The sequence below is a fragment of the Dermochelys coriacea genome, chromosome 13 (assembly GCF_009764565.3).
Source record: "Dermochelys coriacea isolate rDerCor1 chromosome 13, rDerCor1.pri.v4, whole genome shotgun sequence".
NCBI lineage: Eukaryota > Metazoa > Chordata > Testudines > Dermochelyidae > Dermochelys > Dermochelys coriacea.
In genome coordinates, this window is record NC_050080.1 from 40598158 (window position 1) to 40668438 (window position 70281).

At 47.5% G+C, this 70281-nt stretch overlaps 2 protein-coding genes and 7 gene segments (V, D, J or C); all 9 read right to left on the reverse strand.

Annotated features, from left to right (window-relative positions):
* Window positions 1-5654: 5654 nt before the first annotated feature.
* Window positions 5655-8961, reverse strand: LOC119841713. The segment is given in 3 exon segments: window positions 5655-5893; window positions 6109-6357; window positions 8847-8961. Coding segments are annotated over 3 exon segments (366 nt in total).
* On the reverse strand, window positions 6605-11303 carry LOC122455425. The segment is given in 2 exon segments: window positions 6605-8595; window positions 10680-11303. Coding segments are annotated over 2 exon segments (372 nt in total).
* Window positions 9134-13413, reverse strand: LOC122456458 (T cell receptor alpha chain MC.7.G5-like). 2 transcript variants are annotated; one of them, XM_043495842.1, is made up of 4 exons: window positions 12913-13413; window positions 11811-12051; window positions 11322-11353; window positions 9138-10143 (listed from the first exon to the last, which is right to left on the reverse strand). In XM_043495842.1, exons 1-4 carry the CDS (start codon window positions 12956-12958, stop codon window positions 9773-9775), a joined length of 690 nt encoding a protein of 229 aa, XP_043351777.1. In that variant the 5' UTR covers window positions 12959-13413; the 3' UTR covers window positions 9138-9772. The 2 variants fall into 2 exon arrangements, with proteins under 2 accessions (XP_043351776.1, XP_043351777.1); XM_043495841.1 differs by lacking the exon at window positions 12913-13413 and having other exon boundaries at window positions 9134-10143; window positions 11811-12188.
* Window positions 13414-16165: 2752 nt separating this feature from the next.
* LOC122456459 lies at window positions 16166-17296 on the reverse strand. Its single transcript, XM_043495843.1, has 2 exons — window positions 17172-17296; window positions 16166-16869 (listed from the first exon to the last, which is right to left on the reverse strand). The coding sequence occupies exons 1-2, from the start codon at window positions 17218-17220 to the stop codon at window positions 16193-16195; spliced, it is 726 nt and encodes a 241-aa protein (XP_043351778.1). The 5' UTR covers window positions 17221-17296; the 3' UTR covers window positions 16166-16192.
* A 2603-nt stretch (window positions 17297-19899) lies between these two features.
* Window positions 19900-21649, reverse strand: LOC119841714. The segment is given in 2 exon segments: window positions 19900-20808; window positions 21022-21649. Coding segments are annotated over 2 exon segments (378 nt in total).
* A 17175-nt stretch (window positions 21650-38824) lies between these two features.
* On the reverse strand, window positions 38825-39738 carry LOC122456464. The segment is given in 2 exon segments: window positions 38825-39417; window positions 39661-39738. Coding segments are annotated over 2 exon segments (510 nt in total).
* Window positions 39739-45643: 5905 nt separating this feature from the next.
* Window positions 45644-46918, reverse strand: LOC119841715. The segment is given in 2 exon segments: window positions 45644-46206; window positions 46463-46918. Coding segments are annotated over 2 exon segments (591 nt in total).
* Window positions 46919-57342: 10424 nt separating this feature from the next.
* Window positions 57343-57968, reverse strand: LOC119841716. The segment is given in 2 exon segments: window positions 57343-57629; window positions 57845-57968. Coding segments are annotated over 2 exon segments (339 nt in total).
* A 9627-nt stretch (window positions 57969-67595) lies between these two features.
* Window positions 67596-68849, reverse strand: LOC122456475. The segment is given in 2 exon segments: window positions 67596-68070; window positions 68582-68849. Coding segments are annotated over 2 exon segments (351 nt in total).
* Between the last annotated feature and the right edge of the window lie 1432 nt (window positions 68850-70281).

The following is a 70281-nucleotide window of genomic DNA, read 5'->3' on the forward strand; positions in this document are numbered from 1 at the left end:
GAAGGTTAGACGTCAGGTAGTGATGTCACAGCTGGAGGTGTGAGTGAGTCCTGGGGCCAAGCATGAGCCTCCCCTCCCCTCCCCTCAATACCTGCCCTGCCGCTGAGCCCATCAGTGCTGGAATTAGGAGTGCTGGGGAGAGCGGGGGCTGCTGCACCCCCCCCCCGGCTTGAAGTGGTTTCCATCAGATCCAGGGTTTACAGTTTGGTTCAATGGTTCTCAGCACCCCACTATGCACATTGTTCCAGTGCCCCTGGCTGAGCCCCCCACATGCCTCACCACGTATGAGGGGCTGGCAGGAGAACTAGACCATGGGAAACCAGAGGCTGGAATATGCTGGTGCGCTCTGTCTATGGAGAGCAACGCTGCCTGCGCTGCGGCACCTTCTGGAGGACACCAGCCCAAACCGCAGTGAGACCCAGGGCCAGCAGAAAACTGACCCATCATCTCTTTCCCAAGAGAGCTGCGCTTCCCAAAAGCGGGGGACATTTTTCCCTTTGCTGCCAGTGGATTTTTCCATTGCCGCAAATGGTGGATGATGCCATGTGGTCCAGAGAAGGGACTTTTCCCTGTAAAATTCAATTTCCTGAAGCAAAAGTCCTTCCAGGGTTTACCTGTTGTTTTTAATTTTTGTGGCCATAGGTTTTAAGGAGTGTTAAGCAGGAAAGAAAAGTACTAGGGACTCCTGGCCCTACATCTGGTTACATCAGTGTAAACCCATAGCAGGGCCAATAAAGTCACTGTATTTGATAAGCAGTGTGGTCTGGTGGATAGCTGGCTGGAATGGGGTTCAGGGATGCTCGGTTCTATCCCCGGCTGTGTAACCTTGGGAAACCCCCTCCTCTACTTTCAGCCTTTCTCTTTCCCATAGAGCTTGTGAGCTCTTTCGGGGCAGGGACTTTCTCTGTGTTTATGCACAGCAGCTGGGGATCTGGCCCATTGACTCCAGATGAGCTATGATGCATTCACACCAGCTGGGGATCTCTGCACCTGCATCTCCTCCACCAAGCTGCTTTGCAGAGGATGAGGGTTTTTACGCAGAGCCCATCTTGGGTCGCTGTGCCTCCACCCCACACAAGTAGGGGCCTGAGTCCCCCATCTGGGACTCCGAGCTGTGCCGAGAGCTTCTTTTCAAATCCTCCAGGTGCTCACCCATGACCTCCCATCAGTGTCTGTCTCCCTAGCATTGACAGTCACTGGGGGCCTAGCCCACTCCAGGGGAGCAGCTGGTACCACAAGAAGGTTTGGTAAGCGCTGGTGTAAGTCCAGGTAATGGTGGAGATGTCTCCTTCCCGAGCAACCCATGACTCAGGTGACGGGTCTCTGAACCAACAGGTCTCACAGCAGGAGTTTGCTGGGAAATAAAATGATAACATTAGAACGATATATATCAGAATGTGTTACAGTGACCACTTAATCTAATGTCTGTTTGCCTGCAAGAAGCTGGGGGGGCGGGGGAAGAACTAGGTAAGTTCATGGAAGATAGATCCATCAATGGCTATTAGCCAGGATGGGCGGGGATGGTGTCTGTAGTCGCTGTTTGCCAGAAGTTGAGAATGGGCGACGGGGGATGGGTCACTTGATGATTACCAGTTCTGTTCATTCCCTCTCGGGCCCCTGGCATTGGCCACTCTCAGAAGACAGGATACTTGGTGAGATGGACCATTGTTCTGACCCAGTATGGCCATTCTTATGTTCTTATGTCTCTCTCCCTGTCTATCTATGTATTTATTTACCTTTCTTTATTCTTTTGCCTCTCTCTAATTTCTTAATTCTCCTATCTATCCACGTCTATCTATCCTTGCCTCTGCATCATCTATCCATACACCAATCAGTTGTAAAATGTAATTTCTCTCTCTCTCTCTGCTCTTCTGAAGTCTTGAAAAAAGGAGGTAAGAAATGCTAATGAATACTAGTACTGAAATACAGCAGAGCTGTGTCCAGTTGGCAGCCCTCTCTCTTTTTATGTGTGCAGTACCTCTTACTCAAACAGAGCTATACACTGAATCAAATGCTGCTTCAGCCATTTCTGGTTCAACATCCCAGAAGCGAAGTAGCTGGGTTGGAAGAGGCCAGAGTATTCTGAGCAGAAACTTACAGCAGAAGTGAAGAAAGACCCAAGGACATTTTCAGCCTCACGGCTCTGAGTTGAGTGGTGTTAATTTACTGGTACCTGAGACATTCAAAGCACTGAGATACACTGGCTCCCTGTCTCATCTCTGCTTGAGTTTTTGCACCTGAGGCTCATCACATGACACATAAACCAGGTTGAGGTTCCATATCTGCCTCTGCTTGCAAAGCACCAAGCTGAACTGCCTTCTTGCAGCTCTGCAACCCCAGCCATAGGGACTATTCCGGTGGCCGCATCCAAGAGTGTGGGAGTAAATTTGATGTGTGTAAATTTGACTATATGACTGAATTTTGTGTGGGTGAGTGGTGTGTGGTTGTGTCCAGAATATACTGGATTCTATGTCTAATTTACAGGTCAAATGTCCAGGATGACATGAGGATATGTGCTGATATTTGACATCTATCTAGTAGAACAGTGGTGGAAAACTTCAGGACAATTTTGAACCGTATTTCGGAAGAGGTGAACATTAGGTGAAATGGCCATTAGGTGGCAGCACTTCATTATGAACCTGCTATTTTCTTCCAGACAAGGACAAGTCACACTTTTATTAAATTTTCTGTACAAATAAACACACTGGGTCCTCAAACAGTTCTATTGTTTCATTTTTGTTTTGGGGTTATGGGGACCCTTCTACTTTCAATCCAGTTTTTATTTCCCTGGGATTTGCAATTGCACACTGCAACTGTGAAGCCTGCCTAAGGGTAGGCAGGCTAAGGGGTTTGGGCAGTAAGGATAGGATTTCCAAAGCAGACTAAGAGAGTTAGTTTTTAAATATTTTTTTAATTTCAATGGAATTTGATCATCCTTTGAAAATTCTAGTATCAATATAACTCTGAGAGTTATTTTTTCAATTATGCCTAAACTCTTCCTACCATACAGTGGTGTTTGCCCTTATTCAGAGGGGCCAGCACAGATTAAATCCATGCACTGGGAGCTGAAATAAGACTTAAGTGGTGCATAGGCCTTTTTGCTGGTCAAATGAACAATTTCAGCTGTGATTTTCAAATGATCCATGGGAAGTTAGGCATTTAAATACCTCTTGAGTTTCAATAGAGTGTGGGTGCCTAACATCGTGAGGAGCCTGTGACAATTCCAGCCTTCATAACTAGGGATTTATTCAACAGACTCATAGATTTGTAAGGCCAGAAAGGACCATTATGATCATGTAGTCTGCTCTGCTGTATAACACAGGCCAGGGAATTTAAGCAGGTGCTCCCCGAACCAATCCCATAATTTGTCTCAGCTATAGTATATTTTTAGAAAGAGAAACCTAATCTTTGTTTGAACCATCCAAGTGATGAAGAATTGACCACCTCATTAGATAAATTGAAAAAATTCTCCTATGTGATAAATGGGGGAGTACCTCCTTGTGTAACTCCCCAGCCATTCAGTTAGCTATAGAATCCTCCTTAGCAGCTGTACCCGAATTGTCCTACCTGCAAAGGGTTAAGAGGTGAACTTAATATGAGCTGGCACCTGAGCAGGGGCACCAGTAGGGAAGTTGAACCCTTTCAAATAGGGGGAAACTGCTGGGTGTAGGGGTCTTTTGTTCTCTCCAACAGAAGCTGCTCTGGCAGCTGTAAGGTTTGGGCCAGGTATAAAAATCATCAGCATCATACCTAGAAACTCCTCATTTGGAACCCCAGATATGTAAGTAGACCAGGAATGTCTAGTTAGAAGCGATTAGATTTAATTCTTCATTTTGGGCTTGTGGATTCCTCTGTGCTAACCCCAGGTGCTTTTGTTTTGTTTTTGTTTTCTTGTAACCTTTAAGCTGGACCCCAAGAAAGTCGGTTTTGGAGTTCAGTCCCTAACAGCCTGAGGTGTTTTCTTTCTTTTTTCAATGAAATTTACCTTTCTGAAGACCATGATTAGATTTCTGTGTCTCAGGAGGTAACGAGGCTGTGCATATGTTAATCAGATAATACAACAGCTGAGCTTCTCTTTCCTTTTGTTTTCTTTCTCGGTTGCCCCTAGGGAGGGGTGGAAAAGCCGAGGGGCCTCAGAAAAATCTTCCCAAGTGAGTTTTTTCTGGATTGGTAAAAGAGAGATTTCACTTGAGTGGTGGCAGCATTGCCAGCCTGGAATGACAAGTATTAATTTTTGGAGTCCTTGTGGGCCCCCACCTTCTGCACTCGAAGTGCCAGAGTGGGGAATCAGGCTTGACATCCTGAGTTTGTCATGCTTCAGTTTCCAGCCACGGGATCTCTTTCTGACTTTCTCTGATAGATTAAAGACCTCTCTGCTACCAGAAATCTTCCCCCCGTAAAGGTCCTTCTGATTCTTGGGAGTCATTCTGCCCTGTCTCTTTCCAGCTCTCCCCTTTGTGTTGAATTTCTGAGCACAGTTGTGGGGCTGATTCCCAGAAATCAGTTAGAGGTTTTCATCTCTAGGAACCCAGCTGCAGCAGTTCCCCCTCCCCCCACCTTCTCCTACATACACACAAACACCCCTTTCCGGTCTGTGGTTTCCTTCTAACTTCGCATATAGGCATCAGTTTCTCAGGGAAGGAGAAAGGTATAGGATTTTTGTGCAGGGCTTCCTGTTAATCACATCGCCGTGTGTCTCTGTTGAAAGCACAGAAGTACACTGCTGAGTCCCTCGGCTCCAAACCCATGATCCTCAAACTGATGGAGCTTTCCGATTTCTGGAACTCCTCAGAGCATCTCTCCCCAGCCTCATTCTTCTTTAACCCTGTGGAATATTCGAAAAGTAGGAAAACAAGCTTTTCCACCCGACGTTGTTTGTACCAATACACAGAATAGTAGCTAGCATCATAAATGCAGTCCAAGGTCACGGATCCACCCTCCACGCCTGACGCTGCCGGCAGGGTCTGCGTTAGAGCATCTTCCATGCTGGAGCCTGTTACAAAGAGGCGGTGAAGGAGAGGTTAGTCGTAAAACGTTGCCCCTGAATTTATTTATGGAGAGCATCCCTCATTGATTATCCTGATAACCTTCTTCTTCATTGTTACCTTGGATCAGGCATGAACTTATTGTTCTTTGCACAGCACCTACCTCTAGGGATGTTGCAGCTGATTGACAAATATCTGTTATTAATTATTAATATTATTATTTATTCCAACCCCATCATCAGTTTTATTCAGATTCCCAGTGATTTCCTTTGGAACTTTTTACCCATAGAAAGAATGGCCCAAGGACTGAGTAGCATTGTTCGTGACTGATAGGTCCATCAATGGCTATTAGCCAGGATGGGCAGGGAGGATATCCCTAGTCTCTGTGTGCCAGAAGCTGGGAATGGGCGACAGGAGATGGATCACTTGATGATTACCGGTTCTGTTCATTCTCTCTGGGCACCTGGCACTGGCCACTGTCAGAAGACTGGATACTGAGCTAGATGGATACTTGATCTGAACCAGTATGGCTGTTCTTATGGCTCTCAACCTTTCCAGACTACCTGTATCCTTTCAAAAAAGAAAAGGAGGACTTGTGGCACCTTAGAGACTAACAAATTTATTTGAGAATAATCTTTCCTGAGCTACAGCTCACTTCATCGGATACAGGCCGTTTGGAGAGATTAGGAAGGAGTAATCTGACAGCACCACGCTGGAGCCAGAATATGTGTTTTTTAACCAGCAAAACTCCCGAGGGGCTCCGCTTCCAACCTCAATGTGGACATTATCTGCAGCTGGGAAGGGAGGGTTTGTGTTCGGCTCCCCTATGTGGCTCTGTCACTGTGCTCTCTGCAGGGCGCAGTAATACACCGCGCTGTCCGCCAGCTCCAGGGCTCTGATATTCAGAACTGTAAAAAGAAAAGGAGTACTTGTGGCACCTTAGAGACTAACAAATTTATTAGAGCATAAGCTTTCGTGAACTACAGCTCACTTCATCGGATGCTGTAGCTCACGAAAGCTTATGCTCTAATAAATTTGTTAGTCTCTAAGGTGCCACAAGTACTCCTTTTCTTTTTGCGAATACAGACTAACACGGCTGCTACTCTGAAACCTGAATTCAGAACTGTGGCGCTGTCATTAGCCTGGGAAGAAAACCTCTTCTGGGCAAAGTCTGCGGTATCACTGAGCTGGCTGGCGGACTTCGCTCCTCTCCAGAGAATGTACTGCGGGGCCTGGTTCGGATACTGACGGTATCAAGAGAGATAGACATAGCTATCGCTGGTGGTGTAAGAACAGGTGAGTGTCACAGAACCTCCAGCTGATCCAGACACTTCGGGTTGATTGGATTTGACCGAGTCGCCCAGCGCAGAGCCTGAAAAAAAAGATTTCAGAGTAGCAGCCGTGTTAGTCTGTATTCGCAAAAAGAAAAGGAGTACTTGTGGCACCTTAGAGACTAACAAATTTATTAGAGCATAAGCTTTCGTGAGCTACAGCTCACTTCATCGGATGCTGAAGTGAGCTGTAGCTCACGAAAGCTTATGCTCTAATAAATTTGTTAGTCTCTAAGGTGCCACAAGTACTCCTTTTCTTTTTTTGAAAAAAAAGAGCAACACTTTAAAGGACATTTCACCTGTAGTTGAGCCGTGGGAATTATTCCACCTGCATTTGTGTTTCACGGAATTTCAAAGGCGTTTAAGGGATTTAGGCGCCTAACTCTATAGGAATTAATGCTGTAAGCAGGAGAAGGTTGGGAGTTTAACGTTAGGATTAAGTCGAGGGTATGAACAAGGGTTTAGGGTTATGGTGAGGGTGAACTGTCAGGTTGTAGCATGTGCGTTTTGGTTACGAGGTAGGGTAAGGGTTACAGTTAGGGTTCGGGTTCGGTATAGGGTTAGGTTGATGATTATTGAATGTCTCCTTCCCTTAGACTTCTTTGAAATCCCAGCTCAGTTACCTGGGAGATTGAATATCCAAATGCTGAGAAGAAAACACGTCTCCATAGTATCTTCTCTAGCGACCCAGTTTCAAACGCCCAGCTATTGCCGCTGCCTGAGAGGAATATAAACGACCCGCCTGTGAGGGCAGCAAGAACAGTGGAAGATTCATTAGAAACCCACGGAAAGGAAGAGGGAGGAGTCTGGGGAATTCATCGGAGATCCAGAAAACGCAGAAGGTTCAGGTCAGCCAGCAGCTGACATATCAGTGTGCTTCGGGGTGGGGGGTTGTGGGCAAGGGCCTGCTCTGGGACTCAGAGATCTGCTCCGCCCTCCACAGACTCTGTGTGACCATGCCTCAGTTTCCCTAGTTGTAAAAAAAAAAAGGGGGGGGGTCCAAGATCTTATAGGGACTGCTGAGATTTCTTGACGTACTCATGTATGATTGGGATGGGGCATGAATATGTTTATCCGCAATCAATGTCTGGGGCTATCACAAGAAAAATGTAACGGGATGAGGAGCCCAACTCCGTTACCCTCCTATGAAATGCCCAGTCAGAACTCCTGAAAGAATTATTTTAAATTATTTTCGTCTTTCATCTGCTGCCTTTTCCCTCAGCCTCAGTTTAAGCGAACACCTATAGAGCACAGAAGGGTTTCAAAAGACAATCAGTATTTATGTTTTCCTCCAGCAAATGGCGACGCTTTGTCATGTTAAGAGTTCATGGTTCTCAGCATATCGTCTCGGGAATAGTGTCTTGCAATTAAATAGTTTCCAAGCAAATCTACCCCAAAAGGCAACTGTCTCTACAATAAGAGCATTGATTTGACTCTGGGAGAGTTGGTAATTGCAGCTTTACCCCACTACTCAAAAATGGGTATTTCCAACAATTTCCTCCTCATTTTAACTCGCCTATTTTACCCCCATTTCAGCATGCATGAGCAACTTAACAGTATATTGTCCAAATGTAAAGGAAATTTTTCATTCCAATTTTATCTCAATTTGTATTTTCAACAATAGTTCACTTCGCCTACATTTGTACTTACCTTTAACACTTATTATACTACAAATGATTCCCCCCCCCCCCCACACACACACACACAACACCGATATAGGTCATCCCTGACGCCAGGAAAAGAGGTGTTAATAGTTTTCTAATTAAAGATCAGGCCCATTATCTTATCCAAGGGCGATATTTAAATTAGCTCTTTAAATAAACATTTAGCTTTTAAGGGGAGTTATATATTTAAGCAGCGCAAATACTCTTTCAAGGAGCTGCTGCCCTTTTTAATGCCTGTACCATCCCCTGCAGCAGGGCTGGGAGGGTTTTTGTGCAGCTCTCCTATGTGGCTCTGTCACTGTGCCAGACTCAGGGCGCAGAGATACACCGCTGTGTCTGCCAGCTCCAGGGCTGTGATGTTCAGAACTGTGGCGCTGTCATCAGCCTGTGAAGAAAACCTCTTCTTGGCGAAACCTGCGGTATCACTGAACGTGCTCCCTTTTGCTCCCCTCAGGAGGATGTACTGCGGGGCTCGGTTCGGATACTGACGGTACCAGTAGAGATAGACACTAGCAGTGTAGCTAGTTTCATAAGAACAGGTGAGGGTCACGGAGCCACCTTCTGACCTGGACACCTCGGGTTCATGGGACCGGACCGAGTCACCCAGCACCGCACCTGCAACAAGACACTCACGTTCAAGGACAGCCAGGTGCATTCGCAGGACTAGGCTGGGAATTTTAAAAGAGCCCAAGGAGTTTATTCACCTAATTAAGAACAAATTCAGGTTAGCGTAAAAATTAAGGTTAAGGATAGCCGGGGCTTTCGGATCTGGGTCAGGGTGAGGATCAGGGTTCGGGTTCAGGGTAGAACGGGAGTTGGGATCCTAATTCCATGACGCTTCTTCCAAAAACCCAGAACCCGGTTACCTAGTTGGTTAAAGACCCAAAGGCTGAGAATGAAACTTGTCTTCATGGTGCCTCAGACAGCGGCAGCCGGACAAGCTGAGAGGTCTCTGCGAAGAATCTTAAAGGCAACTTCTCGGAAGGGCTGGGAGCGGCTAGTGCGAGCCCCGCCGAGCAGAAGAGGGCGGGGTTCGGGAAATGAGTCACAGACACAGGGGACGGGCTGGGTTCGGATTAGTCGGCAGCTGAAGCGCAGGTGAGAACTCCCGAGACAGATTCCTTCCACCGCATTTCCTGGAAGGTCGGTTTCTGACTTTCTGTCTTTTTTTTTTTTCTTGTTCATTTTCCTTTTCATTGTCCTTATTGTTGCTACTTGGTGAGAACTGAATTAAAGACATTGTGGAAGACTTAAAAGCTCTGGGTTTCGTGTCCTGGTTTTGTGGGTGTCTTTCTGTCTCTATGTTTGTGTTTGCACGTGCGTGTGTGTCTGCGTGCTTCCGTGTGTTGTGCCTTTGTGTATCTATCCCACTGGCCCCACGCTGGTTTACTCCATCTAGGGGAATCCAGCCCCAGTGGAATTACAGCTGATTGTTACCTGTGGTGGACCTGGCCCAGTTGACTCCATCTAGCCCACAGTGATTCACCTCAGCTGAGGAGCAGACCCACTGTGGGTAAAGTGAGGTTAATCTGGGGTAATACAATGGTAAATGCGGCAAAGAGTCCTGTGGCAACTTATAGACTAACAGACATATTGGACCATAAGCTTTCGTGGGTGAATACCCGCTTCATCAGGTGCACACAAATCTAGACTAACACGGCTACCCCTCTGATCAATGGTCAACGAGACCCAGAAGGCTTCATAGCTGTCAGGCCCTGTGATTCATACCAGCCCCTCCATCTGGTTTAACCATCTGTCTGGGCCTGGGGATTCTACTCTACAGTTGTGTTCCTCATGCTGAGAAAGCCAAGGGGATGGGTTTTTGTACAGGGCTCCCTATTAAACGGCTCACGGTGTCTTCCCACAGAGCACAGAAATACATCGCTGAGTCCGTCGGCTTTAGTTCTATAATGGTTAAACTGAAGAATTTGGAGGATTTCCTGAATTGTGCAGAAAACCGTCTCCCGGCTCCATTCTTTTCAGCATTATTATAATCTATTCGGAAGAGGAAATCCATTCTCCCTGATCGTTGCTGTCTGTACCAAAATAAGTAATAATTCTGGTATGCAGTGGAGAAAGTACACTCCAGGGTGATAGTCTGACCCCCCAGCTTTTCCATCTGCCCTTGTGTTTGCGTGACACTGCCTTGTCCCTGGCTGAAACCTGCAGGGAAGGAAAGAGATACTGGAAAAGTTCACTCTAAGTAAGCATGTAAACCTGTCGCACATCGACAGCAGTTCTCGTGTGAGGAGAACAGAGCCCCTTTAGGAGTCACAGCCTCCCAGAAATGGGAAGATTGTTTTTATGCATCTTGTTCAAAGAGAATGACGCAGGCGTAGAATGCGGGATGGGTTTGTCCAGCTTCTAGGTAAGGCAGGAGTAAAGTTGGGAATAGAACCCAGGAGTCCTGAATCCTAATCGTCCATGCTCTACCCACTGCAGCATGATCCCCAGTCAGCGCTGGACATAGGACCCAGGAGTCCTGATTCTCAGTCTAACTGCTCTCAACCACTAGGCTCTCCTTCTCTCCCAGAAGTGGGACTAGAAATCAAGAGGCTAGACCCCCTCCTTTAAGCTGCTAGACCCCTGCTCTCCTCCGAGCAGAACCCAGGAATTCTGGCTTCTAATTCCACGCCCTGCTCAAACCCATTGGGTAACGGAAGATCTAACATTCGTTTCCCCTTTTAGCGGACACTTACTCAAAGAGAGTAATCCTGTTGCTGTCCAAATCAAGAGTTCTGAAGCATTCATGGTTAAATATATTGTTCCCAGACCTTCAGGGGCGAAAGCCACAACAATGATGGGTGCAATACAGGAACCCGGGCAGAACAGAATCTTATGGTGAAGTTTCTCTCACAGAAGCAAATCAGAGACGTTAAATCTGTGGCAAAACCTCCATTTAGTCCTCTCCTATAGACCCCAGTTGAAGGCTGTTTCCCTCACCATGTACAGCTAATACCCTCTGGTAGCGTTTACCCGACCCGCTATGGCTTTGGCTTGCTCCTGTCACGTGGCACCTTTCTAACCTCCGGATCTCTTTAGCAGCTCAGTGGGAACAGCTTAGTTCTGGCTCATCTTTGGAGACAAGAGCGCAGCAAGAATCACAAGGTAGAGCAGCTTTTTACTTTTTTCAAAGGCTAAAACACACGTGCGCGCTCGCACACACACACACACGGAACTGCTAATGGATCCCATTGCCACAGATCTGGGCAGGGCCCTCCCTGCTCACAGCCCAGAGAAAAATTGTCCTCGGGGTTCTTTCTCCAGCGTAAAGCAAAATTAATCCCGTTGACTCACGAACTGGGGATCTGGGCCATTAACACTAGGGTGATTTACGCTACCTGGGGTCTGGCCCATTGAATTCAATGGGGCAACCCTGATTTACACTAGCTGAGACTTTGGCCCATTTATACTACTGGAGCGAGGTCTGATTCCTACCTGCTGGGGTCTGGCCCCCAAAGCAGGCGGAGTTATTCATGGGAATTGTGGTTTGACAGATACTGACATCTGGCTCATGAAGTTCTGGGTATTTTGGGGGAGGTGGGGGGAAGGTTCCTGGAAGAGGGTAACATTTCCACACAGTTAGTGCCCGTGCGGTTTCCGTCACACTCTGCACCGTTTGATTCAACCCCTCGTTTGTGGCTTGTTGTGTCTCTTTCTACTGATTTCTAACTGCGCCAGTTTTGTCTCCGAGTCAAGAGAAAACTGATCACTGGATTTTTGTAAAGGTCCCTCTATTAACCCACCTTCAGTGGTAACCTAAGGCTCTCTCAGGTATAGCACAGAAATACATCGCCGAATCGCTTGGTTCTAAAGCCGCAATTCTCAGACCCACGTATTTTTCGGCTGGCCTGAAGTCCAGTGAGAACCGGCTCCCAGCCCCGTTGTGCTCGCTTCTGGCAGACCTTCGGAAGAGGTATTTCGTCTGGCCGCTGCTCTCCTGTATGTACCAATATATGTCATAACCTGCATCTTCAGTCGAGAAAGTACAGTCCAGTGTGACAGATTCATTTTGTACCCCGGTCAGCTCTCCTTGTCTTTGAGTGACACTGTTCTTCTCGGTACTTAATCCTGCAAAAACAGTAGATGCAAATTTACTATAAAAATTAGCGCCGCTGTGTCTGCTGTCCACTGATGATCTCAAAGGGTTTTCCAATAGATGTGATCGATCTATGCCCATACACTCTATCTATCTATCTATCTATCTATCTATCCCCACACACATTCTCTAACTAAAAGAAAAGGAGTACTTGTGGCACCTTAGAGACTAACAAATTTATTAGAGCATAAGCTTTCGTGAGCTACAGCTCACTTCATCGGATGCATTTGGTGGAAAAGTGGCTTTTTCCACCAAATGCATCCGATGAAGTGAGCTGTAGCTCACGAAAGCTTATGCTCTAATAAATTTGTTAGTCTCTAAGGTGCCACAAGTACTCCTTTTCTTTTTGCGAATACAGACTAACACGGCTGCTACTCTGAATTCTCTAACTAGCTAGCTAATTCTCCTCCACACTCCCTCTATCTATCTACCCATATACCCTCTCTATCTATTTGTCCTTCCCCTCTCTGCAAGATATATCTATTTGTCTATCTTTGTATTTTTTCTCATTCATTTTTAGAAAGGTTCCAGCTGAGATCTTCAAAGCCGCCTAAGAGAAGCAGATCAGGTGTCCTAAAATTAATGGGAACTGGCTGCCCGGATCCGATAAGCAGCTCTGTGAATCCCATCCCGAATACAGAATGGCGTCTTTTCTTTATAAAGGGAGAATAATTTTCTTCCCTAAATACCCCGCGATATTCAATGTCACAGTTCTGGGATTTTCTTTTTCGCCCGGAACATGTTAACAGAGGGAGCTCCCTGGCCCTTACAAACACATTTCGACTTTCACACTTTTACATATTCACAATCAACATCACAAAACTTGACCTCACCTGACAACAACAGTAGAACATAAAGCTGTACTAGGAGACACCGCATGCTCGCTGCAGCTTCTAATTAACCTCGTGGTCAGTAGGTGTCTGCAGCGAGCAAGAGAAGATTTTTCCCGCTTGTGTTAATTTGTTTGTTGTGTCCTTTATCTATTTTTAATGACTGCGAATGATGTAAAAACGAGCCCTTCTTTTTCTGTAAGCCCCTTTTCAATTTCCTTCCCGCCTTGTGACGTTAACGCTGTTGTACTGCACATATCAACAAAATACAAAGTCAAAGGTGGTTAATACGCCGGTCTGGAGCGCCCCCAGTAGATATTCACAGCAACCAATAAAAACTATCAGAGATCACTCAGGAGAGGAAAATTCGCATGGAGTTTCAGGTGTGATGTTTCTCCAGAGGAGAATTTTTGGAAATCGGTGATTATTATTTATTTATTTATTATTTTCTGAGCTTGTGAGACTTTAGGGAAGGCGATACCTTAGCACATGTTAAAAAAACTTCTTCTCACTATGTCCAGTCATCATTCAAATTCCCCCTGGTGAACAAACTTCAGACTTGCAGGAAAACTCTGTGTTTGTTGTTGTTTTGGGCTGGGATATTCAAAAGGGCCTATGGGAGTTGAATTTCATTGGAATTTGCAGAAGAAATGGGTGCTTAACTCTTGAAAATCCTAACCACAATTACAAGTGGCCCATTAAAGGATTCAGTGTTAGGAGAAATACTGATATGAAAAGTAGGTATTTTTAACCTACAGCCAGGTAATGCTACTTTAGCAGCAGCTGCTGCTGCCCTCCCCTCTGCCACCTCTCAGCTGTGCAGCACCGGAAGGGGGAAATAAGTTGCTTCTCTGTTTGTAAGGAAGGTTTGAGAGCAAAGCTGGACCTGTAGTTAGGCCAGGAGCCTAGGATTTGGGAATCTAGTCCCTCCTCTACCAAACACTATCTCTGTGACTTTGGATGGATAATTTGTTAATTCTCTGTGCTTGAAGACCTCATCCCTAAAATGGAGATAATACCCCTGCCCTATATCACAGAAGTGTTGTGAAAATTAAATAAATTCAAGGCTGTGAGGAGCTCAGGTAATGGGGCTCATAAAAGTAACTTAGATAGAAGTTATGGGCTTATGGTAAATTTTTCAAATGTACCTAAGTGAGGTAGGACACTAAATCCCATTTTCAAAAGGCTCTTTTGAAAATGTTCTTCTTTTAATGCAGGGAATTATGGGATGACGTTCTATGTCATGGAGGAGTCAAACAGATAATCATCCAGCTGCCTTCTGGTTTTTAAAATCTGTTAATCTATTATATCCGCCTGTTCATTTTTTATAGGAATCCGGTGTTCAAAACCGGAAATCAGATTAAAGCGCTGAGACCAAGTATTTCCTAGCACACAGTTGGAAATTCATGGTCATGGTGATGGCACCTAGACAATAAAACTGAGATCTGGGCTGGCCCCATCAGGCCCGGAGCTGCACAGACACCTAGTGAGAGACAGCTCCTGCTTCAAAGGTTTTTCAAACTCAACAGCCAAGACAGATGGGGAAGAATTCATGTGAGGGATGTAAGAGGGTATTTGTGAAGCTGTCTCCGGGGACTCTCGCACTGTGTCTCATTCAAGGCACAATAATACACAGCTCCGTCCGCCAGCTCCAGGCCTGTGATGATCAGAACTTTAGCAGTGGCGTTAGCGTCAGAAGTGAACCTCCTCCGGGCAAAATTTGCGTGGTCACTGATGGTGCTTCCCTTCTCGCCTCTCCGGAGAATGTCCTGCGGGGCTTGGCTGGGGTTCTGGCGGTACCAGTGGAGAGAGACACCGCTATAGCTGGTTTCAGAGTAGCAGCCGTGTTAGTCTGTATTCGCAAAAAGAAAAGGAGGACTTGTGGCACCTTAGAGACTATCAAATTTATTAGAGCATAAGCTTTCGTGAGCTACAGCTCACTTCATCGGATGCATCAAGAAAGCTTATGCTCTAATAAATTTGTTAGTCTCTAAGGTGCCACAAGTACTCCTTTTCTTCTTACCGCTATAGCTGATGCTGTAGGAGCAGCTGAGTGTCACAGCTTCTCCTTCCATGACAGACACGTCGGGTACAATGGATTGGATTGAATTGCCCGACACAGCACCTGCAACAAAAGGAAACACTCCAGATATAGATAGTCTAAGAATGTACACTTCAAGAGAGAGCAGAGGAGCTGAGTGGAGCAGAGACAGAAAGAGAGTTAGACAGAGAAAGGCGGAGTGAGGGAAAGAAAGAAACAGCTGGTAGAAAGATAATTAAGAATGCAACTTAATGAGAGAGTCATATTCATACGCAGTGACACAAGCTGCATGAAGAGGAATTACCCGGGCGCCGAGTCCCGAGGAAGAAGCTCAGCAGCAAACACTTGTTCATTGTTTACGGTAAGTGACCCCCGGTAGTTCCACTCAGAGGCGTTCAAATCACGCTGCAGAGTGTTGATAACCTGACCCAGATTCTCCCTTACTCCTCTATGGGGCGGATCTGAACATACAAACAACCCTCGGCGTACAGCAAGCAGAGGGAAGTGGGAGTTGCGGCTGCATTTCACTGCAACATCATGTTTATTTCCTTCTGGTAATTCATCGGGGATACACCCCCTTTCCCACCCCGCCTAGAAAAAGTCCTGGTTTCTTTGTAATTGTCAGGGCATAGGCAAGAGATCGACTGTTCTGGTGACCTCTGGGTGCATTCAGTCAGTGTGCGGTTTCCTTGTTAATGGGAAACTAAAAAAGGAAGGAAGGAAGGAAGGAAGGCAGGCAGCAGATAGGTAGACAGTGTCAGCAGCAGTTAATCAAATCACTTGCCAGGGCTGCTATAGCGCCAGTGCCTCTTTGTTCCGCCCTGCTCCTGCCTTGGACCTGGCCCTGTTCCTGCTCTGAACTCCGCCTTGCCTCAAGTTGCAGATAACCCTAACCTGGCTCTCAACTCCCATTCCTGATTTCGGCTTTGCCTCTTGGCTCTGTCTTCTGGAGGCTCCCTTCTGCTCTAACCACTGGGTGTGACTGCCAACATCCTGGTCAAAGATAGATATTGGCTTTGATAGAGTTACAATGGCTTTCATTTGAGATGAGGTTCTGCACCAGTGGAGTTCTCTCAGGCATATAGAAGCTGACTCCGTGTTTTAAACAGATGTTTCCAGACTCAGAAAATATGGTAACCCATTTCTCAATGAAGTTTGTTGTAAGACAACACATATCCTAATAAAACATTGCAAACCTCTGCACATAACTACTCTCGTAGATATCAGTGAGGTAAGAAGGAGTCATGCTTGGTTAGAGGAGATTGGTGGTACAAAATGATACAGAGATGGAGACTGGAAGATAGCTAATGCAACACCAATATTTAAAAAGGAGTCTAGAGGTGATCCTGGCAATGATAGACCAGTAAGTCTAACGTCAGTACCGGGCAAATTAGTTGAAACAATGGTAAAGAATAAAATTGTCAGACACATAGAAGAACATAAATTGTTGGGCAAAAGTCCACATGGTTTCTGTGAAGGGAGATCGTGTCTTTCTGATCTACTAGAGTTCTCTGAAGGGGTCAACAAACATGTGGACAAGGGGAGCAATTTAATGTGAAGGAAGGGAGGGTTTTTGCACAGCTCTGGCATGAGGCTCTGTCGCTGTGCCCTCTGCAGGGCGCAGAGATACACCGCTGTGTCTGCCAGCTCCAGGGCTGTGATAGTCACAACTGTAGAGGTGTCATCAGCCTGGGGAGTAAATCTCTTCTTGGCAAACTCTGCAAAATCACTGACAGAGCTGTATACCTTGGCACCGGTTCGGAGAACGTACTGCGGGCCTTGGTCAGGAAACTGACGGTACCAGTAGAGATAGACATCAGAATAGCTGGTATTGTAAGAACAGCTGAGTGTCACCTTGTCCCCTACTCTTGCAGACACTTCGGGTTTGTTGGACTGGATCGATTCACCCAGCACAGCACCTGCAACAAGAAATATACCAGTTATATACAATCAGACTGTCCAACCTAAACACACACACAGAGAGAGAGAGAGAGAGAGAGTATGGAAGGAAAGAAAGCTGAGAGACCGAGATAAAAAGACAGACATCAGAGAAAAGGAGAGAGTACTGCAAAGCAAAAAATAGGCGGGTAGCGGGGAATGGATAGTTAAAAGCAGTGGTTCCTGTTTTAGGGAGAGACCATAAAGAAATGGTTCCTATTTTAGGGAGAGACTATTTAGCAATGGAGCGGGCTGCATGAATAAATCCAAAAATCACAATTACCTGGGCACAGAGTAACTATAAAAAAGCGTAGTATCAAACTCGTGCCCATGGTTTGAGCAAAGCGGATCTGGTTTGAGATTCACAAAAGGGCAGTGAAAACACAACAGCGAAGCACCAGGGTCATTGGCTGAATGTGTTAAACTATTCCAGATTCCTCCCTGAAAAGCCGAGGGGGGCGGATCCGATCCCAGTGCCCAACCCCAGAGGAAATGACGAGTGGAGAGGGGTGTTTGCTTCCGATTTCTCTGTGAAACCGTCTGCTACCTGGCTCGTCTTCCCACCTCAGCTTTCAAAAAGTTTTGTTTGTAGCTGTGACTATCCAATGGATAAAATGACTAGACATGAAATAGACTTCTTTGCCTGATCAGGGCATCAGGGAGACTTACTTGCATAAGAAGCTGGTTAAAAAGAAAGACTGAAGGACGGAGAGAACTGGATGGATGGATGCTGATTTCAGTGGAACTGAAACGCTTCACAGCAGCTAAGAACCCGGCGGGAGTTGCGGTGATGGGACAAAGATCAGAACCTCGCCCAATGTCTTCTACAGCATGTTTCCGGCTGCAGGAAATCCTGTTACGATTTTCCAAGATTTGTGGGGTGATTTATTTTATTGACAACACATATTTTGATTTAAAGGTTGTAAATTCATGCATTTATTAACTCGTATTTATATAACTGAGATGACAATGCATGCACAGTTTGCACTTCGGTTTGCACAGCACGGTGGCTCTAACGCGATACAGGGATAGAAACGGAAAGATCCTCCCGGACATGGGAAGAGCAGAAGGAACTGAACTCGGCAGAGACGGGTCATAAAGATAACAGCTAGGGCCTTTATCCAATTATAAAAATAATTCTTCCTCCTGTTTTGTTTATGAAAAGAAAGTGTATGCTGTAAAAGAGCCCTCTCTGTGACTTCCCCCTCTTCCTTCTCCTCTTTATGACAGGATAGTCCTGAAAGAGATGCAATCCAGGGGAGTGTTGGATTCAAAATAAAACACAACGTAAAATGTAATTCCCAGAACGTCAGGCGCGCCCCCTTGTAGACATAATAAATCATGCAAGTAATTTTGACAAAGCAGCTAGAAAACATAAGAATGGTCTGGCTCAATATGGCCAATGGTTCATCTAGCCCAGTGTCCTCTCTTCCAACAGTGGCCAGTGCCAGGTGCTTCAGAGGGAATGACCAAAACAGGACAATTATCAAGTGATACGTTCCCTGTCGTCCAGTCCCAGCTTCTGGAAGTCAGAGAGGTTTAGGGACATCAAGAGCATGGGGTTGCGTCCCTGACCATATTGGCTAGTAGCTGTTGAAGGACCTCTCTTCCATGAGCCATTCAGATATTTCTCTAGACGCAGGGAGGCTTATTTTCACATGGAATTTCTCACTTTTTTCTACAGGAATCATCAGCTGTTGGTTTGGTGCAGGAGTCATTGAGAGAAATTCTCTGGCCCCTGTTATGCAGGAGGTCAAACTGCATGTGCATAATACTTCCTTTTGACCTAGAAAATCTGTGTAACTCTGTTTCAGAGTAGCAGCCGTGTTAGTCTGTATTCGCAAAAAGAAAAGGAGTACTTGTGGCACCTTAGAGACTAACAAATTTATTAGAGCATAAGCTTTCGTGAGCTACAGCTCACTTCATCGGATGCATTTGGTGGAAAAAACAGAGGAGAGATTTATATACACACACACAGAGAACATGAAACAATGGGTTTATCATACACACTGTAAGGAGAGTGATCACTTAAGATAAGCCATCACCAACAGCAGGGGGGGGAAGGAGGAAAACCTTTCATGGTGACAAGCAGGTAGGCTAATTCCAGCAGTTAACAAGAATATCAGAGGAACAGTGGGGGGTGGGGTGGGAGGGAGAAATACCATGGGGAAATAGTTTTACTTGGATGAGTGTAAAACTATTTCCCCATGGTATTTCTCCCTCCCACCCCACCCCCCACTGTTCCTCTGATATTCTTGTTAACTGCTGGAATTAGCCTACCTGCTTGTCACCATGAAAGGTTTTCCTCCTTCCCCCCCCTGCTGTTGGTGATGGCTTATCTTAAGTGATCACTCTCCTTACAGTGTGTATGATAAACCCATTGTTTCATGTTCTCTGTGTGTGTGTATATAAATCTCTCCTCTGTTTTTTCCACCAAATGCATCCGACGAAGTGAGCTGTAGCTCACGAAAGCTTATGCTCTAATAAATTTGTTAGTCTCTAAGGTGCCACAAGTACTCCTTTTCTTTTTGTGTAACTCTGTGTTACTTGTCTCCCGAAGAGATTATATTAAAGATTGGATTTTTCCTACAAGCCATTCCTTAGTTACAGGAGCCTGGGGAAAGCGTTTCATTGCTTCCGAAGGAAAAAAATCTTCTCACTGGACTTCGCCATTTAAAACCTGCTTAGTGTAAATTACTGTGAGTATTAGTGGTTGTAACTCTGTCATAACCAGTCCCAAACCTGGTTGGAAAAGCAGGAGAGTTGGCATCCGGCTGGCAGCCAGCCAGCCATAAAACTTTGCCAAATAAATCCATGAAATGAGTCTTCTGTAAGCCTTATGTGTAGGCTTGGAAGGATTAGATTTTTATCAGTAAAAGTCAAAACATGTGGATTTCACTGTATGCCACACAAACCCAGGTACAAGTACTTCCCTTGATAACCCTTTGCCTCACTGTAAAATTCAGTGAAGAAAGATACTGCTTCGAAACGTATTGAGGTTTGGTTTAAGTCTGTTTACTTTGACATATGAATTCTCAACATCACGTCTTAGTGGTCACATAGCTTTGACTTTTTGAATCTCCGAGTCTTCTGCCATTAAGTAACTGTGTAAATCGCCGAAGTTCTCTGATCAGTGAGGGGCATGAGGAGTAGGACGCAGGGCCCTGCAGATACTTTTAGCCTCAGCCGGCATCAGGGCCCCATTGTGCTGGGTGCTGCCCAGACACTGGTAGAGACAGACCCCGCTGCATTTAAACATTTGGGCTGGGATTTAAGAGCCCGAGGAAGGAAGGCCTCCGTTCAGTCACAGGTATTTATGGATGCATGTATTGGATCCATAAATCCAATGAGTGGCATTTTCAAGAGAGGTGTGGTGTGTGTGGTGTGTGTATGTACACATTCTGTAATCTGTCAGCGAGATGTTGACAGGGAGGACAGCACCTGTGTGTCTGAGCTGTGGCCCAGCGCTGCATCCCTCACTGGGGCGAATGCTGGGTCATGGGGACGTTCTCTCTGGTCCCTCTTCCATGCAGAGCCCCTGAAGGTGAAGGGAAGAGGATAGTTTTTGTACAGCTCTGCTGTGAGGCTCTGTCACTGTGCCCGCTGCAGGGCGCAGTAATATACCGCTGTGTCTGCCAGCTCCAGGGCTGTGATGTTCAGAGCTGTGGAGTTGCCATCAGCCTGGGAAGAAAACCTCTCCTGGGCGAAACCTGCGGTATCACTGACAGAGCTGACTTCCTTCGTTCCTCTCCCCAGGATGTACTGCAGGGCTCGGTTCGGATACTGATGGTACCAGTAAAGATAGACACCAGCAATGTAGCTGGTTTCATAAGAACAGCTGAGGGTCACGGAGCCGCCTTCAGCTCCAGACATCTGGGATTCCCTGGGCTGGATTGAGTCACGGTCACCCAGCACAGCACCTGCAACAAGAAATAAAATGTACTAGTTGTGTGCAGTCTGAGCGCTCACTACTATAACCTTAGACTGGTAGATTGAGAGAGAGGAGATAGGGGGACAAAAAGAGAGACTGCAAAGAGAGGGAGAGAGAGATGGAAAGAGGGAGGCCGTGTGTGTGTGTACACATATAGAGAGAGAGAGTCGGGAGCAATGGGACAAACTCTATGACCAACTACCTGGATATAGAGTAAAAACAAAAAGGCCGAACATCAAACTTTTGCTCATAGTTTTAAGCAAAGTGGCTCCGATTTCAATTCCGTACTGAATCCTTCAGCCCTGAAAAGACAGCGTCCTGCCTCAATGTGATAGACTCGCCCAATTTCTTCAGCCACTGGCCTAATAAGGGGCGTATGTGGAACTCAGAGCCCTTCCTAGCCCACAGGAAATGAAGCGTTGTTGGTTTCGCTTTTGAACGGCGTCCTTGCCTTCCTCAGACCCTCTTTAGCGTGTCTGGATTTGCTGGGAGGTGTGACTCTCTTTGCAAGCGGTTACATTAAGTAGGAAGTACAGTGACTGGTTATACATAGAGTAAATTACATGTCGGAGAAATCTAGGCCCCCCACTTCCCTAAGACCAATTTCTCAAGAATTCTTGTTTACTGGTGCACAGTGAGGAGGGAGTCCCACGGATTTTTCCCCCAATAGGAATTGCACTTCTAGCTTTGGTTTCTCCGAAAATACCCGCTTCCACAAACATCACATTTAAATATACAAGTTGAATCACTCGCCAAAGACCCCCTCCCCCGCCGAGGATAAATTACATCCGAGTGAGCACACGGAGTTCATTCAGGGAAAGTCTGGGTTAATGCACAAAGGATTCCCTGAATATCCGAAAAAACAACGAGGAGTCCTGTGGCACCCTAAAGACTAACAAAGAAGCTTATGCCCTAATAATTTGTTAGTCTTTAAGGTGCCACAGGACTCCGCGTTGTTTTTGCTGAAACAGATTAACACAACATGTCCCTTTGAAACCTGAATATCCGAGTATTTGAGCTTTTGCAGGAATTGACGTTCTAAGAGTCCTCTAGTTTACTGGTTTCAGAGTAGCAGCCGTGTTAGTCTGTATTCGCAAAAAGAAAAGGAGTACTTGTGGCACCTTAGAGACTAACAAATTTATGAGAGCATAAGCTTTCGTGAGCTACAGCTCACTTCATCGGATGCATTCATCCGATGAAGTGAGCTGTAGCTCACGAAAGCTTATGCTCTAATAAATTTGTTAGTCTCTAAGGTGCCACAAGTACTCCTTTTCTCTAGTTTACTGAGAACCTGCCACCAACCCTCCAGATGTAAACTTTTAGGGTTGTTTCAGACAGTGGGATCTGTATTCAACTGTGACTGGGCAGAGAGGGGGACAGAGAGATGGGTGGTAGTGGGAAATAATAGTGCAACCTTTTGCCGTTCATTAAAATGGAAAGGACTTCAGTCTTCCTGAGAAAATGTTCCATTTTCATCTGTTTCGAGCTTTTGTTTGTCTGAATTGGGTTGTGCTGGATTCGACTGGGTTGGGTTTCTCTGGGTTTGTGTTATGGGGTGTATGTGTGTGTGTTGGTTGAAATGAACCGCGTTTCGTTGTTTTGTATTCAATTGGTTTGGGCTGTAAACACGCGAGCTGGGTTTGGAGTTGAATTTCATTGAGTTAGGTTGCGCTGCTTTGGGTTGGGTTTGATTTGATCGTGTTGGGATCGGTTCAGCGGGATATGGGGTTCAGCCAGGCTGGATTGATTGAGGGTTGGCTTGGACTAAATTGGGCTCAGGCGGATTCGGTTTCAGGGGGGCAGAGTGTGTGAATGCATGGCCACGCGCCTTGTAGCCTGTCGGTTCCACTTGTATTGACAGAGTTCCCTTCTCTAGAAGTACCAGGCTTGTTCTGATAAACTTGCTCCCTGATATATGTCATAACATGGGAGGGGAGCTCCTGAGTATATGAAATTACGGTAGTGACAAAATATTATTGAAAGTTAAACTAACTTGGTACCCTTGTTCTAGCACTTGGCATTTATGGTTTACAGTCTTTTCAATAAGAAATGTATTTTAAGCCAAAGAATCTTCATTAATAATAAAAAATCAAAGGAATATACAGTAGGGCAAAGTCCAGGAACGAAAGTTTGTTAGAGAAGATTAACAGAATATCAGGGAAAAAACCACTTGCTTTTAAAGAACAAATTAGACAAACATCTGTCCAGGATGATCCAAGTACATTTGGTACTGCTTCATCACAGGGGGCTGGACTAGATGCCTCTCGATGCCCCTTACAGCCCTGTATTTATGATTCTATCATGTTGCTATAAACAACCCTCCGCTGACTTTTTGTGCGAGTGGAGATGCAGTTCCCCACTGAGGGGCTCAGAGCACAGTAATACACCGCGCTCTCCTGGTGAGAAACAGCCTCAATCTTGAAGGGAACCATCCTATTACCCATGTACAAAGATGCTGAGAATTTTCCCTGGACAAGCATCTGATCCGGAGCATCAAACTCCATTTTAGTCAGTATATGCTGAGGAGGCTGGTTCGGATACTGTCGGTACCAAAACAGATACGGGCTTGTGTCAAGAGTGGTGAAATTACAGTGTAAAGTTACACTTTGTCCCTCTGAGCTTCTCATTTCGGGAGGAGACTGGTCCACGGAATCACTTTGTGCAAGACCTGTGGAGGGAAAGAGAGACTTTAAATATCTCTGTACGTACGGCTGGAACTTTTAAACTCAATGGGACTTGGATCCCTCACTCCCTTATGCTCCTGTGAAAAGTTCAGCCGGTATCCTATAGGTCTGAATTACTCCTCAAAAACATCTCTCTCTATTCCCAGCACGCTGATGACTTCGTTTGTGATGCTAACCTGGCTGTCTCTTTGCAAAAAAAAAAAAAAAAAAAAAAAAATTCCTCCTACGATTTCTTTGTTCAGAGACCTTTATTTTTGTCTTTGCAAATGCCTTTACTTCAAACGAAAGTTTTTACTCTCATCTGACTGTGGAAGCAGAAGCCAGAGCTGTACAGCCACGAACAAGAGCATTTTGCAGACTCAGGTTATCCTTGTGTTGTTACTACGATCTGCAGCGTGTTAGAGAATATCTCCTCCTCCTCTGCGTTTTTGAGAATGACCATTCATGTCCTAAAGATGAAACCTGCCTCCTCCCTGAACTTTCTGTCCTTCCTCTCAGCTGGTGACGCCACACATCGAGGCAGACTCGTTCAGCTTCTGGTTCCAAGTTACCTTAATACACTGAACACAACGCACCATGAAACGTGGATGATGTGACGGTGTAGAGCGCCCACTAGTGGATGCAAAACAATAATGAAACAAGCAAGAAAACCAAGCGCTCATCTCTTGTGAAAATCTGCTGCCTTTCCTAGGGTATTTCATCTGGGGTCTCTCCAGCGCAGTTTTGAACACGAGGCCATTCTCTGGTGTCTGAATTAGGGGAGAGTTACCGGGTTTTGAAAATTGCCCCTAAAAGATACAAATTAATCTGCCTTTGAGTCCATGCTCTGCCACAAATTTCCTGGGTGACTTTGGGCAAGTCATTTAGGGTCTGATTATTATAGGCACTAAGGAGACTAATGCGGCAATATAGAGGCTTTCTGGTATTTTAAAATCTCCTAGATGCCTAACTCTCATTGAATCCCTCGAGGCGCCTCTCTCCATCTGAACGCACCTAAGGGTAGTTTCACAAAGGGACTTAGGGACCTTAAGTGGCTAGTAGTGCCTAAATCCCAGAATCAAGCCTTTTTGGGATTCGCAAAACCCTGGTTCAGATGCCCCCAAGACTAAAATCTCTCAGTGCCTACATTTATTCAGTAAAAGTTTGCGTGGGGGGTGGGGGGACACAGTTGTTTTGTGTTTTTTCCTATCAGGATGCACACTGCCATGACAGGACATGGAAGCCTAAACCCCAGAGTGATTCTCAAGATGGAGGAAGATGGGGTGATCCTGCAGCTAACTCACCTCCTGGGTCCTGCCCAGTAAGTGTGCCCAGACCTTGCCTATCATATCGGCCCCTATAGGCAGTTTACACACAAGCTGGGAGAGAGGAGGAGCCCCTCCCTCTTTACTTTTACCCCAGTTTATAGGGTACTCACCTGGGATGTAGGAGACTCCTGGTTCAAGTCCCCCCTTCCACCTGAGCAGCAGAAGAGATTTGAACAGGGATCTGTAACCTTGTAGGTGACTATTCCAATGCTGGGCTATGGAATATTCGGGAAGGGGGAAGATCCCTCAACTGGCCTGAAAGAGCTGTTCTCCAGTGAATAAACACTGAAAGATTCATGGCCATGGGGGAGGGGGAGAGAATAAGTCTGTAGCCTGGTGATGGGAGGATTTACCTGCGGGGGGGGGGACGACACCCAGTGCCTCTGCTCCAATAGATCTTTTCAAATAACTTATTCACAGTGGAACAGCTTCAGTAGAAGACACTGAGGTGCCCCCCCCCCCCGCCCAGAATGTCCCATAGCCCAGTGAGTACCTTAACTATTGGGTTAAAAGTTACAAGGACCTCCTCCTTCCTCCCCCACAGCTTAATGGCAAGAGAGGGTTTGCGAATAATAATATCAGAGAGAGGCATTTCCTTACAACCCAGATTTAGGCACTTATATTTCCCTGAGAGAGGCCGGGTTTAGCACACACACTACTCAGCTCGGTATCTTCCTGTTGGCTAGCTTAGGGGAGGAGCCACCTAGCCTGCTGGCTTTTGTGGATCCCATTTGGAGGTGTCTGTCTCTCCCACCTCATTCTTTGGGGAGCCTGAGTACCCAACTTGAGTTTTGTGAATCCCAAAGATTTTTGTAGGCACCTGAAAGCATGTTCAGCTTCACCGTACCCAAGTTCTTTTGTGAACTCGCCATACATACCTTCTAGAAACCTCACACAGACAAATGGACTAGGCCTCACAAGTGTAACAGTGACCCGCTGTGTGCTAATATGTTAACCAATGGGGAATATTTCTCAGGACAACTGGAATACTTTCCCCTCTCTGGATTCCACATTGGAAATAGTAGAGAGGGGTTTTTATAGAGTCACTTAGTTTTATCCACAATAAAAACTGAGGGGTCAATTAAAATATTATTGGGGTGAGTAAAGGAAGTAAACTTCCTGCTCCAGGGTATAAAATAATGTCATATGAGTGGGCTGGGGTGTAGAAAGAAATTTCCCCTAAGGGCAGGTTCCCCCATATCTATCCAGCGAAGCGTCCCTTGGACCTTCCTCTGAAGCATCTTGTACTGGCTACTTCTGGAGACAGAATACTGGTCTAGGTGGAGCCTGATCCACTATGATCCTGTGGTTCCTGGTTTCTTTTAAAATTGTGAGCAACCTTAGTGCTCAACCCTAACCATAATCTTAAATCCTAACTCAAAATCCTAACACTAAACCTAGCTCCCAACCCTGCTATTAATTCTGAACCGTTATCCCCAAACCTTGCCCTAATTCCCTCAGAGCCATAACCTAATGCTGAAATCCTAATCCTAAACATAACACCAACCTTAACCTTAAACCTAACCTAATAATTGCCACAACCCTCACCTTAACCCTAGTCTTAGCTGTAACATTACCCTTGCTTAACCCTAATACTAACTCCTAACCCTAATTCAAAACTCTAACCCTAATTTCCCTAATAATTCCTAATAATCCTATCCCTATCCCTAATCAAAAATTTAATTCTGACCCTAATGCTTAATGGAACCCTAATCCTAATTCTCATCCTACCTCTAGCCCTAACCCTAAATTCTATCCTGCCACAACAATTTATCTAACCACAATCCTAAGAAAAAAGGGAAACTACAAACATAATACTACCCCAATCTAGCACTAACTGCTGAGCACTTATCCTAAACCCGAATTTAAAACATTAACCCTAAAAGAGGCCCAACCCCAACTTCCACTCTCTAGCTTCTAATCATGCTCCAATCCTAAAGCTTTAACCCTAATCTTAACCGTAACCTTAAAATACCCATAATCCTAATCCCTAACCCTTAATGATAACAATACATTTAACCTTAAATTCTAACTCGTTGCCATACACACAATACCCCAATCCCTTAACCCTAACCTTTGACCATAGCCTAACCTGGACTAGAGTAATGAATGGGGAATTGAAAGTGGCAGAATTAATCAACGTTTTTAAAAACAGGAATCTGCATTCTCTGTGTCCAGTTATGAACATTGTTACAATTTGACTTCCTGAGACCCCCAAAGACTCAGATATTTCAGTCCTTTGTGTTTCTTAAGCCTTGTCTACACTGAACATAAGAACATAAGAATGGCCATACTGGGTCAGACCAAAGGCCCATCCAGACCAGTATCCTACCAACAGTGGCCAATGCCAGGTGCCCCAGAGGGAGTGAACCTAACAGGTAATGATCTAGTGATCTCTCTCCTGCCATCCATCTCCACCCTCTGACAAACAGAGGCTAGGGACACCATTCCTTACCCATCCTGGCTAATAGCTGTTAATGGACTTAACTTCCATGATGTATCCAGTTCTCTTTTAAACCCCGTTATAGTCCTAGCCTTCACAACCTCCTCAGGCAAGGAGTTCCACAGGTTGACTGTGCACTGAGTGAAGAAGAACATCTTTTTATTTGTTTTAAACCTGCTACCCATTAATTTCATTTGGTGGCCCCTACTTCTTATATTATGGAAACAAGTAAATAACTTTTTCTTATTCACTTTCTCCATACCACTCATGATTTTATAGACCTCTATTATATACCCCCTTAGTCTCCTCTTTTCCAAGCTGAAAAGTCCTACCCTCTTTAATCTCTCCTCATATGGGACCCGTTCCAAACCCCTCATCATTTTAGTTGCCCTTTTCTTACCCTTTTCTAATGCCAGTATATCTTTTTTGAGATGAGGGGACCACATCTATATGCAGTATTCAAGATGTGGGCGTACCATGGATTTATATAAGGGCAATAAGATATTCTCAGTCTTATTCTCTATCCCTTTTTTAATGATTCCTAACATCCTGTTTGCTTTTTTGACTGCCGCTGAGCATGAGCACTGCTTGGACGCCTTCAGAGAACTATCCACGATGACTCCAAGATCTTTTTCCTGATTAGTTGTAGCTAAATTAGCCCCCACATTATTGTATGTATAGTTGGGGTTATTTTTTCCAATGTGCATTACTTTACATTTATCCACATTAAATTTCATTTGCCATTTTGTTGCCCAATCACTTACTTTTGTGAGATCTTTTTGAAGTTCTTCACAGTCTGCTTTGGTCTTAACTATCTTGAGCAGTTTAGTATCATCTGCAAACTTTGCTACCTCACTATTTACCCCTTTCTCCAGATCATTTATGAATAGGTTGAATAGGATTGGTCTTAGGACTGACCCTTGGGGAACACCACTAGTTACCCCTCTGCATTCTGAAAATTTATCATTTATTCCTACCTTTTGTTCCCTGTCTTTTAACCAGTTCTCGGTCCATGAAACAATCTTCCCTCTTATCCCAGGAGAACTTAATTTACATAAGAGCCTTTGGTGAGGGACCTTGTCAAAGGCTTTCTGGAAATCTAAGTACATTATATCCACTGGATCCCCCTTGTCCACATGTTTGTTGACCCTGTAGTGGGTTGGCTGCCCCACTCCTATCCTAGATGGGGCTTCAGCAGGCCAGGGAGGGTGGTGCAGGTGGGTAGCCAATCAAAGGCTGCGTTAGAGACAGCCAATCAGAGGCTGCATTAGAGACAGCCAATCAGAGCCAGACTCAGCCATATATAAAGGCTGCCCAGGAAAGGAGTGGGGAGTCTCTCCTTAGTAGTCAAGGAAGGAGGATGGGCTCCTCTGCTGGAAGGGAGCACCTTAGACAGGGTAGTGCTGGGGAAAGCCAGAAGGAGCTGGGGAGCTCCGGCCAAGGAAAACCTCAGGCTGCCACCTAGGCTGGGCAGGTGCATATGGCTGAAGGGGAAGTGGCCCAGGGACAATAGCAGGGCAAGGGGAGAGAAAGAGGGCAGAGAGGCTGCTGCTAGAGGGTCCCTGGGTTGGGACACAGAGTAGTAGGTAGGCCTGGGTCCCCCCCTTCCCCTTGTGCTACACAGGCTGAAGAGGAGCGTGGCCTGATCCAGGCTGTGGCTGGGCCATGTGTTAAGGGCTAGACTTAGAGGCTGCAGCTGGCCCCTACAACAGGTGAAGATTGTGGACTGCTGATAACACCAAACCCCTGGAAGGGGGTGAGACCGGAGCAGTGGGCACTGCCAGAGGGCAGTGTCCTGAAGAGGATGCTGCTGAGTGAGGAGCAACAAGGGTCCCCATAGCAGCAGAGCAGATGAGGGGCAAGGCACCATGTGAAAAGGGTGCTCCATGACTGGACAGAGCTAATTCCTGGAGCAACCAGCGGGAGGCACCAGCGGTGGTGAGTCCTAACCCCATCACAGACTCCCTCAAAGAATTCTAATAGAGCAGTAGGATATGATATCCCTTTACAGAAACCATGTTGACTTTTGCACAACAATTTATGTTCTTCCATGTGTCTGACAATTTTATTCTTTACTATTATTTCAACTAATTTGCCCGGTACTGATGTTAGACTTACCAGTCTATAATTGCCAGGATCACCTCTAGAGCCCTTCTTAAATATTGGCATTACATTAGCTATCTTCCAGTCATTGGGTACAGTAGCTGATTTAAAGGACAGGTTACAAACCGTAGTTAATTGTTCCCCAGTTTCACATTTGAGTTCTTTCAGAACTCTTGGGTGAATGTCATCTGGTCCCGGTGACTTGTTACTGTTATGTTTCTCAATTAATTCCAAAACCTCCTCTAGTGACGCTTCAATCTGTGACAATTCCTCAGATTTGTCACCTACAAAAGACACCTCAGGTTTGGGAATCTCCCTAACATCCTCAGCCATGAAGACTGAAGCAAAGAATTCATTTAGTTTCTCCGCAATTACTTTGTCGTCTTTAAGTGTTCCTTTTGTATATTGATCGTCCAGGGGCCCCACTGGTTGTTTAGCAGGTTTCCTGCTTCTGATGTACTTAAAAACCATTTTGTTATTATCTTTTCAGTTTTTGGCTAGCTGTTCTTCAAACTCCTTTTTGGATTTTCTTGTTACATTTTTACATTTAATTTGGCAGTGTTTGTTCTTTTCTATTTACCTCACTAGGATTTGACTTCCACTTTTTAAAAGATGCCTTTTTATCTCTCACTGCTTCTTTTACATGGCTGTTAGTCACGGTGGCTTTTTTAGTTCTTTTACTGTGTTTTTTAATTTGGGGTGTACAATTAAATTGAGCCTCTATTGTGTCCACTTTTTGAAAAGTGTCCATGAAGCTTGCAAGGATTTCACTCTAGTCACTGTACCTTTTAATTTCTGTTTAACTAGCCTCCTCATTTTTACATAGTTCCCCTTTCTGAAATTAAATGCCACAGTGTTGGGCTGTTGAGGTGTTCTTCCCACCACAGGAATGTTAAATGTTATTATATTATGGTCACTATTTCCAAGTGGTCCTGTTATAGTTACCTCTTGGACCAGATCCTGCACTCCACTCAGGAGTAGATTGAGTTGCCTCTCCCCTTGTGGGTTCCTGTACCAGCTGCTCCAAGAAGCAGTCATTTAAAGTATCGAAGTTTTGTCTCTGCATTTTTGTCCTGAGGTGACATGTACCCAGTCAATATGGGGATAATTAAAATCCCCCATGATTATTGAGTTTTTTTATTTTGATAGCCTCTCTAATCTCCCTTAGCATTTCATCGTCACTATCACTGTGCTACTCTGAAACCTGTCCTAGTCAGGTGGTTGATAATAGATCTCTACTGTTATATTCTTATTGGAGCATGGAATTACTGTCCATAGAGATTCTATGGAACATGTGGATTCATTTAAGACTTTTAGTTCATTTGATTCTACATTTTCTTTCACACATAGTGCCACTTCCGCACCCGCCGCACAACCTGTTCTGTCCTTCCAATATATTTTGTACCCCGGTATGATTTTGGCCCATTGATTGTCCTCACTCCACCAGGTTTCTGTGATGCCTATTATGTCAATAGCCTCCTTTAACACGAGGCACTTTAGTTCACCCATCTTATTATTTAGACTTCTAGCATTTGTATACAAGCACTTTAAAAACTTGTAACTGTTTATTTGTTTGCCCTTTTCTGATATGTCAGATTCTTTGTGAATGTTTCTCATCTGATCTGGCCCATACTTTATCCTCTTCCATCCTCTCCTCCTGACTAAAATCTAGAGAATCTCTATCAGTAGACTATCCTCTAAGAGAAGTCTCTGTCCGATCCATGTGCGCCTCTGCAACAATCTGCTTCCCCCCCACATCTTAATTTAAAATCTGCTCTGCAACCTTTTTAATGTGAAGTGCCAGCAGTCTGGATCCACTCTGGTTTAGGTGGAGCCCATCCTTCCTGTATAGGCTCCCCCTATCCCCAAAGTTTCCCCGGTTCCTAATAAATCTAAACCCTCCTCTCTACACCATCATCTCATCCATGCATTGAGACTCTGATGTTTTGCCTGCCCACCTGGCCCTGCTCGTTGAACTGGCAGCATTTCTGAGAATGCCACCATAGAGGTACTGGATTTCAGTCTTTTTCCTAGCAGCCTAAATTTGGCCTCCAGGATGTCTCTGCTACCCTTCCCTATGTCATTGGTACCCATAGGCACTGACTCCATGGGTGCTCCAGGGCTGGAGCACCCACAGGGAAAAATTGATGGGTACTCAGTACCCACCGGCAGCTCCCCATGGCCCCACAGCAGGGCACAGCAAGCCTGGGAGCAGGAGGGAGGGGGGAGAAGTGGAGCGTGCTCAGGGGAGGAGGCAGAGGTGGAGCGGAGGTGAGCTGTGGCAGGGAGCAGTTCCTCTGGTCTCCCCCTCAAGGGTTATTTCCTGAGCGCCCCCCCCACCTCTGTTCCGCCTTCTCCCCTGAGCATGCCGCTGCTCCACTTCTCCCACCTCCCTCCCCGGCTTGCCAGGGAGGAGGGGAAATGCAGCACTCCCAGGGGAGGAGGCAGGGTAACATGATTTGGGGAAGGGGTTGGAATGGGGGTGGGGCTGGGGGTGGAGATGTGGTGGAGCTGGGAGTGGGGGAACGTGAGCACCCACTGGTGCCGGCTAAAGTCGGTGCCTATGTTGGTACCTATATGTACCACGACCACCGGCTCCTCCCCAGCACTACACATAAGTTTATCCTGATGCCTCGAGAGATCTGCAACCTTCTCACCAGGCAGGCAAGTCACCATGAGGTTTTCCCGGTCATCACAAACCCAGCTATCTATGTTTCTAATAATCAAATCTCCCATTACTAATACCTGCCTTTTCCTAATGACTGGAGTTCCCTCCCCCAGAGAGGTAACTTCAGTGTGAGAGGATACCCCAACATCATGTGGAAGGAGGGTCTCAACTATGGGAAGGTTTCTCTCTGTTCCCGTTGATTGCTCTCCTTCTCTGGACCTTTTATCCTCCTTAACAGCGCAGGGGCTGTCTGAATGGAGGTGGGACAAATCTACAGTGTCCTGGAAAGCCTCATCAACAAGCCTCTCTGCCTCCTTTAGCTCATCCAGTTCCTCCACCCTGGCCTCCAAAGCCCATACATGGTCTCTGAGGGCCAGGAGCTCCTTGCACGGAATGCACACGTAGGTCACCCGCCCACAGGGCAGGTAATCGTACATGCTACACTGAGTGCAATGAACAGGATAGCCCCCACTCTGCTGCTGGGCTTCTGCCTGCATTCTCTCCTACTGTTACCTGGGTTAATGATGGGGTTTTTGTTTAAATCAAGAAGTTTTGATGATAGTTTACTGTAAAGGTTTTAAAGAATGGCAAGTGTACCTCGCTCCCTTCCCACTCCCCTTCCAAACTCCCTCTCAAAACTCCTTGTTAGCGGCCCCTGGTTGCTAACTCACTGCTGTATAAAGCCCTGGCCTCCTTGATAGCCTCTCCCCCTGCTTAAGGTTCAGCCAATGAACAGGGGCTTCTAGATTTCAAACCTTGTTTAGAAGCTCACAGCTTCCAACTACCAGCCACAGCACACGGTCCTTCAAACAGACAGACAAACCCAAGCTCAGCACACAGCATGTAACCCCCAAACACACACTACAGACAGCCACTTACCCCAACGGTCCAGTATTTGCTCCTCTTTCACCTGGAGAACTCCTTCTGGAGTGCATTAAATCAGCCCCTGGCACTGTAACTCCTGAGGTATCCACACTAGCAAGGTATTTAGTGTGCCCAAACTCCAAAGCTGGAGCGCTCTAGGTAAACCACCTCCATGAGAGGTATAGAGCTTTCTGTGCCCAGGCTACAGCACTATGGTGCCCATGTAAATGCCCTTGTCTATTACTGCACTGTGATCGGCCTCCAGGACATATCCCATAATACCTGTTCTAGCCTCTCTGGTCATCGGTTTCAACTCTACTGCCCTGCCCTCAGGTGACCAACCATCATACCCGCCCTTTAAATTCTTTGGGAATTTTGAAAATCCCCTTCCTGTTTGCTTGGTGAAGCGTGGAGTGCTCTCAGCACATCCTTCCAGGTGACGATGCCTGCTCCATGCACCAGGCGATCCCCTGTTTGCAGCAATGCTGAGCTGCTGGATCTCATCAGCATTTGGGGGGAGGAAGCTGTCTAGTCCCCGCTGTGCTCCAGCTATAGGAATTATGATACCTATGGGCAACTATCAAGGTCCATGATCAAAAGGGGCCATGACCGGGACACATTGCAGGATCAAAGTGAAGGAGCTTCAGAACACCTACCACAAGGCATGGGAGGCAAACCACCGCTCCGGTGCTGCACCCATGAGCTGCCAGTTCTACAAAGAGCTGGATGTGATATTTTGGGGGCCACCCCACCTCCACTGTGAAGAACCCCATGGACACTTCAGGGGCTGTCAGCTGAGAGTCCTCCTATCCAGGAGGAGGAAATCGAGGGTGAGGGTGCTGAGGGGGAGGGGGGACAGGGACCCAGAGCCAGAGAACAACCTGGCATCCTCAGATGCATGCAGCCAGGAGCTCTTTTCTGCCCCGGACGAGGCTAACCAGTTGTAGCAGTCTGTGCTTGGGGAAGCTCAAATAGCAGAGGAGACACTTGGTAAGCAGCTTTAATTTTTGGAAAGCAAGGTGTTGGGGGCCAATTGTTGGGGGCAAGTTGTTGGGGTCAGAAGGGTTGCAGAAAGCAGGCTTGGCGCTGTGCAGTGCTTGTACAGACGCCTGCCTAGAGGTGGAACAGGGTGTTCATGGACTCTCTCTCTCTTCACGGTAATCAGCCTCAGAGATCTCCTCGAAAGTCTCATGGAGATACTGGGTAATCCACTTCCACAAGTAATCTGCAGAGGTGCTTTGTTCCTTGTCCCATTAAGGGTAACATTTCTATGCCACTGTGCCGTCGGTGGGGAGGGACCATTGCTGCACACAGGCGAGCCGCAAAAGGGCCAGGACAGAAGCTGCAGTCTTGCAGAAGAGCCTCCCTTGGTTCCCAGCTCACCCTCAGCAACAAGATATCTTCCAGGATGAACACAGCCTGTGGAAAATGTGTGGACTGTGAGTATAGGGCCTTCCTGCAGTGTTGGCTCTCCCCAAGACACACAGTTCCTGAGTACAGTAAGGCCCTGGAACAATGAGTTCCCCTGCCCCTGCGGTTATTCATCATTTTGGGGGTCTTGTGGCTTATGTGCTCTCGCCTTGAGACCACCAGTTAGTGGTAGGTATGTGAGTAGTGCTTGTGTTTAAAAACAGTTGTCAGTGCTCTGTCTATTGCTAACAATGGCACTCTATAAAATGTTGCATTTTTACTTCATAGATCTGACTTTGGGATCCCAGCCTGCCTTGTTATCGCCAGCTGAACAGCTGCACAGACTCCGGAAGTGGTCTCGAAAAACTAAAGAGGACATTTTGCATGAAGTTATGCAGCACGTCGCTGCTGAAAATAAAAAAAAAACCTGCAGGAGCGGCAGGACAGAGAGATGAGGGAGCAGAAGGAGAACATGGAGCACTGGAAAAAAGCCATGGAGTGGCTTCTAAATATCATGGATCACCATGCGGAATCGATCCAGGTGCTCCTAGCACTGCATATGGAGCAGCTCCGTGTCCGCCCTCCCCAGCAGGCGGTGCCCCAAAACTCTTTCCTTTGTGCCCCCATGTCACTGCCAACACAGTTTGACTACCATCCTGTCCCCAGTTGGCACCTACTGCATTCCACACCTGCCCCTTCACCGTCCAGCCCTGCAGACTCCCACCAGTACACACTGCACTCAACCCCTGTTCCCATACAGTTTAGCCCTGCTGACATGCAGCACCCATTGCATAGCACTCCAGACAGCAAGGCTGCATATGATAGCTGGACATATGCAAATCTGTAAATGTTCTGGAGCCCTCACAGCACCTTCCCCACTCCAACTCAGTGCAGATGTGTCATACCATGTGTCTCTCCAACTTTTGTGGGGTTTTTAATGACTTTTTTTTTTGTTTTGAAGCATTCTTCATTCCATTAAATGAAAGCACGCATAGCCCAGGAAAGCAACAGGCACTGCTAGTCAGTACATCGTATGGAGCAATCACAATTGCCTACTAGCATTACAACCACTGCACTCCCATGCATGGCACCAAACATTACTGGCTGTCAGCAACAAATCCTTACAGCCTGGCACTGTGCCCTTCTAATAGCCCTGATCTCTGGCTGTTCAAACTTAGCCTCCAGGAGCTGAGCCTCAGATCTCCAGGCCTGAGTGAAGGTTTCACCCTTCCCTTCACAAATATTATGAAGGGTACAAGCATGCGGCTATAAGCATAGGGATGTTGTCATCGACCAGGTCCAGCTTCCCATACAGACATCACCAGCTGGCCTTTATATAGCCAAAAGCACACTCAACAGTCACTCTGCACCTGCCCAATCTGCTGTTGAACCACTCCTTGCTGCTATCAAGGCTCCCTGTGTCTGGCTTCGTAAACCACTGCATCAAGGGGTAGGTGGGATCTCCCAGAATCACAATGAGCATTTCGACTTCCCCTGTGGTGATCTTCTGATCCAGGAAGAAATTCCCGGCTTGCAGCTTCCTGAACAGGCCAGTGTTCCAAAAGATGTGTGCGTCATGCACCTTTCTGGGCCAGCCTGCATTAATGTCAATGAAATGCCCTCCATGATCCACAATCACCTGGGGAATCATAGAGAAATACCCCTTCCAATTAACATACTCTGAGGCTAGGTGGGCTGGTGCCAGAATTGGAATATGCGTCCCATCTGTCGCCCCTCCACAGTTAGGGAAACCCATTTGTGCAAAGCCAGCCACAATGTCATTCACGTTACCCAGAGTCATGGTTCTTCTGAGCAGGATGGAATTAGTGGCCCTGCAAACTTGCATCAACATGATTCCAACAGTCGACTTCCCCACTCCAAACTGGTTAGCAACCAATTGGTAGCTGTCTGGAGTACCCCGCTTCCACAATGTGATCACCACGTGCATCTCCGCCTGCAGGGCAGCTCTCATTCTCGTGTCCTTGTGCCGCAGGGTGGGGGCGAGCTCAGCACACAGTTGAATGAAACTGGCTTTTCTCATTGAAAGTTCTACAGACACTGCTCATCATCCCAGACGTGCATCACAATGTGATCCCACCGCTCAATGCTTGTTTCCCAAGCCCCAAAGTGGCATTCCACGGTGGTCAGCACATCTGTGAATGCCACAAGCAATCTTGTGTAGTATCTGCTACACATGGTGACATCAGTATCAGACTCCTCAGTGCCGCTACCTAGTGTAAGGAATAACTCGACTGCCTTTCGTGATGTATAAGTGAGACCCATCAGCATATTCTTCAACAGTTCGGGATCCATTCCCACAGACCCAAGAGGCAGACAGAGCACATAGTGCAAAAACCATTGAAAGATGGCACCAAATGTGGATGGAAGCAAAGGAGCTGCTGGGCTGTGAAGCGATGCATGGTGGGGCATTGGGACAGGACCCAGGATGCCCCAAGACCCCCTCCACCTTCCCACAAGCCTCAGCAGCAGAAGAGAAAGAGATGCTTTGTGGGACAGCTGCAGAGTGTACCTTCAAATGCAGCTGCAACTGCCGCAAATGTGGCCACTACATTGCACCGGCAGCTGACAGTGTGAACACACAACAGCACTTTCCCTGCAGCGCTCTCTGAGGGGTGCTGTTACTCCCTGCACTGTGCATCTGCAAATGTAGACATAGCCTCAGTCCTGGGATTTTTGTACAGCTGCCCTGGGGGCTTTGCTCACTGTGTCTCTCAAGGCGAAGTAATAGACATCAGAGTCACTCACTTTGCTGGAGTTTTTCTTTAGATGGAAGGATTTGGAGTCTTTCTGGTGATTTGCAGAGAACCCTCTCCTGCGCCTCTTTTCCTGTTCACCCAATGCTTCATATTGTGCCAGCAACAGGCGAGGGGTGTCATGGGGATACTGCTCATACCAGAAGAGAGACTGAACCAGAGAGGAGTTATAAGTGCAGCAGAGAATCACAGTTTTTCCTTCCTGGATGCTAACAGTGCATTGGGGTTGTGTTGTTTGGTTTGCATAGGTGCTTTCTGCAAAAGAAAACAAATTTTGCTAATTGATTACGGCTGGAATTTTCATATGTTAAGGCAGGTGGGGTCCCAAATTTCCCTGTAGAAGGGCTCCTCGCTGCTTTAAAATCTTTTCAAAATCTCAGCCACACAGGACATTATCATAATGTCTAGCGTCTCATTCTGCAAACCTTGTGCAAGTGTCTCTTTCTTCTTGTGAGCACTTTCCCTTGAATTCTTTCTCACGGTCTCTGAGCTGCAGAAGGAGGTGGGGACTGTAGAGGGCAGAGTTCAGAAATAAATAGGGGCTGAGATACTGTGTGTATCATTGATAGAGGGGATGTATTTTGCGGGTGCAACACTGCCACCTAATGAGCAAATGAGTGAATGGGTGGGGGATGTCTTGCCCACTGACTCCCGTGGCGCTGCACTGAATGACCTGAGAGTTTGAAGTTTGAACCCTTGAGACTGACGACATGTACCCAAAACCACCCATGACAACGTTTTTCCGCATCAGGCATTGAGAGCATAACCCAGAATACTAATGGGACTAATGGGGCAGCGGGGACTGTGGGATAGCTACCCATAGTACACCACTCTGTGAGTCGATGCTATCCCCAGTGTTAAGGACACACTCTGCCGACCTAATGCACTTAGTGGGGACATGCACGATCAACTGTATATAATCGGTTGCTAAAGATCGACTTCTATAAAATTGACCTAATATCATAGTTAGACATGCCCATATAAATGAGCTTGCCAGGATAAATAAAGCCGTGGGACATTATTAAAAATTTTAAACATAAACTTTCAGAATTTACTTTAAAAGGACTCTAAAAATTGGAAGGTGAAGAAAATCCTTCTTCAAGACATAAATCTATACAATTGCACAAGGCGAGGGGAAAACCTCCTATAAGGGAAGTTACCTCATAACTACCCACTCCAGAGTGCCTCTCACCTTCCTCTGAAGGTGTTGGTGGTAACGACAGTCAGAGAGCAAATACTGTGCTAGACGGCTGTCTGGTCTACTCCACACCAATAATTCCAATATTTCCATCTTTCCTGACTTCACTTCAATTTCTGGATCATTACATTTCTGAAACCAGCAAAACCTTCACACAATAGATACAAGGGCAGTTCTGAGAGGCAGAAATTGTTGAAAAATTAAACAAGATTTATATTCTGTTTCCTCTAGGAATGCGAAACATTTCAATTTTTTTGAGATCCCCAATGTCCTATTTTAATGGCTCAGATCCTCAGCTGATATGAACCAGTGCAGCTCAGCTGACTCCTATGCAATTCCTCACTGATTTTAAAACATTTTGAGGAACTGGATCATTTGCTTCCACTGAGCTCAACCCAGTCCCAAGAGTTTGGGATCTGGCCCATTGACTCCAGTGAAGCTATGCACATTTACACCCTGGGGAAGGGTTTCAGAGTGGTAGCCATGTTAGTCTGTATCAGCAAAAATAACAAGGAGTCCTTGTGGCATCTTAGAGACTAACAAATTTATTTGGGCATAAGTTTTCGTGGGTTAGAACCCACTTCATCAGAGGCATGGAGAGGAAATAGAGGAACAGGTATAAATACATGAAAGAATGGGGGTTGCTTTACCAAGTGTGAGGTCAGTCTAAGGAGATAAACCAACTAACAGCAGGATACCACGGGATGGGATTCACTGACTCCAATGGCGCTGTGAAAAGTCTGTTCTTCTGGGGCTCGAACCCACACATCTTTAGTGACGCCTCCTCTTCCCCCAGCGGGTTTTTGTGCAGCGGCCCTGCTGCGTGCGATCACTGTGTCTCTCATCGCGCAGTAGTAGACGGCGGAGTCGCGAAGTTCACTGGAGTTTTTCTTCAGGTGGAAAGTCTTCCCCTGTCTGTCGTATGTGGCGAAGAACCCTCGCCGGCTCCTTCTCTCCTCCTCATCCGATGCTTCATAGTCTCCCAGCAGGAGGCGAGGGGCTTCATCTGGGTACTGCTCGTACCACCAGAGCGTAGGAATAGTATAGGAAGTGTCATAGTCATAGATGCATTTCAGCAGCGCTGGTTCCCCTTCGGATATTGTCACTCTGTCATCAGGTTGTGTCACTGACTCTCCATTAGCTCCTTCTGGAAAAAAATAAAAGTTTATATAGACCCACAGACGGCTCTTGGCTTGAACCTGCCGTGTTTATCTACCTCCCAAGCATCCAGAGACTGGAGGGACGAGAAGGTTTATAAACAAATGGTTACAAAAAGAAAGAAGGGCTAACTCCGCATCGCCTGGAACTGGATGCAACGTAACCCTAACCATTTACACCAGATGACCATCTGCCCCATACAGAGCTGAAATGGTGAAGACACGCTACTCACCCAGAATCAGAAGCGGTGTAAGAACAGACACCCAGGGCAGGAACATATTTCAGGGATGAAGTGGGATAGAATTTTCGTCTAAAATCCAGGAACGAAGCTTCTTCCTCGCCTTCCCCAGCAGTGAAGAGGAGCTGGGAGGGAGAGGTTTTACTCAGGGAGGTTTCAGAGTAGCAGCCGTGTTAGTCTGTATTCGCAAAAAGAAAAGGAGTACTTGTGGCACCTTAGAGACTAACAAATTTATTAGAGCATAAGCTTTCGTGAGCTACAGCTCACTTCATCGGATGCATTCAGGGAGGTGATGCCTTAAATACATAGGCAGCTCCTTTCCTGCTGGCGCTGGTCTCCTCCGCTGAGTGACTGTGGTGCTAACCACGCAGGCAGGCCGGGGCTGCCCCTGCTCTCGGCTCTGGCTGCGGCCCGGAGCTGGAGACTCGAGGAAGGGGGAGGAGAAATTGCGGCGGGAGCCGAGACCGGGTTAAACAGCGGGGCTCCGAGCTGCCCGCCGGAGACCGCGCTGCCTGAGAGGCGAGTCGGCGAGAAAACAGCGGCCCCTTGTGGGGAGCGTGGGGGACATTTCCCCTACACCGCCCAGAGTGTTTCTTACTTTTACTCCAGTCGGACTATCCCGTGTTCAACAGCTGCACAATCTGCCTGATGTCAAGGAAAAGGAATTAGGGTCAATCCCGCAGCTGGAGTAAATCAGTGTAGTTCCCCTGGGATCATTTGAGCTACACCACATCTCTGTATAGCTAGCTAAAAGGTACTGAAGAATTGGGACGAAAGCATTATAGTCTGAAAGTGCAGGAAGGATTCACAATCAAATGTCCCACAGGGCAGGGACGTGGCTGCGCTGTTCCTGTCTGTTCTAGGCCAGTTTTTACACGTTTTGTATGCTGCTAAATCCCACACACTTTCTCTCTCTATCATCTAGCCCCGTTTAGAACTGCCCAAAGGTATGTGTCCATTGGCAGATGCTTTGGCTTCATTCTTCATACCTGTCCCAGCTATTTCCATCTTATTCCCAAATGTATCCAGAAAATAAGGAGTTGTTCAGCTGTCTGGTAAATCTCACCATTTGTTGTAAATCCATACCTAACAATTTCCTGCTTTATTGCCTTTTGTAACTGTGTGGATTTCCGGCTTTCATATTGATAGGTTTAAGTGGAAATAACATTTGAGTTGAAAGTTGGTAGCTTGGTCTATAAGTGGTAGATGTTTGTTAAACAAATCTTATCTCAGGGCTGGTCTACACTTTGAGGTTAGGTCGAACTTAACCACATTAGGTCGATTTTATAAGCAAAGCGGCTACACATCCAACCCCATCCCGTCGACTTAAAGGGCTCTTAAAATCGACTGTTGTACTCCTCCCCGATGAGGGGAGTAGCGCTAAAATTTACCTTCTTGGGTCGAATGTGGGGTAGTGCAGATGCAGCATTGTGCAATTTGCGGTCTCCCAGAGTGCGCCAATGTGACCGCTCTGGACAGCACTTTCAACTCCGATGCACTAGCCAGGCACACAGGGAAAGCCCCAGGAATTTTTGAATTTCATTTCCTGTTTGGTCAGCGTGGCGAGCTCAGCAGCACAGGTGACCATGCAGACCTGGGGTCGCAAACGAGCTCCAGCATGGAGAGAACGGGAGACGGTGGATCTGATTGCTGTGTGGGGAGAAGCATCTGTGCAGGCAGAACTCGGAACAAGCAGAAGAAATGCCGATATCTATACGAAAATCACACAGGGCGTGGTGGAGAGAGGCTACACCAGGGACACACAGCAGTGCCACGTGAATATGAAGGAGCTCAGGCAAGCCTACCAAAAGACAAAGGGGGAAAATGGTCACTCCGGGTCAGAGCCACAGACAAGCTGCTTCTATGAGAGCTGCATGCCATTCTAGGGGGGGACCCTACCACTACCCCACCACTGTCCATGGACACCTGCAAGGCGGGAGTCTCACGCAACACAGAGGAGGAATTTGTGGATGAGGAAGAGGAGGGCAATGTTCAGCAGGCAAGCGGAGAATCCGTTCTTGCTGGCAGTCAGGACCTTTTCCTCACCCTGGAGCCAATTCCCACCCAGGACCTACTGTTCCCAGACCCTGAAGGTGGAGAAGGCACCTTTGGTGAGTGCACATTTGTAATGATACTACAGGGGTTATATGCAATTGTGTTTAATATTTGATATGCCCTGAACAGTTGGGTTGCCTTTGTGGTCAGTCCAGCTATTTGAAAAGTCTGTTTACATGTCCGGGGATGGAGCAGGAATCCTCCAGGGACTTCTCCATGAAGCTCTCCTGGAAGTACTCTGAAAGCCTTTGCAGAAGGTTTCTGGGGAGGGCTGCCTTATTCTGTCCTCCACGGTAGGACACTTTACCACGCCAAGCCAACAGCAATGGTCTGGAATCATTGCATCACAAAAGGTCCTGGATTCTGGGCGCATTCCTGCAGCATGCTCTCCTTATCTTGCTCTCTCAATCTCATGAGGGTGATATCGTTCATGGACACCTGGTTGAAATAGGGAAAGTTTAGTAATGGAGCAGTGATCCACTCTGTTTGCTGATCCCCAACACATTATGACCCCAATCACGATGGGCTGTTTGTGCATGGCTAGAAGGAATCATCCCGGAGAATAGCCATGCTGTGGGGAAGGGGTGTGTGTGTGGAATCCACACCGACGGTACACGTGGTGCACATCCACCCCCCAAACCGCAGCCCCTCCTTTTAAACAGCAAACACAACCAGCATTGGTTGCTATGAGAAAGGAGGGTGCTGCAGTTTGAAACCATTCCCACATGTTATGAAGGTGGAAGAAGCGAACCCCGTGTACCCTTTCGATTACCATGGCTGCCTGGAAACCGAATTCTGTTGCACAGCCGTGTGTGAAGTGTCACCATACTGGCAGGTGCTCAATTTAAAAGGCAAAATGCAACCTTGTACCTAAAACACGTGTTGTCTGCTATGAATTGCTTGATTCACTGTGAAAGAGTCTCCCTTTTGTTCTCAGAAATGTATCTTCTGTAAAATCTACTCTTCCTTTTTATTCCCCCTGCAACTGCAAATGTTTCTATGCTCACTGCATCAACTCCAGCCCTGAGATTATCGCACTCGTGATGACATGTTTTCCGAGCTCATGCAGTCCTCCCACACTGATAGGGTTCAGCTGAATGCATGGAGGCATTCGGTGGAAGAGGCCAGGAAAGCAAACACTGAGCATGATCGTCACACGCAGGAGGAGATGCTGAGGCTAATGGGGGAGCAAATGGACATGATGAGGTGTCTGGTGGAGCTGCAGGAAAGGCAACTAGATTACAGATCACTGCTTCAGCCATTGTGTAACTGCCTGCCCTCCCTGCCAAGTTCCATATCCTCTTCACCCAGATGCCCAGGACCACAGGGGTGGGGAGACTCAGGGCACCCTGCCACTCAACTCCAGGGGATGGCCCAAGCAATAGAAGGCTGTTATTCAAAGAGCTTTGATTTGTAGTGTGGCTACAATAATAATGTGGCCTTGTTCCCCCGCCCCTGCAACCCCCAGTCCCAGGCCCCTATCACACCCTTTGTACACCCAAGCTTCCTTTTACTAGTCATTGTTGCCAGTGATCTCAAGGTTTTTTAAATAAATAAAGAATGAATGGATTCAGAACAATAGGGACTTTATTTCCTGTTACAGCTGTGGTCAAAAGTGGGAGGTGGGGATTGGCTTACGTGAAGTACATTCACCAAAGGGGGAAGCTTTACATCAAGGAAAAACATACACAACTGTCACACCGTGGCCTGGTCAGTCATGAAACTAGTTTTTCAAAGCCTCTCTGATGCACAGTGCACCTCGGTGTGCTCTTCTAATTGCCCTGGTGTCTGGCTGCTCAAAATTGGTCACCAGGCAATTTACCTCAACCTCCCACTCCACCATAAATGTCTCCCCCTTACTCTCACAGATATTATGGAGCACACAGCAAGCAGCAATAACAATGGGAATATTGCTTTCGCTGAGGTCTAACCTACTCAGAAAACTGCACCAGCGCCCTTGTAAACTCCCAAGGGAACATTCTACCACCATTCTGCACTTGCTCAGCCTATAGTTGAACTGCTTCTTACTACTGTCCAGGCTGCCTGTGTACTGCTTCATGAGCCATGGGAGCAAGGGGTAGGTTGGGTCCCCAAGAATAACTATTGGCATTTCAGTGTCCCCAGTGGTAATTTTCTGGTCTGGGAAGAAAGTCCCTTCTTGTAGCTTTCCGAACAGCCCAGAGTTCCAAAAGACATGAGCATCATGCACCTTTCCCTTTGATGTCAGTGAAATGGCCCTTGTGATCCACCAGTGCTTGCAACACCATTGAGAAGTACCCCTTGTGGTTTATGTACTCTTTGGCAAGGTGGTCTGGTGCCAAGATTGGGATGTGCTTTCCGTCTATAGCCCCACCACAGTTAAGGAAACCCATTGTGGCAAAGCCATCCACTATGACCTTCACATTTCCTAGAGTCACTACCCTTGTTAGCAGAAGGTCACTGATTGCCTTGGCTACTTGGATCACAGCAGCCCCCACGGTAGATTTACCCACTCCAAATTGATTCCCAACTGACCCATAGAAGTTAGGCATTGCAAGCTTCCACAGGGCTATCACCACTCACTTCTCAACTGTCAGGGCAGGTCTCATCTTGGTATTCCTGTGCTTCTGGGCAGGGGAAAGCAACTCACAAGGTCCAGGAAAGTGGCCTTATACATGTGAACGTTCTGCAGCCACTGGGCATCATCCCATACCTGCATCACTATGCAGACCCACCAGCCTCTGCTTGTTTGCCAGACCCAGAATTGGAGTTCCACTGTATCAACATGGCCCAATGATGCCATGATGTCCCAACTGCCACATCACTTGCTTTCAAGAACATCTGTGTCCATGTCGTCCTCACAGTCTTCCTCGCACCGGTGGCACCTAGCTAGGCTCTGCATGTACTGCAGGATAATGCATGAGGTGTTTGAAATGCTCACAAAAGCAGTGTACAGCTGAGTGGGCTTCATGCTTGCCATGCTATGGCATCTTCTCAGATAACCCAGGAAAAAAGGTGCAAAATGATTGTTTGCCGTTGCTTTCAAGGAGGGAGGGGAGACTGATGGCATGTACCCAAAACCACAACATTTTTCCCCCATCAGGCATTTGCCCAGAATTACAATGGGCAGTGGTGACTGTGGGATAGCTACCCACAGTGCACCACTCCGTGAGTCGATGGTCCCATGGTATTAAGAATGCACTCTGCCAACCTAATCCACTTAGTGGGGACATGCACAATCGACTGTATAAAATCGGTTGCTAAAGATCAACTTCTATAAAATTGACCTAATTTCATAGTGTAGACATGCCCATATAAGTGAGCATGCCAGGATAAATAAACCTGGGGACGTTATTAGAGATTTTAAACATAAACTTTCAGAATGTACTTAAAAAGGACTCAAAAAATTGGAAGGTGAAGGAAATCCTTCTTCAAGACATAAATCTATATACAATTGCACAAGGCGAGGGGAAAAACTCCTATAAGGGAAGTTACCTCATAACTACCCACTCCAGAGTGCCTCTCACCTTCCTCTGAAGGTGTTGGTAGTAACTACAGTCAGAAAGCAAATACTGTGCTAGACGGCTGTCTGGTCTACTCCACATCAGTAATTTCAATGTTCCTATCTTTCCTGACTTCATGATGAAGTGAGCTGTAGCTCACGAAAGCTTATGCTCAAATAAATTTGTTAGTCTCTAAGGTGCCACAAGTACTCCTTTACTTTAATTTCTGTATCACTTCATTTCTGAAAGCAGCAAAACCTTCACACAATAGATACAAGGGCAGTTATGGGAGGCAGAAATTGTTGGAAAAATTAAATGAGATGTATATACTGTTTCCTCTAGGAATGTGGAACTTTTCAATTTTTTAGAGACCCCAATGTCCTATTTTAATGGCTCGGATCCACAGCAGATAGGAATCAGTGCAGCTCAGCTGACTCCTATGCAATTCCTCATTGATTTTAAAACATTTTGAGGAACTGGATCATTTGCTTCCATTGAGCTCCAACCACTCCCAACTGTTTGGGATCTGGCCCGTTGACTCCCGTGAAGCTACGCACATTTACACCATGGGGATGGGATTCACTGACTCCAATGGCGCTGTGAAAAGTCTGTTCTTCTGGGGCTCGAACCCACAGATCTTCAGTGCCGCTTCCTTTTGCCCCAGCAGGTTTTTGCGCAGCGGCCCTGCTGGGTGCGGTCACTGTGTCTCTCATCGCGCAGTAGTAGACGGCTGAGTCGCGAAGTTCACTGGCGCTTTTCTTTAGGTGGAAAGTCTTCCCCTGTTTGTCGGGTGTGGCGGAGAACCCTCGCCGGCTCCTTCTCTCCTCCTCATCCGATGCTTCATATTGTGTCAGCAAGAGGTGAGGGGCTTCATTTGGGTACTGCTCGTACCACCAGAGCGTAGGAATATAGGAAGTGTCATAGATGCATTTCAGCAGCACTGGTTCACCTTGGGATACTGTCACTGTGTCATCAGGCTGTGTCACTGACTCTCCATTAACCCCTTCTGGAAAAAAATAAAGTGCTTATATAGAGCTATACACCGCTCTTGGCTTGAACCCGCAGTGTTTATCTACCTCCCAAGCATCCAGAGACTGGAGGGACGAGAAGGTTTACAAAAACAAATGATTACAAAAAGAAATTAGGGCTAACTGCGCATCGCCTGGAACTGGATGCAACTGCATTTCAGCTGGGGCCATTTCCACCAGATGACGGTCTGGCCCCATACAGAGCTGAAATGGTGCAGAGACGCTACTCACCCAGAATCAGAAGCGGTGTAAGAATAGACACCCAGGGCAGGAACATATTTCAGGGATGAAGTAGGATGGAAACTTCCCTCCACAGCCCAAGAAGGAAGCTTTTTCCTCGCCTTCCCCAGCAGTGAAGAGGAGCTGGGAGGGAGAGGTTTTACTCAGGGAGGTTTCAGAGTAGCAGCCGTGTTAGTCTGTATTCGCAAAAAGAAAAGGAGTACTTGTGGCACCTTAGAGACTAACAAATTTATTAGAGCATAAGCTTTCGTGAGCTACAGCTCACTTCATCGGATGCATTCAGGGAGGTGATGCCTTAAATACATAGGCAGCTCCTTTCCTGCTGGCGCTGGTCTCCTCCGCTGAGTGACTGTGGTGCTAACCACGCAGGCAGGCCGGGGCTGCCCCTGCTCTCGGCTCTGGCTGCGGCCCGGAGCTGGAGACTCGAGGAAGGGGGAGGAGAAATTGCGGCGGGAGCCGAGACCGGGTTAAACAGCGGGGCTCCGAGCTGCCCGCCGGAGACCGCGCTGCCTGAGAGGCGAGTCGGCGAGAAAACAGCGGCCCCTTGTGGGGAGCGTGGGGGACATTTCCCCTACACCGCCCAGAGTGTTTCTTACTTTTACTCCAGTCGGACTATCCCGTGTTCAACAGCTGCACAATCTGCCTGATGTCAAGGAAAAGGAATTAGGGTCAATCCCGCAGCTGGAGTAAATCAGTGTAGTTCCCCTGGGATCATTTGAGCTACACCACATCTCTGTATAGCTAGCTAAAAGGTACTGAAGAATTGGGACGAAAGCATTATAGTCTGAAAGTGCAGGAAGGATTCACAATCAAATGTCCCACAGGGCAGGGACGTGGCTGCGCTGTTCCTGTCTGTTCTAGGCCAGTTTTTACACGTTTTGTATGCTGCTAAATCCCACACACTTTCTCTCTCTATCATCTAGCCCCGTTTAGAACTGCCCAAAGGTATGTGTCCATTGGCAGATGCTTTGGCTTCATTCTTCATACCTGTCCCAGCTATTTCCATCTTATTCCCAAATGTATCCAGAAAATAAGGAGTTGTTCAGCTGTCTGGTAAATCTCACCATTTGTTGTAAATCCATTCCATTTAATACCTAATAATTTCCATCTTCATTGCCTTTTGAAAGCATTTCATGTCCGTTTATAACTGTGTGGATGTTCAGCTTTCACATTGACAGCTTTAAGTGGAAGTAACATTTGTGTTGAAGATTGGTAGGTTGGTCTACAAGCTGGTAAATGTTGCATGGAAATTCAGTATCAAGTAAGCCGACGAACCTTTCGAACTCATTGCCACCAGATATACAAGTGAGGGGAGCCTCGTGCTAGGATAAATAAACCTTGGGACATTATTAAAGATTTCTAAAAAACGTTCAGAATTTACTTTAAAAGGACTTTAAAATTTGAAAGGTGAAGGAAATCCTTTAAGACATAAATCTACATATTATTTCAAAAGGCTAGGGGGGAACCTCCTATAAGGGAAGTTACCTCATAACTATCCACTCCAGAGTGTCTTCTTCTGAAGCACCTGATAGTAACTACAGACAGAGAGAAAATACTGCGTTAGATAGCTGTCTGGTCTACTCCACTCCTGTAATTCCAATATTTCTATCTTTCCTGACTTCACTTAAATTTCTGGATCACTGCATGTCTGACACCAGCAAAACCTTCACACAATAGACACAAGAGCAATTCTGGGAGGCAGAAATTGTTGGAAAAATTAAAAGTGATTTATATTCTGTTTCCTCTAGGAATGTGGTATATTTCAACTTTGTAGAGACCCCAATGTCCTATTGTAGTAGCTCAGATCCTCAGCTGATATGAACCAGTGTAGCTCAGCTAACTCCTATGCAGTTTCTCACCGATTGAAAACATTTGAGGAACTGGATCTTTTACTTCCATGAAGTTCCAAGAGTTTGGGATCTGGCCCATTGACTCCAATGGAGCTGTGCATATTCCCACACCTGGGGATGGGATTCACTGACTCCAATGGCGCTGTGCAGTCTATTCTTCTGGGGATATAACCCACACATCTTTAGGGCTGCGTCCTCTTCCCCCGGCGGGTTTATGTGCAAAACAACCCTGCTGGGTGCAAAGTGGCCATGTCTACAATGGCAAATTAAAGCACTCAAACTTGCTGGCTCAGGGGTGTGAAAAAATACATCCTGAGTGCAGCAAGTTTGACTGCTTTAAAGCACTAGGCTGGAGGTGGAACTTTCTAGTGTAGACTTAGGCTACGTGTACATTTGCAGATGTAGAGCACTGGGGGTTAAACCAGCCCTCAGAGACAGCAGCAGGGGAAGTGCTGCTGTGTGTTCACACTATCAGCTGCCCATGCAATAGCATGAACACACTTGCAGCACTTGCAGCGCCATTGGGAGCGGTGCACTCTGGGCAGCTATTCCACAGAGCACCTCTTCCCCTTCTGCTGCTGAGGCTTGTGGGAAGGCGGAGGGGGTCACAGGGCATCCTGGGTCCTGTGCCAATTCTCCATCATGCATCATTTTGCATCCCAGCAGCCCCTTTGCTTCTGTCCAGGTTTGGTGCCATCTTTCAATGTTTTTTTGTACTGTGCACTCTGCCTGCCTCTTTGGTCTGTGGAAATGGATCCTGAACTCATGAGGAATGTGCTGATGGGTCTCGCCAGCACGTCACAAATGGCAGCCCAGTTATATCTTAAACTACAAAGTGATGAAGAGGAGTCCAATGATGATGTTGCCATGCATAATAGCTGTGACACAAGATTGCTTGTGGCATTCACAGATGTGCTGATCACCGTGGAATGCTGCTTTTGGGCTCAGGAAACAAGCACTGAGTGGTGGGATCACATCATCACGCACGTCTGGGCTGCCCATCAGTGGCTGCAGAACTTTCAAATGAGGAAAGCCACTTTCATGGGACTGTGCGCTGAGCTCCCCCCTACCCTGTGGCACAAGGACACTAGAATGAGAGCTGCCTTGCTGCTGGAGAAGTGTGTGGTGATCGCTCTGTGGAAGCTGGCTACTCCAGACAGCTACCAATTGGTCGCTAACCAGTTTGGAGTGAGTAAGTCAACCATTAGACTCATGTTGATGGAAGTGTGCAGGGCCATTAATAACATCCTGCTCAGAAAAACCATGGCTCTTCGCAACATGCATGAGATTGTGGCTGGCTTTGCACAAATGGGCTTCCCTAACTGCGGAGGGGTGATAGATGGCACACATATTCCAATTCTGGCACCCGACCACATAGCCTCCAGGTACATTTATCGGATGGTGTATTTCTTGATGGTTCTCCGGGTTCGTGTGGATCACCATGGATGTTTCACAGACATTAACAAAGGCCAGTCTGGAAAGGTGCATGACACATGCATCTTTCCGAACACAGGCCTGTTCAGGAAGCTGCAAGCCAGGGCTTTCTTCCCAGACCAGAAGATCACCGTAGGGGAAGTCAAAATGCCCATTGTGATTCTGGGAGATCCCTCGTACCCCTTGATGCCATGGCTCATGAAGCCAGACATGGGGAGCCTTGACAGCAGCAAAGAGCGGTTCAACAACAGGTTGAGCAGGTGCAGAATGACTGTGGAGTGTGCCTTTGGCTGTTTAAAGGCCCACTGGCAATGTCTGTATGGGAAGCTGGACCTGGCCAATGACAACATCTCCAAGGTTATATCCGCATGCTATACCCTGCATAATATTTGTGAATGGAAGGGAGAAAGTTTCACTCAGGCCTGGAAGGCTGGAGGCTGAATTTGAGCAGCCAGAGACCAGGGAATTAGAGGGGCCCAGTGTGGGGCCATAAGGATTAGGAATGTCTTGAGGCAGCAATTCGATGCTGAAGGCCAGTAATGTTTGGTGCCATGCACAGGAGTGCAGTTGTTGTAATGCTAGTAGGTGACTGTGATTGCTATGTATGATGCACTGACTAGCAGTGCCTGTTGCTTTCCTGGGCTATGCTTGCTTTCACTTAATGCAATAGAGAACATTTCCAAAACAAAATAATTCATTTATTTAAACACACACACACACACATGCCATGACAGATCTGTACCCTGTGGGAGGAGGGAAGGATAGTGGGATGGCGGTGGGGAACGGAGCATTCACAGATTTCCGTATGTCCAGGTACCATATTCAGCCTTGCTGACTGGAGTGTTGTGCAATGGGTGCTGCACTTCAGGCTGGCTAAAGTGCACGGAGAGTGGGATTGAGTGTAGTGGGTAATGGTGGGAGACTGCAGGGTTGGACCATGAAGTGGCAGGTGTGGGAGACAGCGGGTGGCAAGAGAGGAAATGCTGGTGGCCAAATTGCGCTGGTGGTGACATGTGGACACAAGGGAAAAAATTTTGGGACACTGGCTGCAGGGTAGGGTGGGCGCGGAGCTGCTCAATATGCAGTGCTAGTAGCGCCTGGATCAATTACGCTTGACGCTCCATGATGTTTAGGAGCCGCTCCGTGTTCTCCTTCCATTCCCTCACCTTGCTGTACCACCAATTCCACATTTTTCTATTCTCAGCAATGGCTTGCTGCAGAACTTCATGCAGCAGGTCTCTTTACTGAAGTGAGCTGTAGCTCACGAAAGCTTATGCTCTAATAAATTTGTTAGTCTCTAAGGTGCCACAAGTACTCCTTTTCTTTTTACTGTTTTAGTGGCAACCATACTACACAATTCTCATAGCTTCATATGTATTAATGATATACATATATGGATAGAGAAATGATTTCAGCAGATCATAACCTTTCTCCTGATACCTTACAAGGCATACTTTATATGTAAGATCATGATTATATGAAAATGAGGAATATGGGGGTTACAGCATGCTGCCCCAAGGTATAGAATATCACATCTATACAGAAGCCTCTGGAACCCCATAAGATTGGGTCCCTAATGCATGAACTATTGGAACTCATTTACAAAACTTTTCTTAAACATTACATGAATATATTGTCTCATACTATAGAATTAATAATCCCTATTTCATGATGGGATATCTTTGAGCTATAATGTATCTTAATTAAAACTATCTTTAAATAGGTTTATTTCCTCAAAAAGCATTTTATCAAAAAAATCTGATTTAAATAAAAAAATCTGATTTTTTTTTATTTTTTTTTAAATCATTGCTTTTTATCCATCGTGGGCCAGGGGAACTCATTGTTCAGGGAGCCTGTTTCATGGGGAAAGCTAACACTGCTGGAGGGCCTTATACTCAACACTATCCACACATTTTCCACAGGCTGTGTTCATCATTCAAGGTATCTCACTGCTGAGGGTGAGCAGGGAAGCAAGACAGGGTCTTCTGCAAGCCTAAAGCTTCTGCCCTGGCCCTTATGCCGCTTCCCTTTGTGCAGCAATGGTCCCCCTGCCCCTGATGGCAGAATGGCATGGGAATGTTACCCTTAATGGGACAATGAACACAGCAGCATTGCCAAGTTACCTACAGAATCAGATTGCCCAGTATCTGCATGAGATCTTTGATGAGATCTGTGAGGCTGATTGCCAAGATGTCAGAGAGTGCATCAATGCCTTGTTCTGCCTCTAGGCACTGCACAGATCCAAGCCTGCTTTCTGCAACTCTCCTCACCCCACCAGCCTGCCTCCAACAACTTGCTCCCAAAATCAAAGGTACTTATCAGGTGCCTCCTCTGATCTTTACGATTCCCCAAATTCCATCTGCTGTGACTGGCTATTCTCCTCTGGGGAACAAAAGAGCTCCTGGCTGCATGCATCTATGGATGGCGAGTCATCCTCTGGCTCTGCACCCTTCTCTTCAGCACCCTCGCCCATGATTTCCTCCTGCTCCTGGCTCGGTGGTCTCTGGGCTGGCACAGCCCCTGAAGTGTCCACAGGGCTGTTTGAAGCGGAGGTGGTGTTGCCCCCAAGTATTGCATCCAACTCTTTGTAGAACCGGCAGGTCGTGGGTGAAGCAATGGAGTGGCGGTTTGCCTTCTGCACCTCATGGTAGGCATTCCACAGCTCCTTCACTTTTACCCTGCACTGCACTGCATCCCGGTCATGACCCTTTTTCGTCACAACCCTTGATATCTGTCCATAGGTATCATAATTCCTATGGCTGGAGCACAGCTGGGATTGGACAGCCTCCTCTCCCCAAATGCTGAATAGGTCTAGCTCCTCGGCATTGCTCCATGCTGGGGATTGCCTAGCACAGGAAGGCCTGGTCACCTGGAAAGATGTGCTGAGAGCTCTCCACGCCTGGCTGAGCAAACAGGAAGGGGATTTTCAAAATTCACAGAGAATTTAAAGATCTTGTCTGATGCTTTGTCACCTGAGGGCACAGCAGTAGAGTTCAAACTGATGACCAGAGTGGCTAGAACAGGAATTGTGGGACATGTTCCAGAGGCCGATCAGAGCGCAGTAACAGACCAGGGCATCCACACTGACACTGCAGTGATTCAGCCTGGGCGCAACTAGCTCTATACCTCTCATGGAGGGTGATTACCAGGAGCACTCCAGCCGCAGGTCCAGGTGCTCTAAATGCCTTATCAGTGTCTACGCCTTGGGAATTCTAGTGCCATGACATCACCCTTGTTTTTTATCACTTTTATCCTTACCCAGAGACTTTCATCAAGTCTGTCTCCTATTTCCATCTCAATCTCAGTCCAAGTGTGTACATATTTGATATATAAGGCAACACCTCCTCCCTTTCTTCCCTGTCTGTCCTTCCTGAACAAACTGTATCCTTCTATACCAATATTCAGTCATGTGTATTGTTGCACCAAATCTCTGTGATGCCAACTATGTCATAGTTCTGTTTATTAATAGCATTTCACATTCTTCCTGCTTAGTCCCCATACTTCTCACATTAGTGTACAAACTTCTAAGGTACTGATTTAATTTCCTCCCTATGTTCTATAATACTTAACCCTGCTATGAGTGAAGGAGACTGAATTACATGACCTTTCGAGGTCCCTTCCAGTCCAATGATGTATTAGCAGCAGTGTCATATGTAAGACACAGGAGGTTATTGTCCTATTTTAGTTGTCACTGGTGAGGCCTCAGCTGGAGTCCTGTGTCCAGTTCTGGGTGCTGCATTTTTAGAAAGATATAGACCAACTGGAGTGAGTCCAGATGAAAGCAGCAAAAATGATAAAAGGTTTAGAAAAGCTGATCTATGAGCAATTTAAAAAAAATGGGTCAGGTTAATCTTAAGAAAAGAAGACTGAGGGGGATGAGGATGGATTTAACAGTCTTCAAATATGTTAGGGGCTGTTATAAAGAGGATGGAGATCATTGTTGTCCATGTCCATGGAAGCTGGATCAAGAAGTGATTGGCTAAATCTGCAGGCAGGGAGATTTAGGTTGCATATTAGGAAAACCTTTCCAACTACAAAGGGTAGTTAAATTCTGGAATAGGCTTTCCAGGGAGGTTGTGGAATCCCCATCACTGGAGGTTTATAAGGACAGATTGGATGAACACCTGTCAGGGATGGTCTAGGTTTACTCAGTCCTGCCTCAGCACAGGGGGAGAACTAGATGAATTATTGAGGTCCATTCCAGCCCCTCTATGATTCTGTGATCCTTTGAAGATACTTTAGGCAAACACAAGTTTTTGGCTCAATATATGGGTAACTGTATGAAATTTATTGGCCTGTGATATAGCTATACAGGAGGCCAGACTAAAGGACTCTTGTAGGCTTAAACTCTATGAAGCATGCTGGGGGAAGAGGTGCGGGAGGAGCTTGGCTACTGGCAGAGCCTGCCCTGCTGCAGGCACTGGCAGCATCAAGCTTCTGCCCCCACAGGAGAGAGCGGGGTGGGGAAGAGTGGGCCGGGCTCCCTTTGGACCGAGGGCCCGGTGCCATGGTAAATCTGTTACTGTATAGGATACAGAGGGACCTAGACAAATTAGAGGATTGGGCCAAAAGAAATCTGATGAGGTTCAACAAGGACAAGTGCATAGTCCTGCACTTAGGACAGAAGAATCCCATGCACTGCTACAGGCTGCGGACTGACTCGCTAAGCAGCAGTTCTGCACAAAAGGACCTAGGGTTTGCAGTGGACGAGAAGCTGGGTATGAGTCAACAGTGTGCCCTTGTTGCCAAGAAAGCCAATGGCATTTTGGGCTGTATAAGTAGGAGCATTGCCAGCAGACCGAGGGATGTGATCATTCCCCTCTATTCGGCATTGGTGAGGCCTCATCTGGAGCATCTTCCATGCTGGAGCCTGTTATAAAGAGGGCGTGAAGGAGAGGTTAGTTGTAGAATGTTGCCGCTGAATTTATTGATGGAGTGCATCCATCATTGATTATCCTGATGATGATAATAATCTTCTTCTTCATCATCATCTTGGATCAGGCACTGACACTTATTTTCTTTGCACAGCACCTACCTCTAGGTGGAAATCATTGGCTGTTGCAGCTGATTAATTATTGGTAAATATGTATTAATTATATTATATTATTATTATTTATTATTATTCCAACCCCACCATCAAGTTTTACTCAGATTCCCAGTGATTTCCATTGCAACTTTTTACCCATAGGAAGAATGGCCCAAGGACTGGGCAGCATTGTGATATTTTCCCCTTACATAAGAACAGCCATACTGGGTCAGATCAAAGGTCCATTTAGCTCAGTATCCTAGTCTCCCAAGAGTGGCCAATGCCAGGTGCCCAGAATGAACAGAACAGGTAATCATCAAGTGATCCATCCCCTTCATCCAAGTTTTTTCAAAGCTTCAGGCTGAGATTTTTCAAAGGAGCCTAAGAGAACTAGGTACCCAAAACCTCCCTTTGAAAATCCCTGCCCAGTTCACCGAGTCTCCCCAACCCTCACTTCTAGTCTAGTCTATTCTGGCTCTGAGTTAAGAAGATTCCAATTGTAGAGTCTCTCTTTACCAAGTAATACCAAAGCGGTCACAGCCCAGAGTAGGTTTTGTTCCTTCATAATGAAAAGATTTTCCTCCTGCCTCAGTATCACACTCTCTCTCTTCTTCTGCACCAGAAGTCGTGATAGCTCTCAGGCTGCTGCATGGCCCTCGACATGACAACCGACGTGTCTGTGACTTCTCTGCTGCAGAAAAGCAAAGAGAGTTTCCTGACTGATTGTAGATTGGCAGCAGAGCCAAATTTCCTGGCAATTAACCATTGACTGAGTGACACCACCACCCCACTGGCAAATTGCAATCAGAACTGGCTAAAAGGGGGGCCCTCCCGCCTGAGCTCCTCCACCTGCCCCCTGCAGAACAGCGCCCCCTAGTGTCACATTGGGGTCAGCACTAGCTCTCAGGGAAGAGAGCCCCATAAAGAGCCCCCACCCTGCTGCCTGCAACACAGCGTCCCCTAGCACCCTCCTGGGGCACTGAGGCCAGCCCTGAGTCACCCACACCATCCCATGAATTATCAGGTGTCCCATCCAAATCCGATGTAAAGTCTTCAAGGGGTGGAGAATCCCTCACACCCCTAGGCAGGTTGTTCCTATGGTTAACTACCCTCACTGTTAAAAAATGTTTGCCTTTATCTGGCCTTTGGTCAGGTAGCATATATGAAAACGAATTACACATTCAGAGCTGCTGTCGGTACCATTTATTAACTTTTGATATTATAATAGCACCTGGAACCCCAATTGAGATCAAAGCCTTATTTTTCTGGGCACGGCACGGATATATAGAGACAGTCCCTGCTCTAAGAAACTTGCACTCTAAATAGAAAAGACAGACTGAGAAAGTATTATTCGCCACCTCCATTATAAAAAAGGGGAACTGAAACCCAGGGAGATTAGGGTTGGATTTTTTCTTAGGTGCCTATGGCAGTTAAGCACCTAATTCCTATAAAATGCTCTGACAGTCTTGGCTCTGGCTTCCTAAGTGATCTTGCACGAGTCGCTTCTTTGTACGGCGCCTAGCACCACCAGACCCAATTTAGCAATAATAAGAAAGTTTCAACGGGGATTGGGCAGCGTCATAAACTGGCTGGATTTTTGCAGCAAGCTAGCTTCAGCTACCATCTCACTGATGAGCAGGCAATGTAAGGGATCATTAGTGACCTAATGGGAGTTAATTAGAAAGGCTGACGCTCCCTCCCCTCCCCCCAGTTGCGGTGGTGAGGCAGGCAGGGCACTATTTAAATAGGGCAGGGCGCTCATTAAAGGAGAGACGGCCCTGGAGAGAGGTGTGAGGGGAGGGCCTCTGTGGGAAGAGCATGTGGTTGTCAGGTTGAGTCACCCATAGACAGTAGGGTAGGTTCCTGGGGGGTCCCTGAGATAGGGCCTGCAACAGGAGACAGAGACCCAGGCTGTTCCTGAGGGGGTCCCTAAGATAGGGCCCAAAAGAAGCTAGGAGTTCCTCGGAGCTTAACTGCTGGAGTCGCTGGCGAAGGGAAGCAGCGGGGCATTATGCTGGGCAAGAAGAGAGAGAAGAGGAAGCAGGGCCAAGAAGCAGAGGACTTCAGTGGGCCCAGGCAGGGGCAGAAAAGCTGTTTGGACAGTTGCTGTGGACGTTAAGTTGCCCCGTTTGTTAGACCAGAAAGGGGAGCGAACTGTTGAATGACTTGGCTGGAGCCTGGAGGCCAGAGAAAACACAGCCGGGAATGGACACGGCAGCCAAGGAAGTAGCCAAGCGAAGTCCCCTGCCACGCCAGACCCGGACACGAGCGCGGAGGCCTCGGGCATAGAAACATCGACCGCTCCCTGGGGCTCCTGGGGAAATGCTGCCTTCGTGGCCAATGTCAAAGCGCCTCCGGTAGAGCTGGGAGCCGAAACCCCGTTTCCTCGGTCCCGCCCCACCACCCTAATCAGGGAGCCTCCCCTTCCGTAGGGCTATAAACTCCTGTCCCCGTCTTCCCACGGGGCTCTGTCCCACACCGCTCGGCGCGCCCCCGCGGCCCCGTCCCGGGTCACACCCAGAGTTATTTTACAGGCTGCGCTGCTCCCTGTGTCACTGTGTCTACACGGCGCAGAGGTAGCGGGCGGCGTCCCCCAGCTGGCAGCCGCGGATGTGCAGGGAGCTCCGCTTCTGCCCCGGATCGTGATCCGCAGTGAAATTCGGTTCTTGTGTCTTGCTCCCCTTGCCGAACAGCATCAGCAGGAAAACGGGCCGCTCCCCTGGAGCCTGCCGGTACCAGTGTAAACTTTGGATAGTGCTGGAGTAAGTGCAGGTCACGGTGCCATTCTGCCCCTCCGAGACATCCAGCCATTCCGGGCTCTGCTCCACAGAGAGCTGCCCGCTGGCCACTGGGAATAACGGAGACAAGGGGGAACCAAGTCAGACGCTGCCCCGAGCCACCTGCCCCTTGGAACCGCGGAGTGGGGTGGGAAGAGAGACAGGCTGCGGGGGAACAGACTGACCGATCTCTCCATTTCACTCCCGTCTTCCCCACCACACAGTCAATGAAATCCAGCCCCAGCTCCCTGCTAGTAACCAGGGGTTCTGTCTCCCCAGCCCTTACCCCACAGGTGCATTAGCTGGATCACCCAGGACAGCCCCCGCGGCCTCCCCATCCCTGCGCTCACTGACAGCCCAGGGCGCGGGGACGCTGCTGGGGTCTCCCTGGGGCTGGCACGTGTGTTGGGGTCTCCTGTGCTGGAGGGATCGGACTCGTTCTTCTCCCCCCTCGTGTGCCCAGCCAATCAGCGACCAGCCCCTTCTCCCCCATCACAGCCGTGCGACACTCGCTGCACAGCACTCCTTCGCTCGGGGCCCTTCACCGCGTGACAGCTGCCCCCTTGTGGCCAAGTGCATAAGCGGGTGCAGAAATATTTGGTTCTTTTCAAAGGGAAGTCAGGCGCCCAACTCCCATTGACCTCTACCAGTACTGGGTGTCCAAATCCCCTAGACAACCTCCATGAAGAAATTACTCCTCTCAATTATCAAACTAAAGATGTAGGGAGAGATTAGTACCTAGGGGATTCAGGAGCACAAGTCCCATTAATAATACTGTCCAATTGATTCTTATTCATTGAGTTTAAGTCCACAAGAGTACTTTAGTCTGGCCTCCTGTATAGCTATATCACAGGCCATTAAATTTCATAAGGTTACCCATGTATTGAGCCAAAAACTTGTGTTTGCCTAAAGTATCTTCAAAGGATCACAGAATCATAGAGGGGCTGGAATGGACCTCAATAATTCATCTAGTTCTCCCCCTGTGCTGAGGCAGGACTGAGTAAACCTAGACCATCCCTGACAGGTGTTCATCCAATCTGTCCTTATAAACCTCCAGTGATGGGGATTCCACAACCTCCCTGGAAAGCCTATTCCAGAATTTAACTACCCTTTGTAGTTGGAAAGGTTTTCCTAATATGCAACCTAAATCTCCCTGCCTGCAGATTTAGCCAATCACTTCTTGATCCAGCTTCCATGGACATGGACAACAATGATCTCCATCCTCTTTATAACAGCCCCTAACATATTTGAAGACTGTTAAATCCATCCTCATCCCCCTCAGTCTTCTTTTCTTAAGATTAACCTGACCCATTTTTTTTAAATTGCTCATAGATCAGCTTTTCTAAACCTTTTATCATTTTTGCTGCTTTCATCTGGACTCACTCCAGTTGGTCTACATCTTTCTAAAAATGCAGCACCCAGAACTGGACACAAGACTCCAGCTGAGGCCTCACCAGTGACAACTAAAATAGGACAATAACCTCCTGTGTCTTACATATGACACTGCTGCTAATACATCATTGGACTGGAAGGGACCTCGAAAGGTCATGTAATTCAGTCTCCTTAACTCATAGCAGGGTTAAGTATTATAGAACATAGGGAGGAAATTAAATCAGTACCTTAGAAGTTTGTACACTAATGTGAGAAGTATGGGGACTAAGCAGGAAGAATGTGAAATGCTATTAATAAACAGAACTATGACATAGTTGGCATCACAGAGATTTGGTGCAATAATACACATGACTGAATATTGGTATAGACAATACCAATTGGTATAGAAGATAATTGGTGTAGAAGGATAGTTTGTTCCGGAAGGACAGACAGGGAAGAAAGGGAGGAGGTGTTGCCTTATATATCAAAAATGTACACACTTGGACTGAGATTGAGATGGAAATAGGAGACAGACTTGTTGAAAATTTCTGGGTAAGGATAAAAATGGCAAAAAACAAGGGTGATGTCATGGTAGGGGTCTACTACAGACCACCTGAACAGGAAGAAGAGGTGGATGAGGCTTTATTTAAACAACTAACAAAATCACCCAAAGCACCGGACTTGGTGGTGATGGGGGACTTCAACTCCCCAGACACCTGTTGGGAAGAGTCATATTAGCCTTTTTCACAACTGCATCCCATTATTGACTCGTATTCAATTTGTGATCCTCTATAAACCCCAAGCTCTTTTTCAGCATTACAACCACCTAGCTAGATATACCCCATTTTGTAGTTGTGCTTTTGATTTTTTTTCCCCTTCCAAAGTGAAGTACTTTGCACTGGACTTTATTGACTTTCAATTTGTGATTTCAGACCAGTCTCTAATTTGTCAAGGTCATTTTGAATTCTAATCCTGTCCTCAAAGTGTTTGAAAACCTTAATGTAATCTGCAAATTTTATACGCATACTCTCCATTCTATTATCCAAGTCATTAATGAAATATTGAATATTACTGGACCCAGGACTGACCCATATCTAATGAACCCCATTAGGTATGCCCTCCCAGTCTAACAAAGAATTGCTCTTTTTAGTACGGTCTTTCAACCAGTTTTGCACCCACCTTATAATAGTTCCATGTAGACCATGGTTCCCTAGTTTGCTTATAAGAATGACATGTGGGATTGTCTCAAACCCCTGACTAAAATCAAGGTATATCATGTCTACAACTTCTCCCTATCCACTCTTCCAGTAACCTTCTCAAAGAAAGGTAGTCAATCTTGGTCTGAAGAATCAAGAGATAAAGGTTTTTTGTTGTTGTTGTTTTTTAATGCTTAATTTGAATTTGGGTGGCTTCAGCTTCCAGATATATTGGTTCTTGTTGTGCCTTTCTCCACTAGATTAAACAGCCCATTTAGAACCAGGAATGTTCTCCCCAGGAAGGTATTTATACACTATGAACAAGTCATCACTTGATCTTTTTGACTAAACTTAACAGATTGAGCTGATTGAGATTGTCTCTCACTGTTAGGCATTTTCTCCAGCTTTTGAATACTTTTTTGTGGCTCTTTTCAGCACCTCTCCAATTTTTCAACATCCTTTTAACATGTGGATATCAGAACTGGCCACTGTATTCCAGCATTGGTGTCATCAATGCCATATACAGAAGTAAAACACCTCTAGTTCTACTCACTACTCCCCTGTTTATACATCCAAGGACCACATTAGCCCACTTTTGCCACAGCTTTGCACTGGGAGCTCAGGTTCAGTTTCTTTCTACTCCACATCACAAATTCCTCATGGTACTTGAGGAAGTTTCTACATCTTCTCCTGTTTCATGTCACACAAAGCTCTGCTTGGAGGAGGTTGTGTCGGTTTGTCTTTATTTAAGGGGAAAGCAGGGATGGCTACAACTGTGAATGTCTTTCTCATTATCACAGGAAAGTTGAGTCAAATGGGAAGCTTTTTCCTGAATTCCCTAATAAATATACTTTATTATTATCTAGTCTGATCTCCTGCATAACACAGGCCATCTAGTGTGAAGGGTAACAACCAGGCGAAGCTACAGAGTAGCAGCTGCTAAATTTGCAAGCCCCCTTGTTAATAAATGTGGCTAGAGCCCAGCTGCAGAGTTTTTGCATAGCCTGGGAACTGCCCTGTGTCACTGTGTCTCCACTGCACAGAAGTAGCTGGCTGCATCTCCGAGCATGGAGTTGCTGATATGCACGTAGCGCAGCTTCTTGTCTGGAAAGCGCTGTGCTGTGAAATTCCCACCCTGTGCAGTGTTCTCATCCTGATACAACATCAGGATGAAGGCAGGGCTCTGCCCGGGGGCTGTCTGAACCAATGCAAACTGGACAGGACCGGAGCCTGGTATCAGCAGGTGATCCTGCTGCTCTGCCCTTCCAAAGTGACCACAGACACGTCCTGATGCACCTCCACTTAGCAGCTCCCCCCATGTATGAAAGAGAAAATAAATCCAAAATGTTACAAGAAACCATGGATCATCTCATGTTATTGATTACAAAGCATCTCCGAGCTGGTGTCAATCAGCCATAGCTCCATTGACAAGTCAATAGGCCAGGTCCCCAGCTGGTGAAAATCAGACATAGTTCCAATGGAAACTTGCACCGTTACTTAGAGCTGACAACGTTTCCTTTATAGTGAATAATAGCATTTATTCTATCACACTCAGTGTCTGGTTTCACTGGTGCCACCAGGGCTCACGGCGTACATAGCTGTTCTCATTGCTGGTAGCAATCTGATGTGACTCAGCAGAGAAACTGGCCAGCGAAGTTCTGAGAATCAACGATCCCTCCGCAGAAAGTTCAAGGCTTCAAACCAATATCTGTGAAGGCTTTACTTCCCAATCTTCCTGAGATCAGAGAAAAGCCCAGGGTGAATCTATCCACTGCTTCTGCACTTAGGATGTAATTTTCAAAAGCACCTAGGTAATTTATCATCCTAAAACCCATTGACTATTAGAGGCTTAGGTTGCTAAGGGGCAGGTTTTTAAAGGTATTTAGGCAGCTAAAGAAGCAGATGAGCATTGAGTGGGATTTTCAAAATCATGTAGGAACCTTATTAACAGGAGTTAGTCATCTAAGTACTTTTGAAAATTTAACTAGGCACCTATCTCCTTCTGTAGGCACCTAATTACCTTTTCAAACATGCCCCTAAGCCCTTTCTGAAAAGGGTCTCCTAACCCACTTAGGCACTTTTGGAAAATGTACTCTTTGGTCCTTCTGCTGGGATTTTCAAAGGGCCCCAAGGAGTTAGATGCACAGCTCTCACTGAATTTTTTCAATGGGGTTTGGGTGACTAACCCCCTTAGGCACCTTTGACAATACCAGCCTACAGCTTTTGCACAGGCTGGAGTGCCCTTTGTGCCACTGTGCCTCCACTGCACAGAGATAGGTGGCTGTGTCTTGTGTCACAACCTAATGGCCCCCTCCCTCAGGGAGTCCCTGGGGAGGAAAATCAGCATTGTATGTTGCTAATGCTGTTGCAGGCATTGCAAGGTATTTCAGGAAGGGTTAAAGCTATGAGTGTGGAGTGAAAGGTTCATTTGCAGGTTGCAAGAGGCCGAAGAGGGAGGGATGCAGAAGAGTACGGGTTAACTCAATGCCTCAGCTCAGCCGAAGATAAGATGCTGGCTCCAGTCCAAGGTCATGGTGCTCGAACAGGTTTCAGAGTAGCAGCCATGTTACCCTTGCCAACACCCGCACATAGGTCTCCACGTGGGACGAGGCGGGCACCAGGAGGCAACGGACGCCATGCTTCCTGATCATGGTGGGAAAGGGGCCCTGGCCGCTATAGATGGTAGCAGAGGTGGTGGGCAGGAGAGATGATGTAGCGGCAGGCGGGGGGGCTGCTGCCACCTGGGCGTACAGCCTGGAGGCCAGGGGAGGGACACCCGCAGAGCTGGTGGAGGGAACAGCGGGGAAGGACGCCCCAGCCAGTGCTGCGGCCGGGGCACTGGGGGAAGCCCCTGCCATGGAGGGCCTGGTCTTTTCAGCAGGGCCCTTCCCCTTCTTCTTACCCTGGCCCTTCCCGCCAGCTGGGGGGGCTCCCCCCATATCTGAGGGGGGGAAGGACGTGGCAGCAGTGAAGGTCACCCCGGTGCCCGTTGCTGTTGGTGCCTCAGCGGGGGTGGTGGCAGGTGGTTCAGCAGTGGAGATAGAGGCTTGGGGGGGTGACAGAGAGGCAGGTGGGGGTGGGGTAGCTGGGGCTGCTGTGGGGCCCCCACTCATCTCATCCCCCAGCATCGTGAGGAGGGAGGGAAGGGGAGATGCCAGAAGAAAGAGGGGAAAGGGAAAGCAGGTCGACCACTCCTCCCCACTAGGCTGCAGGCAGGGGAGGAGGGCGCCAAAAGGGGTGGGCTGGACGGGGGGCAATCAGGGGTTAGCGGTCAGTTGCCGACACAGGGTGGAATTCCGGCTCCTCTTGGTGCACTAGGGGAGAGGGGGATACAACAACATTGGGAGTGCAGTGAAGAGGGTTGAAACTAAAATGGGAAGTTGCACAAGCACATGGGAGGGGGCATGGGCACATGGAGCAAGGGGCTAAGCGGGCTGGAGTTAGGGCAGGGAAACCAAGAGGCTAGCTTCAGAGGCTGAGGTGGGGCAAACAAACAAAGGCTGTAGAGGGAAATGGGCGGGGCAGGCAAACAAACTGAAGCTAGTAAGGGAGGGGCATAAGTGGGGGCAAAAGCTGCAAAGGGCAAATGGGGCAGGTTGCATGGACAAAGCTGGGGGGTGGGCAGTTTGGGGGGGGCACGTGTGCCCACGTGCGCTTGCAGAAAGTCAGTTTGGGCTGGTTACTGCTTCTGGGCCAAAGGGTGGAAATAGGGCGAAGCAAGCCAAGCAAGCAGCTGAGTCCAGAGGCAGGAGCTGAGGCAGATGGTATACAGCCAGTGGGGGTGGTGGAGGGGGCAGCGGTGGTGGTAGTAGTGGTGGGGGTTGGGGGGACACACAGATGGATTGGGGGGCAGCTCCACACCACACCCCTTGTTTCCCTGGAAACACAGTCAAGACCCCCACCACAAGAGCACAGTTTGAAAATTACTCAGTCTTAGGCCCCCACCAAGGTGGTCTGCAGGGTCTCTAGGTACTCCCCCACTGGTAGATGGTCCTCTTCTTCTCCTCCTCGGGGCTTTAGCAGCTCCAGGCAGCAGACGCCACAGCAGCAGCAGCTCCAGGAACTCCAGGTGGTGGTCCAGGCAGGCAGAAAGGACCCCTCTCAGGTGGTGGCGGTGGTGTCCACAACAGCAGTGGCTGGGGTCCCTCACTCCTCCTCTCTGGGGAGTGGGCTAGCAGCCCCCCCCCCGCCGGGGGCTGCAGTTGGAGCAGTAGCAGCACCCAAGAGTGGAGGGTCCAGCAACCAGGTAGCAGGGAACGGCGGGGGAGGGTGTCTGGCCCAGCCAGGGGAGCAGCTGGAGCAGCAGGGAGAGCTTAGGGCCTAGCAGCAGGAGTAGCAGCTTCCCACCTCCCTCCAAGATAGAAGGCTATGGAAGAGTAGTGGGAGAGAGAGAGAGAGATTAGCTCCAGGCTAAACAAATCCCTGGTACCAGGACAAGTGAAATGGCAGCTGCTCCAGGTCAATTAAGACACCTGGGGCCAATTAAGAACTTTCCAGAAGTCAGGGAGAAGACGAGGTTGATTGGGACACCTGAAGCCAATCAGGGGCTGGCTGAAACTAGTTAAAAGCCTCCCAGCCACTCAGGTGGGGGTGCATGTCAGGAGCTGTGGGAAGAAGTTGCGCGGTTGGAGAGGCTGAGTAGTACACACCATATCAGGCACAAGGAAGGAGGCCCTGAGGTAAGAGTAAATTGGAGCTTGAGGAAGTGAGGGCTGCTGTGGGGGAAGTAGCCCAGGGAATTGTACATGTCATGTTTCTAAAAGGTCAGCTACCATAGCTGATACTATTAGGGTCCCTGGGCTGGAGCCCAGAGTAGAGGGTGGGCTCGGACTCCCCTCCCACCTTTGCCCCCTGATTAATCACTGAGACTGGGAGACAACAGAGACTGTGCAAGGAAGGATAACTTCTCCTCACCTCCCTCACTGGCTTATGATGAAAATGGCTCAGTAGACTGTGACCCTTGTCTCTAGAGAGAGAAGGGTTACGTGGAGGGTGACAGTGAGCCTCTGAGGCTAGCAAAATCTGCCAGGAAATGCGGGACCCAGGGAGGCAAGTACAGAGCTTTGTCACAGTTGGTGTAGGTCAGAATGGAGATCTCCTCTTCAGATCTGGTCAGAGATGGAGGACTCTGATCCACTTTAATTTGGCAGCTCACCCCTGGAGACAAAGGCAAATGGAGAAGCAACAGATGAGCTTGTTTGGTTCTCATCAGCCCCTCATCTTCCCCAGCGATTGCTCCTTATCGCTGTTCCTTCTTCAGCCACAATAAATCAGAATCCCTTAATATTCTGGACAATGGTGTAAACCTGTGTGGCTCCAACAAAATCAGCGCACTCCCTGATAAGCACCAGCTGAATGCCTACTCTGTTCTTGTGATATTCAGCCCAGCATCTCCTGGAGAATAGAGAGGCCTCTTGGGTCATCAGGGACTAGAACTGCTCTGGGGAACTGAGGCACCGAGAGACAAAGGAGGGGGTTTTCAAAGGAGCCAGGCACTCAACACATATTGCAGTTTCAAAGGGATTTGGGCACCTGACTCTGTTGGCCTCCTTCCAAAATCCAAGCTTAAGTCACTTGCCTAAGGTCACAAAGTCTGTGGCAGAGCCAGGAAATGAGTTCCCGTCCCCTGAGTCCAGTCTAGTGGCTAAAGCACCAGACCTTCCTCATTCCCACATTATTATTATCTCAGTACTGGAGTAACTCAGTGCAACTCTGTGGCCTGTTCATTGCCCAGGAGGTCAGACTAGATCCTTACCGCCATTAAACTCTATGAATTATTATTATAGCACTTGGAGACCCAGGCAAGATCAGAGCCCCTTGGGCCAGGTGCTGTAGAGATACAGAATAAAAGAAAATTCCTATCCCCCAGAGCTCAACAGACAAAACCTCCACAAACATACAACGGAACTGAACTGAGCTGGGGGGGTGGGGCATTGTGCGGGATGCTGCAGAGACCCCCAGGAACTGAGATCCTTGTTATACCGGGCACTGCACAGTGGGGAAAAGCCCCCACCCTAATGAGCTCGCAGTCTAAACAGACAAACTCCCCCTAGACTTACAGTAGAACTGAATGGACAGTATCACTGACAAGGATGTCAGCTGCCTTTCCATTGCTGCTCCGGGTTACCCCACAGCGCACGGAGGCCAGGGGATGGTGCTTTTCCCTGCCTCCAGGACAGCGATGCAAAATCTGTCTGCAGCCCTCTTTGCTGGAGGGATCAGACACATTAATGAGCCCAGCCAATCAGGGACAAGCCCCTAGTCTCACTAAAATACAACCATGCCCTGGAATAAGCCTTTGGCATCCGATGAAGTGAGCTGTAGCTCACGAAAGCTTATGCTCAAATAAATGTGTTAGTCTCTAAGGTGCCACAAGTACTCCTTTTCTTTTTACACATGGAAGTGAATCCCCCTGTGGTTGTCACTGTTGGTATGTTTTGTGACTGTGTTAAATAGTTCCCCTTCCCCTGGGTTTAATGCTCTGACTTGCCTCCCCCTGGACAAAGGGGTGGTCCCCAGAGCTGGGCTTCATGGGAACGGGCAGTGCCAGCTATGCACAAACACTCTGCCGCTGTCTCAGCCTTGTGCTGTAGGGGCGCAGCCTGTGGCAATCGGAGATCAGCCTCGGTTTAATCCTCAGTGTCTAATGCTCCCCCAAGAAAGGGGGCTATTTTGTGCCACTGGTGTATCTTGTGTATCTCCATTTCTGCTTCTTACGCCTGTCTGTCCGTCCCTCTCCCTGTCGATGTATTTATAAACCCACCCAACTCTTTTTTCTTTTCTCCCTGTTCATTTGTTTTTATATTTTATCTTTTAATTTCCTTCCTCCCTACAAACCTTCAGGCTCCTTAGATCAGTGGTTCTCAACCAGGGGTACACAGAGATCTTCCAGGGGGTGCATCAACTCATCTAGAGATTTGCTTAGTTTTACAACAGGCTACAGAAAAAGCACTAGCGAAGTCAGTACAAACTAACATTTCATACAGATAATGACTTGTTTATACTGCTCTATATGCTATGTACTAAAATGCAAGCAGAGTCATATTTCAACTGATGTATTTTATAATTATATGGTACAAATGAGAAAGTCAACAATTGTTCAGTAACAGTGTGGCTGGGACACTTCTGTATTTTTAGGTCTGATTTTGTAATCAAGTAGTTTTTAAGTGAGGTGAAACTTGGGGGTACCCAGACAAATCCGACTCTTGAAAGGGAAACACTAGTCTGGAAAGGTTGAGAGCCACTCCCCTGGGGGTCTTTCCCCAGGAGCTATTCCCCAAGTGCATTTCCAAGAGATTCATCTTCTTTAAAACAGTAGAACAGAGCTCAAAGGTCCTAGCTTTAAGACACTTCAATTTGCTTATAAAAAGACACACACACACACACACACCACTAATTAATTTACTTACTGTGCAATCCACAAAACACAGCCTCCTCAGCCTCTCTGTCTCAGCTCTCGACCTGTGCGGTGGGGATCCTTGCACTGCCCTGCCTCACCAGGGTGGTGGGGGGCTGACCGTGTTAAGGAAGGTGAAGCACGCTCAGAGATGCACTATGTAAGAAGTAGGTGGTGTTGTTGTACCGCTTGCCAGCCTGACAGTTACCCCTCCAGCTGGGGAGTTTTTGCACAGGCTGCCAGTGCTCCAGTGTCACTGTGTCTCCACGGCGCAGAAGTAGGTGGCTGCATCTCCCAGCTGTGAATCTCTGATGTGCAGGGAGCTCAGCTGCTGCCCCTTGTCGAGCTCCGCGGTGAGATTGGGGACCTTGGTTTGTTTCCCATCGGACACCAGAATCAGCAGGGAGACAGGCTGGCCTCCGGAAAGCTGCCTGAACCACCGCAAACTCCATAAATTGCTCGTTGTGTAGTGGCAAGTGATGCTGCCGTTCTGCCCTTCCCGAGTGACCGCAGACAGGTTCTGGTGCACCTCGGCCTGGCAGCTCCCCCCTGCGGGCAAAAAGCAAAAGACACACCCCATAGATGACAGGGCACCTCTGTCCAGTTCACACACTGGGCGGATGCAAAGCCCGGTGGAGTTTCTCTTCATTTCCAGGGGCTCTGCATCTGGCCCACGACCGCTATTTTCCTAGATTGCTGTATTCCTAGATTGCTCTCATTTAGGGTTGGGGTTGGGGTTAGGGGGTTAGCCCTAGATTATTGCTGGCTGCGAGATTCCGAAAGGCACAATAATAAGAGACAGCCCTTGCCCCAAAGAGTTTACAGGTTAAAAAGCCAAGCAAAGGGTGGGAGGGGAAACTGAGGCACAGAAAAGGGAAGGAACTCCAGCTGGCCAGAGCTGGGGATTGAACCCAGGCGTCCTGTATCCTCATCCACTCCATTAGAGAGAACGGTGCCTGGCTTGCAAACCGAAGGGGAGACCCAAGGAATTAGTCCTTGTGCTCTTAAATCCACCATCACATTCAGCATCTTCTCTAGCGTTTCCTGTCCCCAGACTTACAGGGAATGTTCACCAGCAGTAGCAGCAGGCGTGAGAACAGCCAGGGTCTCTCCATTGTTCCTCAGCAAAGAAGCTTTATAGCTGGGTGTTCCCCGTTCAGTACAAAAGGTTCCGCCCCCTCACAGGTAGATTTACTTCTGACCCTGGGGCAAATTTATCAGCTCCTCCTCCTGAAGTAGGAGCCTCTTTGGTACCCGCAGCAACTACGGGGTAGCCTAAGACAGCCAGGAAATGAGTCCCAGGGAGTCACTTCGCAGAACTGCTCTGAGCAAGTGGGTGTTGTGAGTGGGCGGGGCCTGGCTTCTAGGCACAGGTGAGTTGTGGGGAAGAGCGGGGCCCCTTTCAACTTCGCATCCTTGCTGGGGCTACACCTCTTTATAGGCCATGTGACTGGCCCCAGGACTATGGACAGACACGGCCACATTGCTTATTCTATTGATGCCACAAATTGCTGAAGATGAGCTTTCTCCCTCCCCTGAAATGTAACCCTGGATGTCACTGGATGATTCCCTGTTCTGTTCACTCCCTCTGGGGTTCCTGGCATTGGCCACTGTCGGGAGACTGGGCAGAATGGACCTTTGCTCTGACCCAGTCTGGCCGCTCTTATGTTCTTAAGTAGATTTCAGGTGTCTAGAGGAATAATCCGCAAGTATAAGTGTCGCAGGCTACTAATAGACAAGGAAGTGATGTTTCCTGCTGCGCCGGGAATGACAGCGATTTCTTCAAAACGAGCTTATATCTGAGTGTTTGGTTATTAGAATATTGAGGAAGGAAAAATGTCTCTTCTCGTTCTCTGCAGTCTTCATGCTTCATTATCGAGCTCCCTTGCTTTCCTGATCCAGTATCTAAATAGCTAGTTCGATTTCCTGCTGCACGTTGGTCTAGGCGTCCATTTAGCCGCCCTGCCCGCTGCTTTGTCCAGCCCTCCCTCTTGCTGCAATGTCTGTCTATGCTGACGCTCATCTCCGTGGTATGTGAGGGCTGAGAGTAAAATCATTCCCCGCACTGGCCCGAGGGATCTACAATTCTTTGCACGCATATACCCACCTCCCTGACAGGCTGCCCTGGATTTTGTCCTCGAAGCACACTAGTACAAGTACACAGCCGAGGGCCCAGGCTGGCTGCTGGGGAAGCTGAGCGAGCTGCACCGGTTGGTGGTTTCCAAGGACCTCGTGAAGGAATCTCCCTGTCCCCAGCCACCTGTGATCCTTAATATCATGAACTGCAGGGAACCGCCTGGGACCTGCTGGCAACAAGGGATGCTTCACTCTCCCTGCCGGTAACTGCAGCTGAGCTGTGCGGACTGTCCACCGCTGGAGACGGTAGATTTCTCTTGAAAGACGGCGTATGGGCCGCGGGCCCCTGAGAGGAAAATGGGGCGAGGGAGGCCAAAGGAGGTCAGGCCCAGGGAGAGGCGGGTGTTTGACTGGAAGTCCCCTTACAGTGGAGGGCTAGAGATGAGCCGCCATGAGACAGACGGAGTTTTACAAACTGCGCGTGTCTCTGTTGTGCTCAGTAGAGCTGACCACACAGAGATGGGATTGGCTTAAACACAGTTATAAAATACCAAGTAACGCCAAGCTCTTAAATCTTGCATGAGTGTGAGAGGGAAGGTGTGTTAGTGTGTGTGAGAGAAAGAGACAATAGCAAAGCACAGAGAGCTAAAGGGTGTAATACCTCGCAGCAGTGCAATGAGCAGA

Excerpts from the sequence above, each read along its gene's own strand:
- LOC122456459 (XM_043495843.1), bottom strand. The coding sequence starts at position 17,220 with ATGGGCACGAGTTTGATACTACGCTTTTTTATAGTTACTCTGTGCCCA. Across the intron at positions 16,870-17,171 it reads TATAGTTACTCTGTGCCCAG|GTGCTGTGCTGGGTGAATCG; the intron begins GTAATTGTGATT and ends TTCTTGTTGCAG.
- LOC122456458 (XM_043495841.1), bottom strand. The coding sequence starts at position 12,160 with ATGGGCATAGATCGATCACATCTATTGGAAAACCCTTTGAGATCATCA. Across the intron at positions 11,354-11,810 it reads CCAGCCGAAAAATACGTGGG|TGCCCCATTGAATTCAATGG; the intron begins TCTGAGAATTGC and ends GTAAATCAGGGT. Across the intron at positions 10,144-11,321 it reads TTCAATGGGCCAGACCCCAG|GTTTCAGCCAGGGACAAGGC; the intron begins GTAGCGTAAATC and ends CCTTCCCTGCAG.